The sequence below is a fragment of the Nuphar pumila genome, chromosome 8 (assembly GCF_984573655.1).
Source record: "Nuphar pumila chromosome 8, dmNupPumi1.hap1.1, whole genome shotgun sequence".
NCBI lineage: Eukaryota > Viridiplantae > Streptophyta > Magnoliopsida > Nymphaeales > Nymphaeaceae > Nuphar > Nuphar pumila.
The window spans coordinates 22,326,694-22,398,782 of record NC_143256.1 but is presented as its reverse complement, the minus strand read 5'-3'; the positions used below and the strand labels follow the sequence as shown (position 1 = coordinate 22,398,782).

Below are 72,089 nucleotides of genomic sequence, written 5' to 3'. Positions count from 1 at the left end.
GAGAAAGGAAGGAGAAGGAGGCGAAAAAGGAGAGAGAAAGGAAGAAGAAAGAGGACGAGAAAAGGAAGGAGAGAGAAAGGAAGGAGAAGGAGCACGAGAAAAGGAAGGAGAGAGAAAGGAAGGAGAGAGAAAGGAAGAAGAAGGACGACGAGGAAAAGAAGGAGAAAGAAAGGAAGGCGATGGTGGAGCCGGTAGAGAAGGAAAGAGAAAGACAGTGGACCCACCAGAAAGGCCTAGGTTGGAGGGAGAACAGGAGAAAAGAGCGACCAAGGTAAATAAATTTGTCCTGTCTGTGAAGATTTAATAATATGTTTATCGATTTTGGTATAGTGATTATTGTGTTAGGTATTAATATGTATAGCGATTACTGTGATAGTTTGTGTGCAACCAATATTATTTATAGCGATTAGTAGAATATTATTTATAAGTACAAATGAAACTAATTTACAATTTGTAGGAATAATATGTTATTTTGTGTTACAGGGAGGTCACAAGAGAAGTAGAGCACCAGGTGAAAAGCTCGGAGGTCGGTGTCAATGGTCTGTAGTTCTGTCGTGGTATGGTCAACTGAGTGCATATCAGAAGGACCAATTACGAAATATGCACTTCGGTGGCCTTTTGGACCAGAAATATTTTGAAACTTGCTGGAATACCATGACCCACCTGGTAAATAAGTGGAATGATAAGACTAATACATTCCAGTTTGATTCTTTTGAGATCACTATGACTCTAGAAGATGTTGCGAGGATCACTGGCCTTAAGTGCGATGACAGTGCTGTCCTATTACGACATTGAAACTATAACGCAAGGAAAAAATGCACGGCCCTTTTAGGAATGTCGATGGATGAATAAAGTCAATGTATTTATAGTGGAATCAAGTCCACTTAAATGAAAGTCTCATTTTTCCGTAATAAATGGGAAGGCCGCTCCGCTACTTGTGCATCTAAAACAGCTGACCAAGAGTTGCACGACTTCCTTCTTTATTTTTTTTGTCTTACATTATTTTCCGATTGTTCTGGTTCGAGAATATGTTCCATGTGACTTCAGTACCTGGCAGACTTAGACGAAGTCAACAACTATGCCTGGGGTGCCGCTATGCTCGCACACTTGTACAGTCAACTCTACCGTGCGAGTAATGGTACGAAAACAGTTGGGGGATTTTGGCCATTTGTTCAGGTATTTGTTGATTGCATACTTAGTAATTGTAGACTAATCTCATTGAAGGTTGTAGTGTTACTAATAATATTGTTTTTGTTAGGCTTGGACGTGGGAACATATTATCCCATTGCGTCCACGTTGTGACCCTTCGATTTGCGGTTTTCCAAAGATCGGTCGCTGGTCTAGAATAAACGTCACAATTCATAATGCTAAGTCCATTTTAGATGGGCTGCAACTGAATGAGGTAAACGTTCTAAAATTGTTTACAATCGTGTCAGCATTTATCATTGAGTATTATAAATTGTTGTAATGTTTAGCATTCTTAAGTAATCATCGCTGCATGGTTGTCTTCCGTAGTACATATCATTGTCGCCATATCATGCTTAAGTAAATTGTAATATATTTGTCACTCGTTATTAAAAAAAATTACCAATGTACAGGTTTTGTGGAGACCTTATGGAGATGGGGAGGACAATGACCAAGACGTTGTTGCAGAGGCTGCTAGATTGTCTGACCGCGATTTGTGGCTGTTTTGCAATTATGAAGCCGAGTTGCATTATGGTAGTCGAGTTCTCCTACAATCTGGCTTGGGGCAATCTATCCCAAATAAGCCTTTAGAAGTGAGAAGGAAGATGAATAGTGGTGGGTGCAGGAACGTGAATTGACGCGAACGCTACAAAGACGAATTATTATTTTGAAACTCAGGTGGTGTCCGTGCCGTATTGTATGATTCTAATGGACGACAATTTGATCCCTTCTATTTTGAAAGGTATTGGGAACCAATGCTCCGAAATCTGACGATTGATAAAATTGGAAACCCATGCCTCCCAACTGCCCCCTCTCATGTTGCAGCCCAGCCTCTACAACCAAAACGTCGTCTCTCTGGTTACAACAATGATTCCCTCAGTAACAAAGCGCGATGAAGAGCGAACACTTGCTACAAAAGAGAACATTGTCTCTGCCGAAAGGTTCGATCTTATGGAGAGGGTGAATAAGAAATTAAGGACATAAATAAGCAATATGGGGATACAATTGAACTCAGTGGTAGAGATGATGACCAGTTTTTTTAGTAAGATGGACGCAACCCAGAGGCCACTCAGGATAGACAGTCCACCAATAAAAAGAGAGAGACAAGTGTATGATATTTCATCTAATTTGTCAAGTGCCTAGGAATAAACCCTGGGCATTCTTTTTTATCACGATAGCTATTTGTTGTAATTGTATAATTAATTGTCGTAACATGACATTCTTTTATTGTTTAATTCTTTATTATTACATATAACAGACATGTTTCGTCTGTGGATCTCGTAAATAAATAAACTTTAATCGAAAATAGATGTCTATTTTTCATAATGCGTGACATTGACTAAGGTCGCCATCGTTATGATAGAGCATTTCTGTCCAGCAATCGTTGTATTTGTCTCCGCCTCAATAATATATCACAAAAAGGATTTGCGATGTATGCCGTGAACAATAATTTAACGAGTTCTGACATCGTAAATGATAACAGTCAATAGCGATAAAAAAAGTTTGATGCTCAGAAATCGCTACTGATGATCATAAGTAAATTACAATCGCGCAATAGGATGCCGGCCAGCCAAAATCGATACGATATTGTTCCCTGTCAGAAATCGCTCATTTGCGGGGACACCTTCAATGTAAACCGCGAAATAGGATTGCAATTCATGAGGTCAACAACGCAAACGGCAATGGCTTGCCTCTTTGTAAACGTTGTAAGTCAACAACGATTTGCGGTATTAAATGATGCTAGTATAAAGCGATAATGAACATTTGTTGTTAAAAAACCGATAAGGGCTAAGATATGTGGCATGAATATATCGATGTATCCATATTTGATAATCAATTCAATAATCATCAAAGATTATTCATACCTGAAAAACAGGTTTGTTCGGGTCGGGTCAATCTCCCACTCAACCATTGTTATAATATGAAGTCGAAACGACAGTTTTTTAATTATTTAAAACCCAATCATTTAAGTTGCGGGTTGTTTTTGATAAAGGGCGGTATTTGAAACGATGATTTTTTAATTATTTAAAACACAATCATTTAATTTGCAAGTTGTTTTCGAAAAAGGGCGGCATGAGAAAAGACGTATTTTTAATTATTTAAAACACAATCATTTAATTTGTGGGCGTTTATCGAACAAGGGCGGCATGTGAAAAGACACATTTTTCATTATTTAAAACACAATCATTTAATTTGCGGGCGGTTTTCGAAAAAGGGTGGCATGTTAAAGGACGTTTCCTTTATATTTGACTGACGACGTTGATTCTGTATTTGCGTTGCAAAGGTGGCATCAATATCTTCGTCCAGGCATGGCGCCGAAGAAGAGGACGATGAGAGCAATACGACCAGGCATGGCGCCAAAGAAGGGGACGATGAGAGCAGTACGACCAGGCATGGCGCCAAAGGAGAGGACAATTGGAGCAATACGACCAGGCATGGCGCCAAAGGAGAGCACGATGAGAGCAATACGACCAGGCACATCATCGAAGAAGAAGACAACCACTTTCACAGTACCAACTTTAGCGCTTAAGACGTATATTTTTTGAACCTCCTGACCGGTTTAGTCAACATTTGCCTTTTCATGTCGTATTTCGACTTGTGTTGTTTACTGTAGAAAATAATTTCAATGTCGATTTCTGAATACTATGCTCATGGTGCACTCAGTGCAACATCCACAGACAAGGGTGGGCGACAACGCCCTAACGAGGTCGTAGATGACATCGAGTAGATGCAAGATGAATTTGCAGACGGAAACACTATCAGTAATTTTGTACGTACGTAACCACTATCATTTTCTAGGTCTTCGGTTTATATGTTTTGAAGTTCATAAATTTTTGCAATCAGACAATGTGTGATTTTGTCAATTATATTCAAAGCAACGCAACAAGCAATACAGTACGCATCATCATCCCTTATTTCATGGTATATCTGGTCTGCCATTGTTTTATTTGCTTTTATGACTTACTTTTCTTGGTGGTTAAACCTTACTATTTCGTGCAATAGATGTACGTCCGGCGAAAGCCATACACCAGTGGATTCCTAGATGCACTACCTTGTTGGAACAACGATGATGAGTGCGTAGACTTTTCGAATTTTGAAAAGGTAAGTGAACAAACCTCTTCTCCAAGGTTTAGTCATTACATCCCCTTCACGATATGTCTATGGAATTATAAATTATTGTATCGATTCACGGATTTTACTTCCTACGCTGTGGCAAAATCCCAGACATTGGGTCTTATACGAGATGAATTTTGTGAAAAAACAACTATGATGCTACAACTCATTGGACTGCCACAGTGGTGTAAAACGTGACACTATGCATTTGGTAAGCTTCTGCCCATAGGTGAATCATAGCTATTTGAGGTGGACCGGACTGTACTATATTTTTCCTTTATCACAGGCGGGATTCCTAAACGACTATGTGGGTGTCGACATTGCCGAGTGAATGTTGCTTTGTGCTGATGATGCTCCTGTACAAAGTAATGAGGTCGATTGTGGCATATTCGTAATGAAGCATATTGAAGCAATATACAAAGGAGAAGAACCTTTTTTCGACACTGTATGAGCTTTGTATCCGCTGTTATTGGGAATTCCTATTATATATTGGTTTCACATTACATATTTTTGTTGCAGGAAGATATACCGAAATTACGCGATGAAATATGCAGAAATTTGATTGAGTTTAAAAAGAACGAGAGACAAAATATGTAATGTGAAACCTATCGATTGCTCTGTCTGTACAACCTAACGAGCTTCGCCATCACCGTTCCCACCCAACTTCGGCGGTGCAGTCGCAACATGGTGAGGAGCGGTCAACGAAGGTGGAGTTGGCTGACGTGGAGCTGCCGACGGTGCAGTTGTGGGCATTTAATTTGCGGTCGTCAGCGGTGGCGAGGGACGCGGTCGACGCGCTGAGGGTGGCCAGCAGGAGCTCCACCGCGTCCTCTTCCTCTCCCTCGCGAGGAGGAGGTTTCAGAGGAGCGGTCGTTCCGGTGACGGGGGTTCATCTCGCTAGTATCTGAATCGTCTGGTTTTTGGTATCAACACAATCGGAGAGACAGAGACAGAGAGAGAAAGACATATTGGAGATATGTAGGAGAAGGACTTCCGGTAGGCAAATTTTGTAAGACTACAAATTTTGTAAATCTGTCTCTGTTGAAATATAATTTGAACATTACAAAACACTCTTGTAAATCGTTGTACTGCTTCATCTACGAAAACTAAATCGTATCGAGAAATAGTTTTGTGTTGTATGTGCTTAACCAATGTTAGTAATGTTGCTCTTCGGTAATTAAAAAAACTGTACATCGAAAGATATTTTGTTGCTGTTCTGAAATCGTTGTATAGCTTGCATTACGTGAACAAAAAGTGTGGAAATGGATTTTCGCGATTTGCGGTCCACAAAGGTACGTAATGTTCGCTTTGAACAAATGACAAAGTATTTATCGATAAGAAAGGTTTGTTCTCAGAAATCGCTGTATTGCTGAACTTACGAGAATGAAATCATAATATATATGCCCCATCGTGAACGAATGTAGTGCATAGGTAGATGAGAGTGACTCGAGACAACCCAATGTCGATGTGTAAGGCCGTAATGTACACCTAAGGCGATTTGTTGGGACACGTGTGGACGAAGTTGTGGATTTATATAAGACCAAAAAATATTTCTACAATAAAACCCACACGCTACGTGCTACCGTGATTTGAACTACCAGGTCCAATCACATTGATTAGTTTTGAGAATAGCTCTCTGACATGACATTGTTCAATTTCATTAATGCGGAGGGTATTTTATTTGAGATTTGCTCTTTGTTTATTAAAACCGTCGTATTTGTTTAAAAATTGACGGAAGGTGATAGGACGTTTCATTAATATTTGAATGACACATCACATAGGTTAAGGATGTGTTCCACTTTGCTTCGTGAATAAGGAACCGACAAACCGACAATTCCTATAAAAACGGCTTGTTCTTGAATCGAGTGTATAGACAGCTTCAACGCAGTTGTGGTATCCGTGTAGACTTTTTTCATATGTATGCAATATCATAATTAAAGGAAAAATCGTTTAAAATTAAAAAAATTCAAATTCTTACACAAGATTTCATGGTAGTAGTAGTGAAGCTGACGTTAGACCATCATTTCTCAACAGCAAACCCGTCTTATCGCTGTGTACTATTTATAATTATGAAAGCGACATTAATGGCTCTTGTTCAACACATTCATCTCGAATCTCTTCTGCGATTTTCATTTTGTGCGTGTTAGTAATAAGACGATGTTTAAACATCAAACATTTCATAATGATGTTGACTATTATCATTTCGAACATTAGAAGGCTTCGTTCATTGCATACATCGCAATCTAATTTTGCGACTGTCAATCATGCGGGTTGGGCACCGTTGGTCGTTGCCTTTTAGTTCCTCGTGGCGGCTCGGTTAGTTTCTCCTCCGCAATTAGAAAGGACGTTAATTTTTGACAGAGTTCTTCGCGGAATCCAGGTATATCAACTTGCAAAAACAAATTGTAATGTGAAACCAATAGACATGCATTTAATCACCAATAACAGAGGCCAATAAATGACATACATCGTCGAAACAGGGTTCTACACCATTGTATATCGCTTCAATGTACTTCATTACAAATACGCCACAATCAACACCATTATTTTGTAAAGGAGCATGGTATGCCGTGCGATAGATCCACTCGCTAACGTCGACTCCCAAAATGGCTTTGACGAAACCGATCTGAGAATAATGCGGCCGAAGGTAAATTCATGACCCCAGTACACGACACGATACTCATATAGATGGAATCTTACGAGATGGGAAATGTCAAGCCGTAAACCACTGTCAACTTTCAACGAATTGTAACACCATAGTTGTTTTTCGTGTAAATCCATCACGTATAAGACCCAATGCTTTTCAGAATGCCAGAGTGTAGGAATCAATATCTGCAAATGGATCGTAAAAAATGTTGTTAGCACTGTTATGCTGTAACCTTGCACTCTAGGTTTGTTTACTTACTTTTTCATTAGACAAAAGGTCTTTGCAATGATTACCGTTAACACAATAAGGTAGACCATCTTTAAATCCACTGGAGTATGGCAAACGACGTAAGATAGTCTGCAAACCGAAACCTTGTTAACATCAATGTTAACATACGAATCAACTAGACTAAATCAATAACCAAAAGCAACATAAAATACAACTGATATACCATGAAATACGGGCTGACGATGCTTATAGTCTTGCTTGGCGCGTTGTTTTTAATATAACTGACGAAATTAGATATAGTCTGTTTGCATCAAATATGGTGTTGTTAACGTATGTACACATGACTTACGTATATAGACAACTCCTACTAGTTTCATACGAACAAAATTACTGATCATGTTGCATTGTGCGAATTCATTGTGCATTCTTTTGATGTCCTGCAGGAGTGATTGACTAAGTTCTCGCCCAACTTCGTCGATGGATGTTCTACTGAAATGAACAAGGACATTGCAATGAACGGTATTGAAATTACATGATAGAGTACACAACACAAATCGCAAATACGGCATGAAAGAGATGAATTTTGATGAAAATGGAGACAATGTGTAGACAATATAAGCATGATTCGCCATTGTTGGTCGTGTAGCTGTCTTCGTTTTCCTCACCGACCATAATTTTCTATGTAGATGGTTACATGTTCGAGGTAGGAACTCCAAGTTTATAAGGGAACCGTCGGTTTGACTATTGCTGGTTCACGAAGTAGAAGATAATCACACCGTCCAGTACTTGTGCGACTATTTATGAGCCAAAAGATCTACTACTTAACCACCATGATCAATGAATAATGTACAATAAATCAAAAAATTTACGATACATCCTTTGCTGTCCGTACGAAATGCATATGTGTATTGCAATTTATAAACGACAAATGTTCCGTTCCTTACTAGGACAACCTATTGAGGACTCATTTCCCTTTCCTCATAGAGTACTGTGGAACATGCGTGGCGTGTAAGTAGTACATCGATCAATACAGACGAAGAAGAAGAGGAAGGAGAAGAGGAATAATTGCCATAGTCCACTGAATTTTAAGAAGGCCTACCTTACCGGGATAACGATAATAATTACAGAGACCTTTTTTCTAGTGAAAAATTCAGTAAACAATCCTCGAATACAAGCTTACAGCAAAACAGTCCTAACACCATTGGTGGACCGATTTGCATATATTGATTCTTACACTCTAGCAATCTTAAAAGCATTGGGTCTTATAAGTGATGGATTACAATGAAAAACAATTATGGTGTTACATTCAAAGCTGTTTGTGATTGGTTTCCCTCCTTATTCAATTCCGCAGCAGAATTCCAAGTGCGCCGCCTGATCATGTTGAGGTTGTCCTTCGTATTCACTGGACAACAATTTGTAGTAGTGATCATCAGCTGAATGGCGATTTAATTGTCTGGAAGTGTAAGCTTCGATTTGTGGCTATCGCTTGGAGCTGCGTAAGTGGACTTCGTATTCGCTGCATAGCGAGTTGTGGTTATCGCGGGAAAGCGATGTGTGATGTCAGCTGGACAGCGATTTGTCTTCGTCGCTGGATAGTTTGTGTTGTAGCTGGTTACATGTTCGAGGGAGGAACTCCAGGTTTATAAAGGAACCGTCGGTTTGACTGTTGCTGGTTCATGAAGTAGAAGATAATCACACCTTCCAGAACTTGTGCGACTATTTATGAGCCAAAAGATCTACTTCTCAACCACCGTGATGAATGAATAATGTACGATAAATAAAAAAATTTCATGAATAATGTACTATCCAACAAGGGTGTATGATCCCATTCATGTCAAGATAAAGATTATCAAACTCAATCCCGTTGTGGTTTGGTCTGGCTGTGTTTATGAACTCAACTCCATTTTCATCCTTTGTTGTCCTCTCCTCTTTAGCAGTCACAACTATCTTTAGATACTTGTCAACAAGCCACCGGTAGAAGGATGACACACCCATCGCTGGATAGTTTGTGCTGATCGATAGATAGCGATTTGTGGCTTCTGTAGGAAGTCGATTCATGGCATCACTGAATGGCGATTTGTGGTTATCGTTGAATAGCGATTTGTGGCATCGCAACATAGTGATTTGCGGGTATTGTTGGAATGTCAATCTAAGCGGGCTGAGAAGGGTTGTTCTAGTAAGTTTTATTGAGCCATTGATCATGGTTGCGATTCATTTTATGATCTGAGTAAGCTTTCACCTGCGTTTTTCAGGTAGGTGGTTGCACAATGTTGGACTTGTGTAATGATAATAAAAAGAAATCTTTTTATGATCTGAGTTTTTTTGGTTGATTTAAACAAGTTCTTTATTTATTGAATTGCGATTTACATCCAATAAATAGAATGTGTCCCAACACAGCTGCCAATCTACTTCCAAGATAGTGTCATGTTTACAAGTTATGAGTGCCCTTCTTTATTTATCGTCATTTGCGCTTTAATCATTGTGTACATCGGAATACGTGTAAAACGCAAACCTCCTCCCAACATTGAAATAGAAAATATAAGACACATACTACAAGTTTCACAAGAAATGCAAACCTCCTCCCAACATTGATTACATACCAAAAGACTTCTAAAGCGCAAATTACGATAAATAAAATAATAATCTATTTTACAAGATGTTTATACTTTAAGGCGATTTATCATGTAGACCCAACGATTTCTCTTGTTGATAAGGGCTTAAAGGATTATTAGTTGCGAGGGGGGAGCATGCATCATAAAAAAATTGTCAAGAAGCACAAGTATAAAGAAAAAAAAGGGCACTCATAGCTTGTGAACATGACACTATCTTGGAAGTAGATTGGCAGCTATGTTGGGACACATTCTAGTTATTGAATGTAAATCTTAATTCAATAAATAAAGAAATTGTTTAAATCAACCAAAAAACTCAGATCATAAAATGATTTCTTTTTATTATCATTACACAAGTCCAACATTGTGCAACCACATACCTGAAAAACGCGGGTGAAAGCTTACTCAGATCATAAAATGAATCACAACCTTGATCAATGGCCCCAAAAAGCTTACTGGAACAACCCTTCTCACCCCGCTTGGATTGACATTCCAATAATACCCGCAAATCACTATGTTGCGATGCCACAAATCGCTATTCAACGATAACCACAAATCGCCATTCAGTGATGCCATGAATCGACATCCTGCAGAAGCTACAAATCGCTATCTATCGATTTAAACAAATCCAACCACGGACTGAAAGTCGTCACTGACAAATCACTATAAACTCTTAACAAATCCGACAATGTGGAAATCGGGCCATGCAAAGAGGCATGACAACTAAATTAATAGCCCACACGAGATTCCTGTGTCCCATACCTATCTGTCAAATGCATCAGAGCCTGTCATGAAATAGAAAATATAAGACACTGCATTAAGTTTCACAAGAAATGCAAACCTCCTCCCAACATTGATTACATACCAAAAGACTTGTAAAACTGAAGCTATCGTTGCCGAAAATCTGATTGGGAGGAATGCAGGTTTCAACGTTTGGTGTTAATTCTATAGGGTATTGCTGCATGTTGGACATTAAACGAGTTAGATATTGACAAGCTTCACGTAATGAAAAGCAATATAATGTCTTACATACCTGTTCATTCGAAGGGATTTGTTGTTTTTTATTACAGATTGGTTGTTTCTTAGTCCTTTTCTTGCCAACCAATTCTAGTGCACCCTTTGCCCTCCGACGACTGCGATCAGAGGCATGTTTTCTTTTCATACCCTTCGCTTCATAAATATGTCCATCATAATCAACAACGTTCACTACTGACTTGTTGAAGATAATGTTTACGCTTTGGCGCAACTTCTCTGGAGTGTCAAGCGAAACATGATTTTCACCTACGTTGTTCGATCCCATTATCTTCGACTGGTATTCATTCGCTGCAACGGACTTAAGGTGAATTAACTCCAAGTTTTCAAGTAACTCCATTGAGGCTTTTCTCACGCATTCATAGCCTTCTTCACTTCTAGATGTCAAATCAGCAACATGCATAAATGACCTACACAGTTGTTGGTAACGGGATGCTATGTGACACTTCTTGTCAACACCAGATTTACTCACATTATCCATAACAATGGTTTCAATCTTTGCACGTCTCTTCCATCTTCACAGTACGTAAGACTCAAGTATTTCTTGTATCTTCTCTTGATTAAGTGCCTTTAATGTATGACAACATAAAATACCTTTGAATTCATACATTTTGCACGAACATTCAACTCTTCTATTGTCAACATTGTACGTGACATGTGCTTCTCGCCTTTCGTGATGCTTTTCGCCCTGCCATAAAATATGGTATTTGTGCATATTCTCGGTTTGCACGAGTCCTTCTATTTTGTAATTCATGACATGTAACACCTCTTTCTTGATCCATTTAAATACAGTTAGTGTATACAGAGCTGTAGGTTACATCAATATTTTTAAGCCAAAAGTTAGAGGTCGTATATTGAAGCATTTCACGTCTTGTTCAAGCTCATTCTGTCTTAGACCGTCTACAAATAATTCATACTATTTCATGAAACGAAACATTGTTAAACATGAATACAGGGTTTTCTTCAGCGTGGCATGCATAGATTCAGCTCTTTGTGTGCTTATCATACCAACACAAAAGTATTGTCTTCCATATGCCAATGCCCACTTCTCTTTTTCTGCATATAAATTTTGTAATCACAGACAATCTTCAAGGTCGTATGTCTGAATCATTTCCTCCCAATCAGACATAAATGTGATCTCATCTACGCTCTCAAGCACACACCTAATAAACTTTTTGTCAAACCCTGTCTTCTGATTAAATATGTGTCCTATGTTCTTTGTTGCATTTTGAAAGATATGCCACAAACATAGGCGATGATGTGCATCTGGCCACACATGAAGCACTGCAGCCACAATTGCGTGATCACCATCTGTAAGTACAACTTCAGGTTGCTTCTCATTCATTGCCTGTGTAAATACTCTGAACAACCACTCAAAGCTTTCCTTGGTCTGGTCATACAAAAACGCTTCGCCTAATATACAACTTTGTGCGTGATGGTTCACTCCGACAAACTGCGCAAATGGCCACTGTTCAGTATTAATCTTTACTGTAGTATCAAATACAAGCACATCATTGAAGCATTCATAATCTACTCTTGACTTTGAATCTGCCCAAAACATATTCACAACATATCCATCTTCATCCACTTGCATTGCACTAAAGAAACCATGTTCATTGCTTGATTTATTCTGTAAGTAATCAACCAAAGAACACATTTTTCCTTTCTTCATGTTATCTGTCCTCTTCCTTCTCAAGTGGTTTCTTAGATCCAAAGGTGTGAATGACACATTATCGCGACCACCGTCTATGTGGGCAAACAAATTGTATGTCTTCCTTGGTGCAATGCCGGTGCTATCGGCTATTTCAGCCATTGCAGCATGCGCTACAGTTACTTTATGATGTGACCTTAGCATAGGAGTCATAAATGATGCAGATAAATCATGATTATGATCACTGATTAAAGTACAAACTACAAATTTTTCATTCGGATGTCTTCTCAAAACCATTCTCGCTTGACATCCACATCTTGATTCTGGCATATTCCTTGTTGGATTTCTCATTGATTTCTTCCAACCTTGCTTGAAACAAACATACGTCTTTCTAACCAAGACACCCTGTGTATTTTTTGACCAAAAAAATCTTCTCACACTGAAGCCAACTTTTAAGACATAATCATTATAAAATTTATATGCAGCTTCCTCATTATTAAACTGCATTCCTTCTACAGGAACAGAGTCAAGTGTAATTCCATGTACATTCCCAGTTCCTACACTTTTATTGTGTGTACTGACATCAAAATCTACCTCATTATTGAATTGCATTTCCACTACTGAAACATTCAAGTCTAGTGTACTTCCATTTACATTCCCGATGCCTACTCTTTTATTATGTGTACTGTCATGGTAATCTACCTCATTATTGAATTGCATTTCTTCTACTGGAACATTCAAGTCAAGAGTGAGTCTAATGCCTGCACCCTTCTTTTCATGTGGATCATTAGCGCAAATGTTCAATTCTTCAATTGCGTCATTAGTATAGATGTTCAATTCTCCAGATCTTTCAATTGATTGAGCTACATCATCTTTATTACAACCTGATGATAAGCTCAACAAAGTTTTAAGCAATATATCAATTGGTGTTTGCAGCAAAACAGCAAACAAATCGATATTAACTAACAAAAATATATCTCACAAAAAATGGGAGTCTGTTACTAATACAGGGGTTTGAGATACAATGCATATAATGAGTGAATGTAGGATACCTGACGGGGTGGAGGCCCTTCCTAGCATTTGTAAACAAGCATTCTTGTCAACAGGTCCCAGCGTCTTACAAATATCGATAAGTTTCCAACCATCGTAAGAACAAGATCTACCTGCAATAACCAAACAATGCCTTAATGGCACACAAGACGACATGCCTTCTTCATCGATAGCATGATGAGATGGAAAGCTACTCACGTCGCCTTAATGGCACTGGTTGGAATGTTTGTGCATCATTGCTTTCTTCCATAATGCCTAACAACAACGAAAAAGAAGAGAAGTGAAATGTTTTGTAAGCAATATATCAATTTGCGTTAGCAAGCGCATACGTTTACTATGATTTAATCAGGATGTATATAACAACGAATACTGATAAGGTTAAGCAAGTCAAAGCAACGATTTAATGAATGACAATATCAAAGCAAGTGCGATTTGATATTTGCTTATACTGAGCATAGAGTTGTCACTTACCATGCCAATAAAAGATACATGTCGTACATGTGTGTTGACGATAATGCTCTCATTATATCCACGAGGCTGTAAAGCAAGTTCAATAGAAATCGCTGACAGAGCAGCGGTATGAATGCGAAAATCGCCCCCGCATGCGTGTAACGATGTGTTTCTGCATACACACGTTTTCATAGTCTGTGTACAAATATCTTAGAAATACATATTACAAAACATATAATATCTTACAAAGCGATATGAATATCGAATAATATAGTGAAAATCGATACAGCAGTTCAGCATAATAACTTACAACTCGATAATACAAAACCATAATATCTAAAAGGTCGATAAATATATTGCACAATAAATTACAAATCGATACGGAAGAAATCGAGCAAAATAACAAACAAATCGATATTAACTAACAACGATATATCTCATAAAAACGGGAGTATGTTACTATTACAACGGTTTGAGATACAATGCATATAATGAGTGAATGTAGGATACCTGATGGGGTAGAGGCCCTTCCTAGCATGTGTAAACAAGCATTCTTGTCTATAGGTCCCAGCGTCTTACAAATATCGATAAGTTTCCAACCATCGTAAGAACAAGATCTACCTGCAATAACCAAACAATGCCTTAATGGCACACAAGACGACATGCCTTCTTCATCGATAGCATGATGAGATGGAAAGCTACTCACGCCGCCTTAATGTCACTGGTTGGAATGTTTGTGCATCATTGCTTTCTTCCAAAATGCCTAACGACAGCAAAAATTAAGAGAAGACACAAAAATGTTTTGTAACACAAGGCAAGCACGAGAAGGCGACAATGTGTTGTAAAACAGGATAAAAAACAAGGCGGAAACCTCGACTGGAGACGAAGGCAAAGTTTGGGTTGATAATGGGAGCTACTGTTACAGCAGATGGTGTAGGAGTTTAATGAATAGAGAATGTCTCCACTTTAAATAGTTAACATCAAACTTTCTGGATGGAGGACTTTTTTGTCCTTTTCTCGAACCGTAGTTTCCCAACTTTTGAATGGAGGATATTTTTTCATTTCCTCGAACCGTCATTTCAGGGCAAGAAAAGCAAGTAAGGGTGATTAAGTCTTTGCAACAATACCAGAGTCCGATGCAAAGTTATGTCATCATACACGGGAATACGAGCCCCATGTGCGTAAATATGTGGCGCTCATTCGACCCCCCGAACACAGACGTGGGATTCAGTGAATCATCGGGGGCGAATATACACCACCCTCCCCTTAATTACCGATATATTCATATAGCATATGCGAATCTCTCTCTCTCTCTCTCTCTCCGACCTCTGTATATATCCCTCATATCTTCATCAGAACCATCTTTCATTGATCTTCACAACCATGTCTGAATTAGATTTCTACATTGCTTGCATCCTTGGAGGCTCCCTAAGCACTGGTCTCACTCACGTTGGAGTCACCCCTCTTGATGTTATCAAATGCAATATGCAGGTAAGCCATACTATACATCCTTAGATATACAGGGAATAGAAGACACATATACTTGCCCTTAAGCATGTATGTATTCCTTTGGTCCTTTATATACTAATTAAAACATGTTTGCAGGCAAACCCTTCAAAGCATGTGAGCATGGGATATACTCTAAGAAGAGTGGTGAGCAGATATGGGGCAGGTGCCCTGTTGAAGGGATGGGTCCCCACTTTGATAGGGTATAGTGTCCAGGTGCAGTCAAGTTTGGCTTGTATGAGTTTTTCAAGGTGACATGTGCAGGCATGACTCGTTGCCAAGAGGGGCATAAGGCACTTGTGTGCATGGTTGGCTCTGCTTGGTCTGAGTTTATATCAGATATATTTCTGTGCCCTTTTGAAGCGGTTAAAGTTAGGGTTCAGACCCATCCGGATTTCGGGATTGCCTTCCCTCAAGCTGCCCTTGAGATTGTGAGGGGTCAAGGCTTCAAGGGGTAGGTAGGAAAGGTTTATCGTCACTCCTAAAAATTCAATGTGATTCAATTCATCCGTTCGTGCCACTTAATTCAATTTCTTCATGGTTTAATGTTGCTTCGCAATAATCGTTAGATTTTATTGATTAAATGAGACAACCATGGTTCTACAATTTTGCTTCAGTACGCGTAAAGATGTTTTCTTTTGTTGGTGTCTTTTGGTTTTTCTGATTCTTTCCATTGATGATATGATATTTTCTTTTGTTGAATATTTTCGTTTCTTTTTATTTTTGCAGACTATACAATGGGATCCTACCTTTATGGGGAAGGCAGATACCATGTAAGCAATAGATCTCATACCAATTATGTTTAACTATATACTTGGTGTGTTCACCATTTTCCTCTGTCATTCAAAATAAATTTATGGTCTTTTTTTTTTTTCTTTTCTGCTGTTGGGTTTATTCATCTTCTGCATTTTTTTGTTATCTTTCTTCAAAATCATGGCAAATAACAAGTGAAATGTGCAGGCAATGTGGTGAAATTTGCATGCTTTGAGAAGACACTAGAAGGGATCTACAAATACGTTTTGTGTGCCCCCAAGGAGGAATGTCCCAGGGGAGTGCAGTTGGGGGTGAGCTTCTTGGCAGGCTATGTTTCAGGGGTGGCTTGTGCCTTGGTTTCCCATCCTGCTGATAATCTGGTGTCCTTGATAAACAACTGTGACAATGACAGTCTCTCTCTTGTGAGTACCACCACCATGATTTTTCTTTGATCATTATCAAGTCAAATCTTCTTTGTGTCTCTCTGAATCATCAATTGCCTTGGAAACTTGCAAGATTTTAGGCATCTTTCCAGTTCTTCCATGTGGGTCATGCCTTATGAATGTGACTTTGTATCTCAGGCATTGCAAAAGATGGGCCTGGTTTCACTATGCACCAAAGGCTTGTGGCTGAGAATTCTCATGGTGGGCACCATGAGTGGGGCATATACGACGCATTCAAGGCCATGAGTGGACAGTAAGCATGCCGATCTCCCATCCTTGTCATCTGATTTCAACATGGAAAAAATCAGGCCAAGCAATGGTCATTTAACGGTATATCAATCAATTGGATTTGGGTCAGCTATCCTACTGACTTTGGATCTGTTTTGGATTCGGATTTGATTGACAATCCAATTAGGATCCAAATCCTTTTACATGGTAATCTCATACCTGATTAGCTAGTTAATTTAACTAATTGGATCTGAATTAGGTAAATAACTTCTTACATACGGTCGACTCGCAGTATATCTGATCGATCGAATTGGGTAATACCTACATCTGTATTGAATCTGATCCATTTACGGCCCTAATTGGTAGGGGTGTCAAGGGTCGGGTTTGGTTCGGACCCAGGTCTCAATTTTTGGTTAAGGTATTAGGTCTGGATCTGGGTCTAATCAAATCCATCATAAGAAAAACCCATATTACGTGAACCAGACCTGGGCCATACCCAGTCAAACAATATTTTTATCATTTTTACATTAAAAAGTTGTGGTTCTTAATCAAAACTCGGGTCGGGCCCGAGTCTTAACCGTGTCTTCTTATTTATCATAAATTCTATCCCTTGACACCTCCTACTAATTGGTAATGAGCTAATTTTTCTCATACCAAATGTCCGGCCTATCATTTTGAGGTGTCACTTTTTTGTTTACAGCCAGAAGCCCTTTTAGTAGAGTCAGATTGGTTTTGGAAAGGAGCATATTGTATAACTCTCAAATTTTATTATGTCTTGGGAATTTTGCACAATTTTGAATGTGGTTTTTGAATAAGGTTTCAAAAGAGTTTTCAAAGGTCCGATATGCATGTTCGAAACTTTGTTTTGAAATAGGCTTTTGATTTCGTACATGAATGTGCATAGTTAACCATAATAACATGTATATTGTTAAAGCGGTCTTAAAAAAAAAACACTATACTTCATCTCTCACCTTATAAGTTGTATCTTTCTTTTTAATTTTTATACCTAGAAAATGCTCTCAGGAAGAGAGACCTACTCGGACAATCAAAGAGTACTCCTCTAAATTCAAGCATCTCTAAACTCAATCATGTAGAATACATTTGTACAGGCATATATATATATATATATATATATATATATATACAAAGAGAGAGAGAATGGCCTATAATTGAACCCCCTTCCAGTCTAAAGAACATCGGACGCTCCTTGAGCATCCAATTTTGTGCAAAGTCGAGGGCCTCAATCCTCCGAAGTTTGATGAGCACCATCTCGGTGATGGCGTCAAAGATGAGCATGGTGTCAGTCCCCACCCCTTCCTCGGCCAATGCCGCCTCCGCCCTCACCTCCTTGTGTGATACCTCCCAGTGTGCAAGTCTAGAGGAGGAGATCTGGATGGAGCAGGGGAGGAGGGGGTGGGGGGTGATGGGTGTTCCATGTGTTGTTGGGGTCCCGTTTCTTGTACACCTAAAAAAACCCGATTTTGGTTGGACACCGCGTACCACTGATCATCCATGCGCTGCCGCTAAAGGGTCTAAAAATGAAAAAAAAGTCATGCACTCAACGAGTGCAAGTTTGATTTTAATGGATTAAAGGGGGTCCGATGATACCTCTTTCATATATATATATATATATATATGTGTGTGTGCTGAATGATATGTGCTGAATGAGTTTTTTTTGCTCTTATGTTGTATTTTTTGCAGTTTCGGTCCCATAGATGTGTTTCGATATATCTACACCTGGATCATGTATTTTTGATGAAAAAAATGATATTTGGAGCCTCAAAAGTTTAAAAAGATTTTGGCCCGATGATTTTTCAAACCTTATAAAAGCCCACCCATGTGTCGGAATCGAACACTTCAAGAGCTGATCCCTATAAAATCAAGAAAATAAATCACATTTGTACAATCAGAATTTAAAAATAAAATAAAAAAACCTTGAAAAACTCATTTAGCATTATCATTTATCACCTATCATTTCGCACCTACCCATCTCTCTCTCTCTCTCTCTCTCTCTATATATATATATATATATATATATATATATATATATATATATATATATATATATATATATATATATATATATATATATATATATATATATATATAGGGTAACTAAAACATGTTAAATCATATGAACTGAAATTTTTATAGGTCTTTTACTTTTTTTCTTTATAAATTTTACTGTACGAATGAGAATGAGATCTGGACACTTAGTTTTATTAGAAATAGTCTCTTGGATCATTCAATTACAATTACAATGTATAAGAAGGATCTTTTATGGGTTGAAAATCAATGGGTTAGAATTTTCATAAATATTCAAGCTTAATAAATCGTATTTCTTGATCCGGTTACAATGATTCAACACTCGATTCTTAGCAAATGGATAATACATCTCAAATGTTAGATTTGCAAAAAAACCTATGAAAACCTTGGTTTATGCCAGCAAATATATTAGTTTAGTAAATATGTTTCAATTTCTATATATATATATATATAGTTGTGTTTATCGGTGGATGAATTCAATTTTATTAAAATGATTAAAATGCTTTGAAAAAGTGATATTTTTTTAAAATGCATGGTTATTTGTTTGGGCATTATATGTCTTTTGAACTTAGAGGGAATTGAGACACTTTTTTTAAAAAATAACTTTGCACTTTAAAAATTGCTATTATTTTAAGAGTGACATTTTAATAAATCCATCTAATGTTAAATATAATTAGTTTAATGTTAAATTAACCTATATGCATATACACCAAATGAATACCTTAATTTATGATATGAATAATGGGGTAATTGTTGGATTAACAGGGACTCATGGGCCACGTCAACTTGTACATCAGATAACAATAAGCAGGCGGGGAGTGTGTTACGTGAGGATTCATCTTACACTACTTGTAATGCCTAAACTCTGTTCTTTTTTTTTTTCCTTCTTTTCAGGCTGACCCCACTTGTGGTCATTTAATTTTAGCCTATTTTGTTTCATATTCATGTGAGGCATGTAAAATGCTACTGTAATGATAAGATACTTGGTAAACGCCTAGTGATTTTAGCTTCATAAAGTGCCAAGATGAGAAAGCGTTCAATGAAAACATGCACCAACCAGGCCTTGAGTTCAGACGGGAAATAATTCATAGTCAACTAGTGTTTAGTTTTTTTTGACACAGATAGTAAGTCTTCAATTATTATTTTTATTATTATTTATGACAAGGAATCCATTCAGTTGTAGCCAAATGGTAAACCCTAGGTGACGTCGACTGGGTCCACAGCTCGCCACCAGCACAACATCGCGGGCACATGCCTCCACCTGGTTTCAAGCTCGAAACATTCACTGAATACTCTTCAATGAGATATTAAGGGTCCGTTTGCATGTCATGAAAAACAATTTATCAAAGAAAACAAATCTGCAAAGACTTTAAATCCTTTCATTATTTCAGCAATGATTATAAATACCCTGTTTTTTTAGAAGAGAAAAGAGGAAGGGATGTGATTTTTACTGTTTGCCTATGCACCATGGAAAATGCTTTTATGTGCACTACTCAGCCCATGAATATGTAGATTCAAGTATGCATTAACATCCAATAATACTCTCTCTCTCTCTCTCTCTCTCTCTCTCTCTCTCTCTCTCTCTCTCTCTCTCTCTCTCTCTCTCTCTCAGAGATATGATCTAACAAGACCTATGGTATGTGGGTGTAAGTTAATGTGATGCTGAGTGTTGGGGGCTATTGAAATTGCCTAATCCTAGATGGCAAAGGTTTCGACCTTGCATTACATAAATTATTCATTAAGATCATAGGTCATGTTTACTATGATCTTAATGAAGATAACTTTGTTGGCGAATTCTCCTATGATCTTAATGAAGATAACTTTGTTGGACCTATGATCTTAATGAAGATAACACATGAGCATCTACTATAAAAATTTTAGGTTTTATTGAGCTATGATCTTAATGAAGATAACTTTCTAAATATCATGAACATCATTCATATCCAGACATACAAGGCATACAAGTAAACATGAGTTTCAATTCGGAATTCTATGAACAAAATTTAACAGTCAGTGTGTAAATTCTTTCACAGCCAGAATACATTAAAATAAAACCTAAAATTTTTATAGTAAATGCTCACGTGTTATCTTCATTAAGATCATAGGTCCACCAAAATTATCTTCATTAAGATCATAGGAGAATTTGCTAACAAAGTTATCTTCATTAAGATCATAGGTCCACCAAAATTATCTTCATTAAGATCATAGGAGAATTTGCTAACAAAGTTATCTTCATTAAGATCATAGGTCAATGATATTTATTCACATTTTTTTATACGGTCAACATTTCATGGGTTGTTTGGGTTCTCATAACCCTTTGCTCACAATTGAGTGACCCATTGTTTTTAAACTTTTTTTTATAGATATGATCTATCAGTGGTCTTTGTTTGGTTGTTGTTGTGGATGTATTATACATGTTTTCTTGTTATTGATGTTTTATTTATGTAAATCTATATTTTATTTAATATTTGATACATAAAAATTGCAAGTTTAACAAAAAGATGGAAGAGGAAGACAAATTTAATTGAACGCCATCAAGAATCATAAAATTAGACACTAAGAAACAAATCAAAAATTTTAACAGGGAATTTTTTCCTGAATTCCTAATCTTCATTGTGAGTTAAACTCCAAACAAGGGCATAACTTGTATTTTGACAAGAAAAAAAGATTGATTAAAGTGCGTGAGAAGAAAGTCAGACACAAAAAGATGACAAACTATACTGAAACAAGACATGTATGATACAATTTTAGTTCTCGCACCAAACAATGTAAAAAAAGCTATCAATAAACTAAACAAACTATGCACTTAATACAAACATACATCTTGGTGCTATAACTGATTAATTAATATCTTTGTCATTCACGTACTATGGGCTTGGCTGATGAACTTCTTCAAATCATGTGACTATCTCTGGTTGTTGAAGTAGTTGGAAACTTCTCTCTGAACGAATAGCAAGAAAAAATAGTCTTGCAACAACTCAAATAAATGCTATTGGAATCTTGGATAGTAAAAGGTATGAAAAAACTGAAATATGAAATTACATATAGGCCAAATTTCATTCTACACCCATAAAGTTTTTTTTTCCAAGCATTCTTTCTCTACTGCAGAATTAAATGCTAAATCTTAGTATAAACCATCCTATAAAGGGCATATTAATTACATACATAAATTGCCAAGCAATCTTTCCGCTACTGTGGTATTAAAGTAACACATCCTTGTCAAGGTACATACCAGAGGAAAGCCATCCATCATTGTAACTATTCATTAGATTGTAAAGATCATCCCATAGTTTAATCGCCTCTTGATCAAGAACATCATTCAACCCCAGGAGAGCTTTGTAAAAACAGAGGAAAATATGTGAACCTGATATCCAGAATATAAACAATAAAATAGGCAAAACAGCCTCCTGTAGAACATTGCTATAAGAGCTCCTATGCTTATTCACAAAATCAAACACTCTTATAGCAACTTTAAGAGAAGCAACTAGCCTAGACATAGATGGTATCTGGGTGAGAAGTATCCCCCAATTAAGTCCACCGGCATTCCGCCGCAATAAACCCAGTTAGAATAGAAAAAAGAGAACCATATAGAAAGAGAAAAAAGAGTATAAGGGTCTAAGGAGAGAGTCCTTGTATGCATGAGTGAGCCATCAAAGAGGACAGAGTCCCTCCTCCATGACATCCTCTAGTCCTTGGGAGCCTTTCTGACCTCCATGACATCCTCACAATAAGTATTTAGCTATTAGTTTTTAATGAGTTCTATTGCAAAATTGCTTTATAATTTATATAGATTTTTCAATGAACTTTTCCAATGTCTGATGTTTGCTCTATATATCTTGGGTATCTCATGATGTTTGCTACGTATAGACATGGTACAAGAAAGGCCTACAAGCGCAGGTCACCAGCCCCAACGCCATCCCCAAGTAATGTTTCAATTAAGGTAGTTGAGGTATAATTATTAATGTCTCGAGTTATGTGTATATACAATCAATGGTACTTACATTTATGTATTATTGATATTCAATTTCAACTAGGGATGAAAATAGGGTGATGAGAATGAAAAAGGTATGCAAAAGCCAAAAATTAGTGAAGTACTTTTGTTAGGAGAAGAAACATTGTTAGTCAGTGAACTAAGTATATCACATGTCATTTGGTTGTTTGTTTATTATATTGTACATGGATTCATTTAAATCTAACATCAATATATCACTTATTTTGATGATGCAACACCTAGAAAGATTCATATAGAGACTTCAAAAGTTGCACATGGAGAATTCCAAAAATGATGCCCGACTGCCAAAGACTATTTACCTTACCCTGCATTTTTTTATGAGTTTCGAAAGTGATGTTTTTGTTGTTTTTCTATCATCTAATAGAAACTAATCAATAAACATTGAAATTCACAGTAAATGCATGAAAGTCTAAAAAATCAAGAAGGGGCTCACAATTGCTTGGAGACCGATCAGTTCTCGTATCTATTCTGTGAATGTGACAAGGTATGTTTAACGCTTATGTTTACATAACAAATTTTCAATTGCACAATGACCTTAAACTCGATTTATGTTGCAGATCTTGATTTATGTCATCTGGGGTAATTATTATTGGGTTCTTTGGAAAATATATATGAATGCGAAGAAGTTTAGGTTGTACAATTTCACGGGGTCTACAGATCTTGCTGATCAAAACCTTGGAGATATTGTATGATAACATTACTTATTCAATAATGTGCTTATTTTCTCAAGTACTCGTCGATTTAAATGTTGTATTGTAGGTTCATATTTTTGCAAGGTGATTTGGCTATGATGTTTATACTGACTGGAAGGCTACTATCGTGTAAGATATTCCTAAGCAAACAAACTCATAATGACTTTACATATGTTTGTTAACTCAATGAATATATGCTCATGTTATTGACTTGCTATATGATTGTTGAATATTTATCCTCATGTAAATGCATTGCATGGGCTTAGGCAAAAAATTAAATTTTACATAGGTTACTAATAACCCTTATTTTATTGTAGCTTATGCATTGATTGTAGAATATTTGTTGTTTTTATTTTATATTTTAAGCTATTGTTATAAAGTTACTAATATAACCCTTATTGCATACTGATACAGACATACAAAGGAAGCAGATGATGAAATTTTATAAATGTGAGAGGAAGAAGGTCTGACAACAGTGGACCAAAGTGATGATGGCTCAGATGAAGGAAAAGAAAGAAGGCAATAACCTTAAGGAAGATCATGCTGAGGGGGAGGAAAAGAGGGCCGAAGAAGAGAAAAAGAAGGTAGGCAACGACCTTAAGGAAAATCATGCTGAGGAAGAGGAAGAGGAAGAGGAAGAGGAAGAGGAAGAGGAAGAGGAAGAGAGGCCATCAGACGATGAGTTGTCGGATAATGAAGAAAACTTAGTTGAGCTTTGGACAGTCTTGAGGACAATTTAATATGCAATGGATGTAATATTGATGTAAACTTCATTCATGGTTGTATTTAAAACTTGGTTGTAATTTTGATGTAAACTTTATTCATGGTTAAAATTTGTAGTTGTTTATTTATGTTTATGCATCAATTTTATTTGTAAATTTCAGATTTTCTATTTCAAATGATGAATTTGGATGTAAAGTTTATTCTTAATTATCTTGTTCTGTAAATTTCAAATGTTTGTTAAATGGCTCTGTTAAGTAACAGTAAAATTGTTAAACAAGCAAATACAAAAATTTTTGCATAGTTTGAAGAAATTTGCAAAATTAGAAAGAAATATGCATGGTCCAGTACAAATTTGCATAGAAATTTTACATAGTTTTATAAAAAATCACATAATTAGAAGGAAATGTGTATGGACTAGTGCAAATTTGCATAGAACTTTCGCATAATTGGATGGAAATTTGATCAATTTAAGGAAAATATGCATAGAATCATGCAATTTTTCTTAAAACTTTTGCATAGTTTCATAAAAATTTACTCTATTAGTAGGAAAAATGCATGAAATTGTACGAATTTGCATAAAACTTTTGTATAGTTTGATAAAAAATCGCTCAATTAGAAGGAAATGTCCATGAAATCATGCGAATTTGCATAATTTTTTTGCATAGTTATATGGAAAGTTGTTCAATTCTTGGGAAATTCGCATAGAATCGTGCAAATTTCCCTATTCTTACAAAAACTACTCTTCGATTATTATAGAATACTTCAATTATTAAAGAAAATATAACACTTCAAACAAACTTCAAACTCTGCTATTATAGAACACTTCAAACTCTGCTATTATATAACACTTCAAACTTCAATTTAAATTTTAGGTTTTTCTTTTATTATAGAAACTGCACTTCAATTCAAATAACCAAACATATATAATTAAAAATAGTCCATGAGAGCAATTATTACAATAATTTTACACATAATTCAGCAATTATTACATGAATTATTATACAAAAATATACACAATAGTCCAAAATAATCCAACAATTTAATTGCAACTTCATATACAAAAATGTACATAAGAGTCCAATATAATCCAAAAAATTAATTACAACTTCAAACTCACTCCTTTAAGCGTGACCTCAACTCATTATTGATCTTCTCCATGTTTTTTATAAGGGCAATTTGACCTATTATTACAACGTCATTTTCTTTAAGCAACTTCATTAACCTTTGGTTTTCTTTCCTTAAAAGGGCCATCTCTACAAGAATGTTTGGATTCCTTGCCTCAACTTTCTCCTCACTCTAGACCTTAACTTCCTTGTCATCAAGTACCATGGTGTCGATGTCTTTCCCATTGTCATACTAGTCTTCAAGTTCAAATTCAAACAACATCAGGCAATCCTTGTTTCTATCCTTGTACATCCCATGGATGGTTTTGCTTACTATACCAGGGCGATCAGGTGGTTGCTATTGAACATAACCAAATTGTCGGACCACTCGACTAGCTAGCTGACACTCAACTTCATTCATGTTATGCAACCAAATATCCTTCCTCACGAGACCCTTTGATTTCACAACTACATCTTGGTTATCATCATCCAGTGTGTCCATATAGGGGCACCACGTTACTGACGATAACATTTCATTCATAGTTTATCCTATTTCGCATTATAACAAAAAAAGTAAGAAATTGTTTCAAGAATACTTACATGTGTCATGGTAATCTTGCACAATTTCGTATTGCTAGCTTCCCTGCTGACATGACGACCCAACTCTCTTCGTTTATTTGTACCCTCATCTTTATGAACATGTCTCTATATTGCAATACAAAGAAATTCATGAAAAAAACTTATGTTTTAAGGGCCTTTCAATGGATATGTGCTCCCATATTCAAACCTCCAAGGATCAATACAAGGATTAATTAACACACAAGTACATCAACAATTTCTATATAATGTTCAAATATAAATCAAAAGTTAATGAAAAATAAAAGAATGAATACCTTGAATAATACCAAAAATCTAATAAATTTTTTCTGCCATTCATGCATTCATTCAAACTTGCATATAGATGTGCAAGTGTGACAGCTCCCCATGCGTGCTAATCAACCTAATCCAGTGATTGCAATTATTCAAGGTGTAGATATATGCATGTAATGCAATATGCCCTTGCACACCTCCTGGGTTCTCAACAGACCAAGCACATACCTGAGCTAACAGATGAATGACATGGCTCACATGCATAACAACATCACATGAAATCATATAAACATCCACACAAGTATGTCATTGACACTACAAAGGTCCCTTTAACTATAAACTCAAATATAGGCAAATCATAGTGCAAGCATGGTTCAAACATACATAGAACCTAAAAAATAACATGTCTCACATTCAATCTCATTGCTAAATTGCATTTAGGTCATACAACATTTCATTGCATGCAATTATATCATACATCATATCATCTCATGCATTTCCACTGTATTGAGTACTTAGTCATGCATTTGCATCATATGACATGCCTAGTCATGCATTTGCACCATACATGAGCTCATTGCATGCATTCACATCGTAGTGTGTATTTAGTCAGCCATTTTCAACTTACTTATTGCATACTTAATCATGTATGTACTTCATACATTAGTTCATTGCATACATTTACATCATATAGCGCTTTTAGTCATGCATTTTTGCATCATACGTTCACTATTGCATGCATTTACATCACATTACATATTTAACCATGCATACATTAGCTTATTGCATGCATTTACATTTCATTGCATATTTAATCATGCATACATTAGCTCATGGCATGCATTCATCATATATATATATAGCACAAACTGTATACATGGATATAACATTTTCAAAAGTTTTTGCACATATAAATAACTTCAAGTTGCGGGTACACGTATACACATTTTTTTCCTTTTCAAATGTTTTTTTTTTCGTTAAGATCACGCCCAAACAGGCTTGCTAGTTCCGATCAAATATGGACTCAGCTAGGTCCATATTTGGTCTGAACCACGCCTAGTTCAGACCCAATATGAACCAACCTCGGTTGAAATCTATCTGAACCAAAGCCGCGTTCAGGTCTGGTCTTGAATAGGCCAGTGGTTCAGACCCGACCTAAACCAAACTCGGATTAGGACTAGTCTAAATCGGCCTGGGTCAGATCTGACTTGAACCAAACTCAGCTTAGCTGCCACTGTTATCCTCCTTACTGAGTCTCAGACTAGGGTCAAGGGATGACTAGTCATGGGGATTCATAATTGAATATCCATGGTATTAGTTGCCACACTTGGTTCTTTCAGAGATTAGAGTTCTATTTGTTGCCAAATAGGGAAAATACCTCAGGGATCTTCTTTGTGCCCTTAGATAAGAGAATACTAGAGACCAACCCAGGATCACTCTAATCCATTTTACCTTTATATGGTTTTCCCTCAGCTATTGATCTCCCCATTGCATACGATTTTTTTCATAAATTTTCTACCTTTTCACGCCTGACCTCTTTTGGTCCTTTCTGATTTATTCACGCATGGCCACATTGGCTCTTCTGTTTTCTAAGACTTTTTCTCACTTTAAGCATTATGTTTTTTGCTTCTCTAGGACTTTTAACTATGACGATCCCTTGACTGGTTTGGCTACTAGTTGGAGTTCACCTTAGGTTAGTGACTAGGGATTCCCTGGGACCGACCAAAGAAAGTTGAGAAGCAAGGTCAAGTAGGAGGTGACCCAGTCCCATTCTTTGAACTCAATGAGTTCGTCATCTAGGAAAATCCTATATGGTTCAATGCTTTGAGCCTCAAATTATGTACTCTCATGATTTGCCTTTAATAACTCTATTTTCACAAACAATGATTTAGACATCTCGGCTTCATCACTAGTTTCTTTTTCTTAGGATAACTTTCATCAGGATTTTGGGCTTTCACAATTTTTCTTTTTTATCTCACTTCTTAAAAGACACATCCTCGAGAGACAACCACTGTATGAGTTTAGAATAATGAGGGTTGTTTTGGTCATTGGGACCAGTCCTACAGGAACACGACCTCTGACAAAACATGCATTGAAGAAGTACGATAAATAATTCCAGTCATGCCGAATGTGCACACGACTGGGTAGGCATGGGGCTCCAGCACACAAGGCAAACATGTCTTGAGACAATTGTCAAATGCCTAGGTTGGTCAGACCCTCTCAAAATAATCTAGGTGGTAATTTGACTAGAGTAGTAATTCTTTGTGAGGATGTGCATGTCCAAGACCAAGTAATTCAGTGGAGGACTTATTTTAAAGATGTGGTAAATCTCTATGAGGATGAACATGTTAAAGGTAATGGTTATGGTGGATTGTGATGATCACATGATCTTGTTAAGATAGTCAGTTGTAAAACTATAGATTTGACTTTACTTCAATTGTTGTAGCATGATTACATGCTAAAATTAAAAGATGAGGATCATACCCTTATTGATTATAAATTATAATATGAGGTTATAATTAGAATGGATATGTTAACGTATTGGTGAATGATACACCATGCCTATTTGGTCACTTTGCAAATGAATGTATTATGATTGTCTAATTGATTTTTATCATGGATATTTGATTAAATAAATTATGTTATCATTAATGTGACATATGTATTAGCTTTGTACAATCACTGTGCATTCTGATGTAAATCCACTAGGCTTTTACGAGTCTGACCCTTTTTATGGGATTTTAGGTGAAGTATGATGTATAGTTGTAGAGTAGATGCAGGATGCTGCAGTGACATTAAGAGCCAATCATTTTCTTTTTTCGAGAGTTAAATTTGGAAACATGTTACTATTTTAAATAAGTAATGTTATCTACATTTAAATTCAGTCTTATTGTTATTGTGTAGAATGTAACTCGCCTAAGGATTTAAATCCAAGTTAAAAAGGTTTCCGCTAAAGATTTTAATACAATTTTTTTTCACGTGTTTTATGGGTTACAAATATCGGGGTGTTACAAATCTCCTTAGCTCTAAGCTTGCCATGTGTCCTACTTGGTTCTACATTACTAACTTCCTTAGCTCTAAGCTTGCCATGTGTTTTACTTGGTTCTTCACTACTAACCTCCTTAGCTCTAAGCTTGTCATGTGTCCCTAATTCTAACCTTAGCTCTTAGCTTGACACATGTCCCACATGACTCCTAATTTTAACTTCCTTAGCGCTTAGCTTGCCACATTCCCATATGGCTACTACTTAGCTCTTAGCTTATCACATGTCCCACATGGCTACTACTTAGCTCTTAACTTGTCATATATCCCATATAGATTTTAACACTAACTTACCTACTTAGCTCTTGACTTCCCACATGTCGCACATGGCTCCTATTTATCTCTTGGATTGCCACATGTCCTACGTGGCTACTACTTAGCTCTAAGCTTGTCATATATCCCACATGGTTTCTATTTAGCTCTTAACTTGCCACATGTTCCACATGGTTTCTAACTAGCTCTTAGCTTGCCACATGTCCCACAAGGATTTTTTTCACTAACATACCTACTTGGCTCTTGACTTTCCATATGACTTGCCACTTGCTTGACTACATGGCCACATGGCCAACCACATGTCTTTTGGGAAATGCACTACCTCTAGGCCTTCTAGATGGATCTAAGTGGGTCGTACCCATGTAGGTCGATCCAACCTATCCCTATAAAACCCATTTCAATAATTGCTTTAAAACTCTAATTGATTTAAAAATAATTTTAATTACTAACTCATTATTTAATTGCTATCGAAATTCCCAATTAATGGACATCTTAAATATAATCTTGATTATATATTTACTGAATTAATATTAGTAAATTAAATGCTAGTTTAATTAAGGATTAGTGATTAATTGCCTAGTTAATTTAAAATTCATCAATTTAAATGCAATCTAAGTCTATATTAAAATTACAAACTATATTGAGGTGACAATTTCATTTTTATTTATTTGATAATCATGAAAAAAACACAAAAAATTCTTGGATTTTATAGTTCCCCTCCTTATGTATGTGAAACTCGGACAATTACTTGTTGTGGCACTCTTAGATAGAATATGTCATGTATAGTCAGAACATTATAAAGTACATAGATGGTTCCCATCCTGCGCCTACTTCTTTTGTTTAAGAAGATCAAGAACTAAAACCAAATCTTAATTTTGTTGCATGAAAGTGTGTTGACCAACTCGCTTTGAGTTGGATTAATGCCATTGTTATAGAGGTTGTACTGAGATAAATTATTTGTGTCACATTTGCCAGAGGCGTGGATTATATTAGAGTAGTCCTATGCTTCACATTCAAGTGTGAGGATCCTTGAGCTAAAGCATGACCTTCAAAGCATGAAAAAAGAAGGAAAGGACATGGTAGAATACTTAAACCATGTTAAGTTCCTTGCAGACTCATTATGTGTTTTTGATGAACCTGTCTCTGATGGATATCTAGTTTAATACACTCTGAATGAGCAAACATGTGATTATAATAGCTTTATTACAATAACAAACACTTCAACTTTCAATAAGCTCTCTGGATTCCCTTAAATCTTTGATCTATTGCTCAATCAAGAAAAATGACTTTAGATGCTTAATGCCAAATCCTCCCAGCAGATGGGACATCTGCCACCACCTTTTCTCAAAAGGGGGTGTAGTCGAGGTCGTGGTGGCTGCAGTGGCATGGGAGAGGGGCAGATCAATTTAACCCCTTCTTTAAAGTTTTCAAAATTTTGGTGCAGGAAATAATTATGGATAGTCAAGTACACCTCAATGTGAGGGTGGCCAAAAGGATGAACATTTCATGTCATTTCTGTGGACGCAAAAATCATACAACTATATGTGCTATGATATTCCCAAAGCATTTGCAGTGATGAGTCTAAATAGTATACAGGACAACTCTCAGTATTTAGACACTTGGGCTACCGATCACATGCCTACAAACAATCAAAACATGATAAACAAGGCATAATATCTTGGCACAGAAGGAGTCGCTTATGGTCTCTTTCCTGCTCTAGGTTTAACCCAGAGCATCCGCCACAACCCTGGATCCTCCCTAGTCAGAATCTGATCTTAGGGAGCTGCTCTAACCCTAGGATCCATTCCAGGGAAACTTGTCCAACCTAGAATCCTATCCAGGTTAGGACTCTAGTTGGATGTCCCCTCTAGAATCCCATATAGGGTGAGACTTTGTTTGTATTTTTACTGTCTTGCCCCTTGTAAATCCTATAAGTAGATGTACTTAGTTTACATATTTCTTAATAAATATTAGTAAGAGATTCCTCTTTTCTTCATTCTTATTTGTTTGTGTGATTGCTCCTTGAGGACCAGTGGGAGTCGTCGATGGTGGCTCTTTTAAGAGAGGAGACAAGAGTGGCAGAGAGAGATGAGAGAGTGAGATATGAAAGAGAGAGTGAGTGACTGAGAGTCATTTTATAGGCAAGAGAGAGAAAAAAAATAAGGGGTGAAAACCATGGGGGGCTTTAGGTTGGGTTGGGTTGGGTCCATCAATTGGATCCAGCCTTGACCCACGTTAATTAATATTTGATAAATTAAATATTACCAATGATTAATTGATAATATACTTGATTAAAAATTACTAATTACTAAAAATTAATAATTAAATATGATTTAATCTTAAATAATTACCAGAATAATTTTCTTTATATATTAAAAATTTCAAAAAAATTGCAAGTATTACAAGGTTAGTAATAATGAACCAAATAGAATACATGGCAAGCCATAAGCCAAGGAGGGAGTTAAGTAGGAAAAGTGTCAAGCTTAAAACAAAGGAGGGAGTTAAGAAGGGAAGCTTCTTGATTTTCATGTGGCTTGATCCTAGCCATCTAATGCCAATCCATCTCAATCCTTCACTTGTCAAAAAGAGAAGGAAGCTTAATAACCAATTTCATCTCAACCCTCCACTTGTCAAAATTCTAAGCACCTCTACCAACCACTTTGGACTATAAATAACTCCATAATTCTTTACTCTTCTCATCTCATTTTTAGATGTAGAGTCACACACACTCTCTCTCAAGCCCCTTTACGATTTTGGAGTCTCTCTCTCTCTCCTCCCTTGGGTCAGTTTTAGAGGAAAGAATAGGAGACCACCCCAGGATGGTTTTGGAGGCTCCCTTTTTAAGAAGAAGAACTAGGAACTCTCTCCCTCCCCTTGCCGATTTTGAAGGAGGAGACCCTTTCTCTCTATTTTATTTATTTTTTGAAAATCCTTCCTAGGTTTTTATGAGGATTCATCTTATAAAAAAGGTAAGAGTCTTGATCCTTATATGTATGTAGAGAATTTAAACATGTTATAGTATAATAATTTAAAGGTTTTTATAGTTTAATTGCATGATAGAATAATGTAGTATGCCTAATAGAATTTTAATTGCATGTTAGATTAGTAATTCATGCAAATTAGATTTAATTCATGTGTAGAATTTGAGGATTTTTCCTAATTCACAGTCTAATTCTATATTAGAGTAGTGATCCATGTTTAATTAAATTTTAAATGCATGTTAGATTACTAATTCATGCAATTGACATTCAATTCTTATGTTAGATTTGAGGTTTTTGCCTAATTTGTACTCAAATTTCATTTTAGAATATTGTATTATGGTTAATTGAATTGTAATTGCATGTTAGAATAGAAATTCATGCAAATCATAATTGATTTCAATGTTGAAATTGAGGGGTTTTCTTAATTTGCACTTTAATCACTTGTTAGAGTGTTGAATTATGCTTAATTGAATTAAAATAATATGTTGAAATCACAATTCATGCAAATTATAATTGATTCATTTATTAAAATTAAGGGTTTTCCTTAATTTACACTCTAATCACTTATTAGAGTGTTGAATCATGCTTAATTGAATTTTAATAGCACATTGGAATGTTAATTCATGTAATTCCTAATTAATTCATGTGTTGAAATTATAGGTTTTCTCTAATTTGTACTTTAATCATTTGTTAGGGCATTGAATCATGCTTAATTGAATTATAATAACATATTAAAATGTTAATTCATGCAAATCATAATTAATTCATGTGTTGAAATTGAGGGTTTTTCCTAATTTGCATTCGTGTTGGATCATGCTTACTTGAATTTTAATAGCATATTGGAATGTTAATTCATGCAAATCATAATTGATTCATGTATTAGAATTTTGGGTTTTCCTTAAATTATACTCTAATCTTATATTAGAGTATTTATCATGTTTTATTTTATGTTAATTACATAATTGGAACATTAATTTATGTTAATTGTATAATTAGAATATCAATTCATGCAATTAATTGTTGATTCCATTGTTGAAATTAAGGATTTTTTCTAAAATACATTCTAATCTCATACTAGAGTATTTATCATGTTTAATTTTATGTTAATGGCATGATTGAAATGTTAATTCATGTTAATTGAATAATTTGAATATTAATTCATGCAATTAATTATTGATTTCATTGTTGAAATTTGGGATTTTTCCTAAATTACACTCTAATCTCATATTAAAGTGATTATCATGTTTAATTTGATGTTAATTAAATATGAGTATTAATTTGCATGTTCAAGATATAATTTATATTATGGATTTTGGAATTTTCCCAAATTCAGATTGTAAATAATTGTTTATACTCAATTATGATATGCAAATTTGAAATAAAGATAAGTTATGCAAATCTGAAATTTTATGTGTACATGAAAGGCTTGTGTTATGACAAATTTGGATTTTTATATTTATATTTATATTTATAGTGGTATAACATGTGATAAGTGTTTGGTGAATAAGCACTACAAATCAATTTTTATGACATGTGATAAGTATTTGTTTAATAAGCACTACAAATCAATTTTTATGACATGTGTTAAAAACTTGGTGAATAAGCACTACAAATTCATTTTTATGATATGTGACAAGTACTATGACACGTGATAAGTGTTTGGTAAATAAGCACACTACAAATTCATTTTTATGACATGTGATAAGTACTTGGTGAATAAGTATTAAAAAATAACTTTATGACATGTGATAAGTGCATTGTGAAGTAGCACTACAAGCAATTTTGTGGCATGTAATAAGTGTTTTACATAGCATGCAATAAGTGCTTTGTGAATAAGCACCACAGATCAATTTTATGATATGTGTAAGTGCTTTGTGTGTGTATAATAATGGAGAATACAATGACATTCTCATGCTCCATGTATGTTTATGAAAAATCTGATTAATGTTTATAATGAATATATATTAATCATGATGACATCATATGTAGCCATGATGTTGAGTGATGCTTAGTATGAGTTATATACTATCATGATATGTTGAATTAAAACATGATGATATTGTTATGGTGCACTTGACATGAAATGGTCATTATAAACATGAGGTATATGCTATCATTAATGTTTGAATAAAACATGTTACATATTATTGTAATATAAGACATTCATGGCATGCATGAACATGATATTATAATGTTATATGTTTTTTTATAAGGCGTGAAAGGTATGCATGAACATGATATTAAGATGTTATTTTGTGAGGCATGTAAGACATGCATGAATATGATATTGGTCATAATTAAACTTGTGATTTATAAAATCATACGGTGCCTAAATGCTTACAAACATATAATGTATGTTCGTACTGTAAGGTGTGCAAGACATGCATATACATGTGATAACTCAAGGATGAACTTTGTGGGTCAATGCACCCATGAGATACAAAAAGTGCACCATGATGAATACATATACACAAAACTAGTCGATTTGTCTTCACAGACAATGTACTTAATAGATTGGTTTAAAGGCATCAGAGCATTGGTGGATGGGTTATGGAACATATTGCACCCTTTAATTAAAAAAACCTAATAATTCATCCATTCACCTAGTTTACCTTGGAGAGAGTAGTTTGTACAACATCGAATGACCATGATATATATGGATGTTAGTCATATATATATCTTTTTTAGAGTAAAGGCATCTCACTGGTCCTTGGTTCTCAGGAGGTCGGGGACCTAGACTACCGGTATGTCCTAGTTGATAGATCTCATACATACTACAATAGTTATCAGATGCATCCTAGTTATCTACGCCACTATGGGGTTTCTTTTTTGTCAATGATTGCATGCTTTGGCTATCGTGAGCAGTTAGACCTACAAGAAATCTAAAAGACATAGCATAATAAACACCCATAGTATTCTCTTTTGTATCACTTATGTCCATGTGTACATGTGGGTATAGTAAAAAGAAAAACAAAGACCTTATTTGTTACAATTGTGATGAACATATGCCCTTAATTATTAAAACACTTAAGCATAAGCATACATTATGTTTTGGATTAGCATTATGCAATTGCTTATGTATAGAATGTAATAGCATGTCTATCATGTGAGCATGGTATGTAAATTATGATATTGTGATACAAAGCATGATTATAAATGTTGGTAAGTTTATGTGATGTAACACGACTTATGTAACTTAATGCATGATTATATATTTTCAAATATATGCATCATGTTCATTTAATATGATTATGTGTTGTTGTATGCTTTAATTCTTTTCAAACATGTGAGGTTATTGCATTCCTACCATACTCAATGAGTCTAACTTCCTATTTAACAATTCTGCTGATGAGGAGTAGCTATAGTGGTGGGGTGCGAGGATAGAAGGTTGGTGAACCAAACCCTTACCAAGGGACCATATGAGCTTAGGATTTTAGATTTTGAAACTTTAACCATTTGATGGATGTAAAACCTTACTTGATTTGCTTAATGTTGAATGCTCTGACGTATAGCATGTTACTTACGTTAGTTGTTATTGTTTCAAAATTAGGTTCTTTGAATTGGAACCAAATTTCGTATTGGGATGTGGATCCAAGTGTAAAGGATGAAGAACCATACCCATGTATATTTATATTACCTGTGACTCGCCTAAGATTTGTAACCCATTTAAAAAAAAACATTATTTTCTGCCAACGTGTTTGGCTAAGGTAGTTCTTTACGTAAACTAGGTTCTACGAGGCTCCTCTTTGCTAGGAGTGCTTGTGCGTAAGATGATTTCTTGAAACTTAGTTCAATAAAATAATGCCTTTCGGATTAATTTTTGGTGGTTTTATCTCAAGTTCTATTGTATGAGGCTAGACGAAACCTCGCATTAAATGACGCATTAAAAAAATAGTCCTAAAATTTGGGTTAAAATTTTGGGGCGTTATAAGAACGCATTTCATTAAACCATTGAATTGGGCCACAAGAAGGATGAGCTTGACACCATTGCTAGGGGCAATAATGAATTGTACCAGCTGCACAAATCGATAGGAATCAGTGATGCTTTGATACCATGTAAATGATCAGGCTAGGCTGGGACGTTTTCCAAACCGGATCACACATACATAGAAAAAGACAAAATTTTATAGTGGTTCAGTCAATATGACCTACATCCACTATTCGGCATCCCTTTCTCTCTAACATACACGACAGAGAAGAGGAGGTGTCCTTCCTTTTATATAGATATTTTCAAGATTACATTGAGTAGGACACCTTAAACACAAGGAGCTCATATTAAAAGTTGGACTCTCCCTGAATACAAACTTGCTCTGATGCATGACTCTTCTTCTTTATAGGTTTGGTCTCCTTCAGACTGAATCTCTTATAGGGGACGACCATTAGAAGGAAGCTCTCTTCTAAATGTGTGGGCTTCCTTAGAAGAGTCCTTCTCAACGTGAAGACCAACCAAATGAAGTATTCTTGCTGGATCTGAACCTGGATCTAGGCTTATATTCATATCATCAGCCTCACTGCTGAACCGGAGAGAGAGAGAGAGAGAGAGGGTTGGTTGGTTGGTATAGCAAGGAGAAGGGTGGAATGGTGACCTTTCCACGGAGCATGGAATGGTGACCGTGCAACATCCAACATAGGGCGTTCCATGCGTCCACGGCATCCTACTCATGATCAAACCGTACCCTGCATGTGAACACCTTTCTGTCCTTAAATATAAGATTGCAGATTTTGATTGTCCATTTCCATTAGCGTCAAAACACGTGGGACGGTGTGCTACGAACCTCATGGACGGGAGGAAGGAAATGAATGACTATTGCAGGTCATTTTCATGTTGCAAACATGTCAAAGTCAAGATTCTCTTGTTGTCCTTTTGCAAAGTCGTTTATCTTAGTAAGAAGGTGTTGGCCATAGGTTTAGGTCTCAGAACACATTGATTGAAGTCAAGATGAACTTTGATCCATCTAGGCATCACTAGTTCAACATAAGGTAAGTAGCTAACCTCAAATAGCTCGGAATCAGTCAAGACTAGAAAACGCTATGATCAATTCCAAAAATCAGGTTCTCGGAAAAATTTCTCGCCGACTGAGCATCTCTTTATGCCTTCAGTAAAGTTTTTCTCAGGAAAACCACAGAAAGATAATGGAATGTATAAAACTATAAATTCAATATTCATTTTCAATAATTTTCAAAATAATATAAATGAAATACAAATAACTTGGAACAAATTGCTACCTTGTTTAATGAGAAATAACAAATCAAATTGTGATATTTCAAAGCCTTCAAGAAATAACATATAAAATAAACGATATATTCAAAATATCAACAATATTTGTGACAATGGATATCATCATACATATGGATCCACCCGGATGGGCTTATTGAATACAGATCCGCCAATGAATTCACTCGCTTGCTCTCCCACCTTCCTCATTGTTTAATCAAACCCTCTCTTGAGAGAGAGAGAGAGAGAGAGAGAGAGAGAGAGGTGTGCTAGACTATTCAGTGGCCTTGTTATGGGAAGAGAGAATATGCTCTTTCTTGCTGCATTCTTTTTGCAATGGACTCTCATGTTGTCCAAAGACGTGACTCATGCACAACAGCTGCAAGCACAAAGAGAAGCGCTCATCAAGTGGAGGGACAGCCTCCAAGCTCACCATCCCATCCTCAACTCATGGTCTCTGCTCAGAAACTCTAGCACGAATAATTGTTGGATCATTTTTCGGATCACACAGTTTCCCATTCGTCATCATGATATAAAACACGAAATAAATCATGAAATACAACAGTGTAAATAGCATGATTAACAGACGACAGAAACAACAACAGGGTGCAGGCATGTCGGTTTCCGCAACATACCAAAATCCAGACGGCAGCATATAAAAAACATATGCACAAAACATAAAGAAAACAACAGGAACATGTTTAGTTTATGTAATAGGCTAAGGCATACGAAAGTACTCCCCTTAGAGAAGATTCGCCCCCACATACTGTGCAGATCAGGGTCCAGCATCCTTCCCCAGGATACAATAGCCACGACGAACCGAACGGTGCACTCTGGCGAATCGTCCTTCGAAAACAGCCTCTTCGAACCACAGTTGCAGAACAACCCCTTTCGGAATAACTCACAGGAAAGAGAGAGAGAGAGAGTAAAAAGGGAGATGGGAAATCGCAGAACTCTTCTTCAGAACCCAGAAAGTTTGTCTCAGCATATCCGTAACCCCACCCCTGACCACGCTTTTATAACCCACGAACGGTTATGAAACGTGGAAGGAGCCCGTTACGGAATCCGAGGGGACGTGATCCGTTAACGGACTTCGAAAGAACGAGATCCGTTAACGGACTTCGAAAGAACGAGATCCGTTACGGAATCCGAAGTTCCATAACGAGCACGAAATCCGAGGAGTCGTGACCCGTTATCCATTCACATAACTCGTTACTGAATCCAAATCCAAAGAAACTTTGGGTAAAAAGATACATTGTCTTGATTGGATATGGCCCTAAAGGGCCAATTACCCGAACCTGAACCCGAGCTCGAGCCCGAGCCCGAGCCCGGCTCGGCACGACACGACACGGCGCGGCGGGCGGGTGCGCGCGCGCGCGTGTGTGTGTGTGTGTGGTGGTCATCCCACTCCCTTGTTCTCAGGAACAAGTGTATGAGTTCACTAGTTGCTTATAAAGCCCTCAGAAAACTCAAGCAAAAGCAATATGGGACTATTCCACCTCATCAAGACCACTATCTCAAAACAACCCATTTTCTTCTTTGAATTTTCTCTCCCTTCCTTCTTACACCTAACATTCCCCCACAAATTCAAAGAATGAAAACGAGAGGAAACCAAGATGCAAGATGAGACAATCTGCAACAAGACATATCATGTTTTCAGCAATGGTACCTTCTGGTTTGAACCACTACCTTAGTTGACTAACTTTACCCCCACAGGAACGAAGTGAACTGAAGTCTTGAACTTGAACCTTTGGTGTAGGAGTGTCCATCAACAACAACATGATAAAGGTTCTGGTTGTAATCTTTAGGGGCGGCGCGTTAATGGCCATGCGCCCGAATCCTGTTTCATGAGTGACTTCAGGAATAACCCAATTCCTTAAACTGCGGCCACACAGTCACACTCACATAGGTGGGCTTCTCCAAAGATGCACTGCTAACATCTCGCCTTGAAGGCTTTGAACCCATTCAGAGTTTTAGCTCTTCATTAACTTGCAGCTACAGCACCTTTCCAGAGTAAACAGGGGAACAAACACAGATACATAGTATCATATAAATAAGGTGCTAACCAGTTCACCCTACAGCTTGTTAATACTACATTGAACCTCCTTTGTGGGATCTCCACTCAGATAGGTTGGGTTGCTACTGTAGATGAATTACTGATGGGTTTTAGTCCCATCCCCTCTCTGGATTTTAGGACTAACGACTTATCTAGTCCTTTCGTTAGTGGATCAGCTGTGTTCTCTTTGGATCCAACATAGTCCACAACAACCACTAACTGAGACACCAGTTTCCTTACAAATTTTATTCTGACTTGGATGTGTCTCCTATGCTTTTGGTTATATTTTGTGCTTTTAATCTTTGCAATAGTAGCCATATTGTCACAATGCACAGATATCGCAGGAATTGGCTTGCACATTAAAGGAAGTTCCTCAAGAAGTCCCTTTAACCATTCAGCTTCCAATCCTGTGACATCTAAAGCACAGAGTTCAGCCTCAAAAGTAGACCAAGACAAGATGGTCTGCTTTACTGATCTCCAGGCGACTGCTCTGCCACCCAAGGTAAATACATACCCTGTCACGCCATAACTGCCAGAGTTCATGGCTATCCAGCTCGCATCACTGTATCCTTCAAGGACTGCAGGGAATCTTTTGTAATGCAAACTCAAGGATATAGATCCTTTCAGGTATCTAATTCCCCTTTCCAATGCCTTCCAATGAGTGTGATTTGGATAACTTGTGTATCTACTTAATTTTGTCACGGAGAACGAAATGTCCGGTCTCGTGCAATTTGCAAGATACATCAAACTTCCAATAATCTGGAAATACCTCAATTGAGACACAGGAACGCCAGTCGTATTCTTATGAAGAGGGATAGAAGGGTCATATGGAGTTGCTACAGATCTTTCTTGGTTATAGCCAAATTTCACAAGTACTTTCTCAACAAAGTGAGATTAAGAAATGGTTAACCCTCCAGCTGAACGAGTCAGCTTTAAGCCTGAGATCACATTTGCAACACCCATATCCTTCATATCAAATTTACTACTAAGAAACGACTTTGTCTCATTTACAATTCCCATATTGGAACCAAACAATAGAATGTCATTAACATACAGGCATAAAATAATACAACCATCACTTTTAACTTTACAATAAACACACTTATCAGATTCATTGACAACAAAGCCAAATGATAAAATAATATTATCAAACTTTTCATGCCATTGTTTAGGGGCTTGTTTAAGTTCATATAATGACTTAACAAGTCTACAAACTTTATCTTCATTACCAGGAGCCACATAACCCTCAGGTTGATCCATATAAATCTCTTCTTCAAGATCGCCATGTAAGAAAGTGGTCTTCACGTCCATTTGATGGACCGAGAGATCATAAATAGAAGCCAGTGCAATAAGCACCCTAATAGTGGTCATCCGGGTAACCGAAGAATAGGTATCAAAGTAATCTATTCCCTCCTTTTGTTTGAACCCCTTGGCAACCAGTCTCGCCTTGTACTTGTCAATGGATCCATCTGGTTTCAACTTCTTCTTAAAGATCCATTTGCACCCAATTGTGGAACTACCACGAGGGAGGTGAACCAGTTCCCAAGTACCATTAGAGATAATGGAGTCCATTTCACTCTTGATGACATCTTTCCAATGCTTTGCTTCAGGTGAAGCCATTGCATCTCGGAAAGTGGGAGGATCATCTTCGATAAGATAAGTGATAAAGTCACTTCCCAAATCCTTGGTAATCCTTGGTCTCTTGCTCCTTCTAGGTTCAACCACTTCCTCAGACTCATCGAGTCTAGGATGGGAACAAGATGGTTCTACCCCCACATCTGTCATCCTTTCCACATGTTCGGGAATGGAACCAGAAGTTGAAGGTATATCTAAAGAAGACAGATTCTGAGGTACACCAACTTTCATGGGAAATACATCCTCAAAGAATGTAGCTTCTCGAAGCTCTACAATAGAGTTAACATCTATGCCAGATATCTCAGACTTAATTACTAAGAACTTGTAGTCATAGTTGTTTTCTACATAACCCAAAAAGACATCATCTACTGTTTTAGGACCCAGCTTTTTTCTATTGTGTTCTGGGACAAGTACCTTAGCAAGGCACCCCCACACTTTAAGGTATTTTAAGCTAGATTTCCTATTTCTCCAGAATTCAAAAGGGCTACTATCCTTATGCTTCTGAGGTACTCTATTCAGAATATGACAAGCCGTATTCAGAGCATCCCCCCACATATAGGTAGGTAATCCAGAACTCCCAAGTAGAGTATTTATCATGTCAGTTAGGGTTCTATTCTTCCTTCTTGCAATCCCATTAGATTGAGGAGAATATGGAGCAGTAAACTCATGAACTATTACAACAGACTTGCAATATTCATCGAGTTTATTAGAGGTATATTCTCCTCCTCTATCAGACCTCAATCTTTTAAGTTTTCTACCAATTTGTGTTTCTGCTTCATTCTTAAAATTAAGAAACTTATCAAAAGCTTCATCTTTTGATTTTAGCAGATACACATAATAGTATTTAGTGTTATCATCTATAAAAGTGATAAAATACTTTTTATGATTTCTGGTTAATACTCCATTAAACTCACAGATATCTGTATGCACCAGATCCAATATTTTAGAATCTCAAACAATCGTATGGAATGGTTTCCTATATTGTTTTGCTTGTACACAAATTTCACATTTTTTAGTTTTATCAATGGAATGCTCAGGAATCATTTTCAAGTTCATCATGCGTTTCACAGAGTTGAAATTCACATGACCTAATCTATTATGCCATAAGTCAGATGATTCTATATTATATGCAACATTAGACAATGAATCAAAAGAAACATCATTTTCTAATTTATCACTGCAAACATGTTCAACACGAAGTTTGAATAAACCATCATCTAAATATCCCTTGCCAATAAAAGTTCCAGAATGTAAAATAACAACTTTATTACATTTAAAGTTAAATTCATAACCCTCTCTAACAAGACATGAACCACTTAGAATGTTCCTTCTAACTACAGGCACATGGTGCACTCTGTGTAAAGATAGAACTCGTCCTGAAGGAAACTTCAGATCCACGCGTCCAATCCCTAACACCTTTGCAGCCGTTGAATTGCCCATAGTCACGGATCTGTCTGCAGCAGCCTGGTATGAGACAAAGACAGACTTATCAGCACAAACGTGCACATTAGCCCCAGTGTCAACCAACCACTCTGTTGGCTCATAGACGTGATAGATTTGCGGGTTAACAGAAACATACCCAGTACTGGTCCCAATGACCTCAGTCACCATGTTGACTTGAGGTGTTCCTTCTGTGGTCCCATGAGCTTTGGCCTTCTTGGAAGGACATTCCTTAGCCCAGTGCCCAACCTGTCCACAGTTCCAGCAAGGTTTGTTCTTTGCCTTTTTCTGGATTTTGGCCTTAGGTTTAAACTGGTTTTTCATTGCAGATTTGGGTTTTTGTCCTTTGCCCTTAAAAGCTCCGGTCATCATGTTCGCCTTAGGCGGTTCAGTTGGCATCACGATCTGTTTCTGGCTCCTATGCTCATCTTCAATGGCAATGGCTATCATAATATAATCTAGGGAAATCTTCCCTCTACGGTGCTTTAGAGACATACCGAAGTCTACCCAAGACTTAGGAAATTTCTCTACGATGGTCATAACTTGAAACTTCTCAGGAAGTTTTATTTCAGCCTCAGCCAAACTATGGAGCAGTAGCAGAAACTCGTGTGCCTGCTCAGTGACCGACTTGCCTTCTACCATATGATATTTCAGAAACTTGGCAACAGAGTACTTTTCAAGACCTTGGTCTTCGGTATTGTACTTTTTGTCAAGTTGGTCCCATAGACTCTTAGCAGTGGTAGACGAAGAACAGTACACATCGAACAATGTGTTGGACAAAGCCAACAATATGCAGCCACGACATATAATGTCCTTTTCTTTCCACTCTACAGCCGCAGTGACTGCAGAAGGGTCAGGGTCAGTATCAGACACTGAAGGGCAGTCGATTTCCAGAACGGACAACAGCCCTATCGTGGTGAACCAGATCTTCATGCGTTGCTGCCAACGCTTGAAGTTCTGACTAGCAAACTTTTCCGGCATACCGGACATGTCCACTTTTGGTACAAACGCAGAAGAAGACGACATGCTTAGAATCTTCTCTAAGACTGTTGGATCATTTTTTCGGATCACACAGTTTCCCATTCGTCATCATGATTTAAAACACAAAATAAATCATGAAATACAATAGTGTAAATAGCATGATTAACAGACGACAGAAACAACAACAGGGTGCAGGCATGTCGGTTTCCGCAACATACCAAAATCCAGACGGCAGCATATAAACAAACATATGCACAGAACATAAAGAAAACAACAGCCGTTACTGAATCCAAATCCAAAGAAACTTTGGGTAAAAAGATACTTTGTCTTGATTGGATATGGCCCTAAAGGGCCAATTACCCGAACCCGAACCCGAACCCGGCGGGCGGGCGCGCGCGCGTGTGTGTGGTGGTCATCCCACTCCCTTGTTCTCAGGAACAAGTGTATGAGTTCACTAGTTGCTTATAAAGCCCTCGGAAAACTCAAGCAAAAGCAATATGGGACTATTCCACCTCATCAAGACCACTATCTCAAAACAACCCATTTTCTTCTTTGAATTTTCTCTCCCTTCCTTCTTACACCTAACAATAATAACCCCTGCTACTGGTTTGGGATCGTCTGCGATCACAATGGAAGGAGCATCATCGAGATCAATCTTCCAAACACAACTCTAAAGGGTATGCTCAATTCCATCGACTTGTCAATCTTCTCTACTACTCTTACAGGTCTCAATCTCAGCAACAACAACCTGTTGGGATCGATTCCAAATGAGATTGGCAGCCTCTCCACTCTCTCCTACCTCGATCTCTCGGAGAATCAGTTATCTGGCATCCTTCCACACTCTATGGCGAACCTCACTCATTTCTCCGACCTTCGAATGGCTGACAACATGATCGGTGGACAATTGCTTCAAAACTTCTTTACCAGGTACTGGAAAAATCTCAGAGTCCTTCAGCTGGGTGGTAATCAGATCACTGGTGCAATTCCTCCCTCTATAGGGAACTTGACAAATCTTGAGATTTTGAACCTTCAACACAACAAGCTTAGCGGGCCCATTCCTTCAGAAACAGGAAACTTGAAGAACCTCACTGATTTGGAGTTGAACAACAATTTTCTTACAGGTTCCATCCCCTCATCCATAGGAAATTTGTCAAGCCTTAGAATTCTGTATCTTGACAAAAATAATTTAGCCGGGTCCATCCCCCCAGAAATAGGAAACTTGAATGAGCTAGCCAATTTGTCCTTGAGCAATAACTCTCTTACAGGTCCAATACCTACTTCTCTAGGAAATCTGTCTGCTCTTATGGGTTTATACCTCTATAGTAACAAGTTGATTGGACCCATCCCTGAAGAGATAGGAAAACTTAAGAGCCTCACCAAATTAGTTTTATGTTACAATTTTCTTACGGATCAGATACATTCCTCTATAGGAAATCTTTCCAAGCTTGATAGTTTATACCTTCAAGGAAATAATTTGGATGGACCTATCCCCCATGAAATAGGAAATCTTTTGAACCTCCAAGTTTTAGTATTATTTGATAATCATCTATCAGGCTCCATACCATCAGAAATCTGCAAAGGCCGGCTGCTGTCTAGATTCACTGCTTTCAACAATAAGTTTTCGGGGCTCGGCCTCAAAGGCTTAAGAGATTGCAAAAGTTTGCTGAGGCTCAGACTAGATAGGAACCAAACCAGGTGTGATATAACAGAAGCTTTTGGGACATTTCCAGGCCTAATGTATATGGATTTGAATAACAACCAATTCTTTGGTCAGATGTCATCGAGTTGAGGAGGATTTCATAATATCACCTATGTGGATATCTCTAGCAACCAATTAACTGGCACAATTCCATCATCAATTGTGCATATGACTCAGCTACAAGTGCTAACCCTTTCTTTCAACTTTTTAAATGGTGAAATTCTTGGGGAGATAGGTGGCATGGGATCGCTATCCAAGCTGAATTTGAGCAACAACCGACTTTCTCAGAAAATACCGCCTGAAATAGGAAGGTTAGTTAAGCTAGAACGGCTTGATTTGTCAATGAATAAACTTAGTGATGACATACCAGAACAACTTGGAAACTGTGCAAGCTTAGTTACTTTGAGTCTGAGGGGCAATGGGTTAAGTGGAACAATCCCGTTTCAAATTGGGAATCTAGCATATCTACAAATTTCATTAGACCTTAGTGGAAATGCACTTAGTGGACAAATACCAGCACAGCTTGGAAAACTAAGAAGCCTGATGAACCTCAACCTCTCTCACAACAGACTCTCGGGCCTAATCCCCTTATCTTTGGAAGGAATGGTCAGTTTGATATCGGTTGATCTCTCATATAATCACCTTGAAGGTCCTTTACCAAACAACAACGCATTCTTACTGGCTTCGCCAGATGCATTTAAAGAAAACCATCATCTCTGTGGAGAAGCTAAACAAGGTATGTTCGCTTGCAGTTCTTCCACAGACAATCATCAAAAGAAAGCAAGATTTCATCTAGTGCCCAAAATTGTTTCCATTGTAAGCGCACTAGTGCTTGTATTTGTCATCATTGCAATTTATGCAAACTGTTGTAGAACACGCGTTGAGGATGAAGGAAGCCACACAACACAGATGGATCATGGTGATTTGTTTTCGATATGGAATTTTGATGGAAGACTGGTTTATGAGGACATCATAAGGGCAACAGAGGATTTCAACGACAAGTATATCATTGGTAAGGGAGGATCTGTGATTGTCTACAGGGCCGAGCTTCTAACAGGACAAACTTTTGCCGTTAAGAAAGTTGTGTTGGATCATTTTTCAGATCATACAGTTTCACAATCGTCATCATGATATAAAACACAAAATAAATCAAGAAATACAACAGTGTAAATAACATGATTAACAGACGACCGAAACAATAACAGGGAGCAAGCATGGCATTTTCCGCATCAGACCAAAATCCAGACGATAGCATCAGAGCAAACAGAAGCATAGAACATAAAGAAAACAACATGCACATGTTTAGATTATGCTGCAGGATAAGGCGTACGAAAGTACTCCCCTTAGAGAAGATTCGCCCCCATATACTGTGCAAATCAGGGTCCGGCGTCCTTCCCCCAGGATACAATAGCTACGACGAACCGAACGGTGCACTCCGGCGGGTCGTCCTTCGAAAGCAGCCTCTTCGAACCAAAGTTGCAGAACAACCCCTTTCGGGATAACTAAGGAAAGAGAGAGAGAGAGAGAGTAACAGAGAGATGGGAAATCGCAGAGCTTCGGCCAGAAATCGCCTGTCTCAACCTCTCCGTAACCCCAGCCCTCACCACGCTTTTATAACCCACGAACGGTTATGAAACGTGGAAGGACCCGTTACGGATTCTGAGGAGACGTGATCCGTTAACGGTCTTCGAAAGATCGAGACCTGTTAAAGAATCCGAAGCGTCATAACGGGCACAGAATACGAGGAGTCGTGACCCGTTATCCATTCCCATAACCCGTTACCGAATCCAAAGAAACTTTGGGTAAAAAGATACTTGTCTTGATTGGATATGGCCCTAAAGGGCCAATTACCCGAACCCGAATCCGAATCCGAATCCGAACCCGAGCCCGGCCCGGCACGGCACGACCCGACACGACACGGCACGGCGGGCGCGCGCGCGTGTGTGTGTGGTGGTCATCCCACTCCCTTGTTCTCAGGAACAAGTGTATGAGTTCACTAATTGCTTATAAAGCTCTCAGAAAACTCAAGCAAAAGCAATATGGGACTATTCTACCTCATCAAGACCACCTCTTTCAAAACAGCCCAGTTTCTCCTTTGAATTCTCTCTACCTTCCTTCTTACACCTAACATTCCCCCACAAATTCAAAGAACGAAATGGGAGGAAACCAAGATGCAAGATGAGACAATCTACAACAGGACATATCATGCTTTCAGCAATGGTACCTTCCGGTTTGAACCACTACCTTAGTTGACTAACTTTACCCCCACAGGAACGAAGTGAACTGAAGTCTTGAACTTGAACCTTTGGTGTAGGAGTGTCCATCAGCAACAACATGATAAAGGTTCTGGTTGTAATCTTTAGGGGCGACGCGTTAATGGCCATGCGCCCGAATCCTGTTTCATGAGTGACTTCAGGAATAACCCATTTCCTTAAACTGCGGCCACATAGTCACACTCACATAGGTGGGCTTCTCCAAAGATGCACTGCTAACATCTCGCCTTGAAGACTTTGAACCCATTCAGAGTTTTAACTCTTCCTTAACTTGCAGCTACAGCACCTTTCCAGAGTAAACAGGGGAACAGACACAGATACATAGTATCATATAAATAAGGTGCTATCTAGTTTACTCTACAGCTTGTTATTACCACATTGAACCTACTTTGTGGGATCTCCACTCAGATAGGTTGGGTTGCTACTGTAGATGAACTACTGATGGGTTTCAGTCCTATCCCCTCTCTGCATTTTAGGACTAAAGACTTATCTAGTCCTTTCGTTAATGGATCAGCTGTGTTCTCTTTGGATCCAACATAGTCCACAACAACCACTAACTGAGACACCAGTTCCCTTACAGATTTTATTCTGACTTGGATGTGTCTCCTCTGCTTTTGGTTATATTTTGTGCTTTTAATCTTTGCAATAGTGGTCATATTGTCACAATGCACAGATATCGCAGGAATTGGCTTGCACATTAAAGGAAGTTCCTCAAGAAGTCCCTTTAACCATTCAGCTTCCAATCCAGTGACATCTAAAGCACAGAGTTCAACCTCAAAAGTAGACCGAGACAAGATGGTCTGCTTTACTGATCTCCAGGCGACTGCGCCGCCACCCAAGGTAAATACATACCCTGTCACGCCATAATTGCCAGAGTTCATGGCTATCCAGCTTGCATCACTATATCCCTCAAGAACTGCAGGGAATCTCTTGTAATGCAAACTCAAAGAAATGGTTCCTTTCAGGTATCTAAGTACCCTGTCCAATGCCTTCCAATGAGTGCGATTTGGACAACTTGTGTATCTACTTAATTTTGTCACGGAGAATGAAATATCCGGTCTCGTGCAATTTGCAAGATACATCAAACTTCCAATAATCTGGGAATACCTCAATTGAGACACAGGAACACCAGTCGTATTCTTATGAAGAGGGATAGAAGGGTCATATGGAGTTGCTACAGATCTCCCTTGGTTATAACCAAATTTCACAACTACTTTCTCGACAAAGTGAGATTGAGAAATGGTTAACCCTTCAGCTGAACGAGTCAGCTTTAAGCCTAAGATCACGCTTGCAACACCCATATCCTTCATATCAAACTTACTACTAAGAAACGACTTTGTCTCATTAACAATTCCCATATTGGAACCAAACAGTAGAATATCATCTACATACAGGCATAAAATAATACAACCATCACTTTTAACTTTACAATAAACACACTTATCAGATTCATTGACAACAAAGCCAAATGATAATATAATATTATCAAATTTCTCATGCCATTGTTTAGGGGCTTGTTTCAGTCCATATAATGACTTAACAAGTCTACAAACTTTATCTTCATTACCAGGAGCCACATAACCCTCAGGTTGATCCATATAGAATCTCTTCTTCAAGATCGCCATGCAAGAAAGCGGTCTTCACGTCCATTTGATGGACCGAGAGATCATAAATGGAAGCCAGTGCAATAAGCACCCTAATAGTGGTCATCCGGGTAACCGGAGAATAGGTATCAAAGTAATCTATTCCCTCCTTTTGTTTGAACCCCTTGGCAACCAGTCTCGCCTTGTACTTGTCAATGGATCCATCTGGTTTCAACTTCTTAAAGATCCACTTGCAACCAATTGTGGAACTACCACGAGGGAGGTCAACTAGTTCCCAAGTACAATTAGAGATAATGGAGTCCATTTCACTCTTGATGGCATCTTTCCAATGCTTTGCTTCAGGTGAAGCCATTGCATCTCGGAAAGTGGGAGGATCATCTTCGATAAGGTAAGTGATAAAGTCACTTCCCAAATCCTTGGTAATCCTTGGTCTCTTGCTCCTTCTAGGTTCAACCACTTCCTCAGACTCATCGGGTCTAGGATGGGAACAAGATGGTTCTACCCCCCCATCTATCATCATTTCCACATGTTCGGGAATGGAACCAGAAGTTGAAGGTATATCTAAAGAAGAAAGATTCTGAGGTACACTAACTTTTATGGGAAATACATCCTCAAAGAATGTAGCTTCTCGAAGCTCTACAATAGAGTTAACATCTATGCCAGATATCTCAGACTTAATTACTAAGAACTTATAGGCATAGCTGTTCTCTACATAACCCAAAAAAACAGCATCTACTGTTTTAGGACCCAGCTTCTTCCTATTGTGTTCTAGGACAAGTACCTTAGCAAGGCACCCCCACACTTTAAGGTATTTTAAGCTAGCTTTCCTATTTCTCCAGAGTTCAAAAGGGCTACTATCCTTATGCTTCTGAGGTACTCTATTCAGAATATGGCAAGCCGTATTCAGAGCATCCCCCCACATATAGGTAAGTAATCCAGAACTCCCAAGTAGAGTATTTATCATGTTAGTTAGGGTTCTATTCTTTCTTTCTGCAATCCCATTGGATTGAGGAGAATATGGAGCAGTAAACTCATGAACTATTCCAACAGATTTGCAATATTCATCGAGTTTATTAGAGGTATATTCTCCTCCTCTATCAGACCTCAATCTCTTAAGTTTTCTACCAGTTTGTGTTTCTGCTTCATTCTTAAAATTAAGAAACTTATCAAAAGCTTCATCTTTTGATTTTAGCAGATACACATAACAGTATTTAGTGCCATCATCTATAAAAGTTATAAAATACTTTTTATGATTTCTAGTTAACACTCCATTAAACTCACATATATCTGTATGCACCAGATCCAATATTTCAGAATCTCTAACAATCGTATGGAATGGTTTTCAACATTGTTTTGCTTGCACACAAAATTCATATTTTTTAGTTTTATCAATGGAATACTCAGGAATCATTTTCAAGTTCATCATGCGTTTCACAGAGTTGAAATTCACATGACCTAATGTATTATGCCATAAGTCAGATGATTCTATGTTATAAGCAACATTAGACAATGAGTCAAAAGAAACATCATTTTCTAATTTATCATTGCAAACATGTTCAACACGAAGTTTGAATAAACCATCATCTAAATATCCCTTGCCAATAAAAGTTCCAGAATGTAAAATAACAACTTTATTACATTTAAAGTTAAATTCATAACCCTCTCTAACAAGACATGAACCACTTAGAATGTTCCTTCTAACTACAGGCACATGGTGCACTCTGTGTAAAGATAGAACTCGTCCTGAAGGAAACTTCAGATCCACGCGTCCAATCCCTAACACCTTTGCAGCCGTTGAATTGCCCATAGTCACGGATCTGCCTGCAACAGCCTGGTATGAGACAAAGACAGACTTATCAGCACAAACGTGCACATTAGCCCCAGTGTCAACCAACCACTCTGTGTGCTCATAGACGTGATAGATTTGCGGGTTAACAGAAACATACCCAGTACTGGTCCCAACGACCTCAGTCACCATGTTGACTTGAGGTGTTCCTTCTGTGGTCCCATGAGCTTTTGCCTTCTTGGAAGGACATTCCTTAGCCCAGTGCCCAACCTGTCCACAGTTCCAGCAAGGTTTGTTCTTTGCCTTTTTTTGGATTTTGGCCTTAGGTTTAAACTGGTTTTTCATTGCAGATTGGGTTTTTGTCCTTTGCCCTTAAAAGCTCCGGTCATCATGTTCACCTTAGGCGGTTCAGTTGGCATCACGATCTGTTTCTGGCTCCTATGCTCATCTTCAATGGCAATGGCTATCATAAGATCATCTAGGGAAATCTTCCCTCTACGGTGCTTGAGAGACATACCGAAGTCTACCCAAGACTTAGGAAATTTCTCTACGATGGTCATAACCTAAAACTTCTCAGGAAGTTTCATTTCAGCCTCAGCCAAACTATGGAGCAGTAGCAGAAACTCGTGTGTCTGCTCAGTGACCGACTTGCCTTCTACCATCTGATATTTCAGAAACTTGGCAACAGAGTACTTTTCAAGACCTTGGTCTTCGGTATTGTACTTCTTGTCAAGTTGATCCCATAAACCCTTAGCACTGGTAGACGAAGAACAGTACACATCGAACAATGTGTTGGACAAAGCCAACAGTATGCAACCACGGCATATACTGTCCTTTTCTTTCCACTCTACAGCCGCAATAACTGCAGCATGGTCAGGGTTAGTATCAGACAACGAAGGGCAGTCGACTTCCAGAACATTCAGCAGCCCTATCGTAGTGAACCAGATCTTCATGCGTTGCTGCCAACGCTTGAAGTTCTGTCCGGCAAACTTTTTCGGCATACCGGACATGTCCACTTTTGGTACAAACGCAGAAGAAGACGACATGCTTAGAATCTTCTCTAAGACTGTTGGATCATTTTTCAGATCATACTGTTTCACAATCGTCATCATGATATAAAACACAAAATAAATCAAGAAATACAACAGTGTAAATAACATGATTAACAGACGACCGAAACAATAACAGGGAGCAAGCATGGCATTTTCCGCATCAGACCAAAATCCAGACGATAGCATCAGAGCAAACAGAAGCATAGAACATAAAGAAAACAACATGCACATGTTTAGATTATGCTGCAGGCTAAGGCGTACGAAAGTACTCCCCTTAGAGAAGATTCGCCCCCACATACTGTGCAAATCAGGGTCCGGCGTCCTTCCCCCAGGATACAATAGCTACGACGAACTGAACGGTGCACTCCGGCGGGTCGTCCTTCGAAAGCAGCCTCTTCGAACCAAAGTTGCAGAACAACCCCTTTCGGGATAACTAAGGAAAGAGAGAGAGAGAGAGAGTAACAGAGAGATGGGAAATCGCAGAGCTTCGGCCAGAAATCGCCTGTCTCAACCTCTCCGTAACCCCAGCCCTCACCACGCTTTTATAACCCACGAACGGTTATGAAACGTAGAAGGACCCGTTACGGATTCTGAGGAGACGTGATCCGTTAACGGGCACAGAATACGAGGAGTCGTGACTCGTTATAACCCGTTACCGAATCCAAAGAAACTTTGGGTAAAAAGATACTTGTCTTGATTGGATATGGCCCTAAAGGGCCAATTACCCGAACCAACACGGCACGGCGTGCGAGCACGCGCGCGTGTGTGTGTGGTGGTCATCCCACTCCCTTGTTCTCAGGAACAAGTGTATGAGTTCACTAATTGCTTATAAAGCTCTCAGAAAACTCAAGCAAAAGCAATATGGGACTATTCCACCTCATCAAGACCACCTCTTTCAAAACAGCCCAGTTTCTCCTTTGAATTCTCTCTACCTTCCTTCTTACACCTAACAAGTTGATCAAACTGAAGGAGATGTTGTGATTGATCAGGAGAGCTTCGTAAATGAGATTCGCACGTTATTGCAAATTCGACACCGGAATATCGTGAAATTACATGGGTTCTGTTGGCATGTTAGAAACATGTTTTTGGTGTACGAGTATGTTGAAAAGGGAAGTTTGGCAAGTATGTTATGCTGCAACGAAGAAGCCATTGAACTGGACTGGGGGAAGAGGGTGAACATTATAAAGGGTGTTGCACATGCCTTAGTCCACATGCACCACGATCACTCAGAACCAATAGTCCATCGTGACATCTCCAGCAGCAACATTCTGCTCCACTCAGATTTTGAACCTTGCATCTCTGATTTTGGAACAGAAAGGCTGTTGAGAACAGACACATCCCACAGGACCAGGCTTGCAGGAACCTATGGCTACATTGCTCCAGGTACATGCTTTATTAAAAACTTTGCAGCTTGAGATGCATGGGCTTGCTTTGCAAAGGGTACAGTTAAACACCCAATTGTTTGTTTGGACCTATGTCTACCATAATATTCTCAAAATGTGAAATTTTCAAAATTCACCTACTTAAGAATTCTTGATATTAAGATCTATTTTTTTATTATACTTATTTTTTATTCTTCATAAATGCCAATATTTTTTCCAAAATACTTTTCAGGAAAACCAAGGTTTTCAAATTACCATGAGCTTTTGTACAGTCAAGATTGTTTTGTTTTTAGATAATCCAAGGGAAAATACCCCCAACACCAACCGCACATTGTCTGGTCTCCGGTTAGTAAAACCCTTGAAGTCCCCAAGCCTACTGAGAAGTACACCCAGCTTCGACCTTGCGGCATGGGACGCCAGCCATGGGTTTCGACCTTGTGGCATCCCGTCAAGTTGGAGATATTCACAAGTTGCCTTCTTCACCAACTGAGTGGAGCCCTCATGGCGAGTCGTCAAGGTTTTTCCACAAGGAAATCAGTGACATTTGGGGAAGGTCGGGCCTTGTGAGGCTGGATTCATTGCTTATCAAGATGGGACCAAACTAGGCACATCAAGCCTAGTATCAAAACTGGGCCTACTCATATAAAAATAGTCTTTTTTTTTAAAGAATAATACATATAGAAATAGTCCATAAAAGCCCACTGCTCGAGTAATTAAACAAGGGCCAACCAAGGGTTTAGTCAACATTTGTGGGTTAGGGCTTTAGGCCCGATGCCATCTTTGAAAGAAGGAATGAAAATGGGTGGAAACGCTGACCTGGTTCTTGGATATGGGCACCCCACGTCCAAATTAATATGAGTTGAATAGGGGCCAGTTTGGATTAGGGTTTACACTTTTAGCTAATTCATTTTGCCTTCTCCATATGAAAATGGGAAATAATGTTCACCAATTTCATCACTAAACAGACCATCACAGCTATTTAGATTCCAATGTTGCCTATACTATGATCAATTCCAGATTTGATCTAGGACTGGTCCGGACCTGATGGACTGAAAATGGTTTTAATTAGATCAATACCCAACTAGCTTAATAAGATATATTTCACATGTAACCAGTTTGTATCATCCTTTAGATTCATGTTTGGTTTGGAATTGGATTTGAATTCAGATGTAAGGCATTGCACCTAATCCTTACCTAATTAAAATAAAAATAGTAATAATAAGTTGCATCTGACTGGTCATGTTTGCTTTACAGAGCTCGCATATACCATGCGTGCAACAGAGAAGTGCGATGTCTACAGCTTTGGGGTGGTGGCATTTGAGATCTTAATGGGACGGCATCCAGGGGAGCTCATATCATCCTTATTAGATCATCAAGAACTAGTGGGTCCAAGTCTCGGGGATGCTCTAGATCAACGCATTTTGCCACCAGTGGATCAAGTTGCAGAAGAAATCATCCATTCAGCAATACTCGCACTCGTGCATAAAAGCGAATCCACAGTTTCGACCCACAATGCGCTTTGTTTCGCAGCAATTTTCTGCTACAAGATGGCCACCAATGCCTGCTTCAGAGCATGCTTTCACAATCAGTTTAAACGCACTTGCTAACCAAGCTTCCTTGTTCAGGGCTAAATAGTTACTTCCTGTTACGTTTTGGGATGCTGGACAATGAATTTGTGGTCTAATAAGAGCTACCCTCTTAAGGAACCCACTATATATATATATATATATATATATATATATACTTGTTATTTGTGGTGGTAACATTTGGTACTTGAACATGGTGGCCATCCACAGCACGGTTGATGGACGGTCAGCATCAAAAAAAAAATTAATATTAAAATCGAGTTCCTTTTTGTCAAACGAGCAATAACAGTGACAAAAGTCACCGGTATTGACCTTTAGTGTCAACTTTTGTCGCCACTATTGCTCTTTTGACAGAAATACTCATTTTTGACGTTGACCATCCATCAACCGCGCAATGAAAGCCAGCATGTTCAAAGGACCTGTCAAATGCCTAATGTTCAATCACCTACCCACTACTATATATATATATATATATCAGTTTGGTAGCATGTCTGACCTTTTAAGTTTAGTAGAAACTGACATTTGAATCATGTTTTTCTGAGTATGACAGCTTTTAAGAAGGTTGAAAAATCAACTGCCCATAATGTACCAAATATTAGGTAGGCCTTAAGGCTTGGGTATGTGTTACAGTACACCTAGACAAACTCACTTATGTGAGTGTAGAAGTGTGAGCTGCTTCTTATGAGATCTGACAATTCTCTAGAGCACTCATGAATCTAGGGAAGCACAAGGCTTAAAATGTACCGACATGAAATCCACACAATTGAACATTTTGGAAACCTATGTATGATTGAAAACTCGTTAACAATATAAGGAGTTAAGTTCAAGGTAAGTCCACTTAGCATCTTGGTAAATTTAGGTTTTCTTTCAATAAGTGGGGGTTCAAGTCTTGCAGACACTCTCACTGATGCATAAGTTTCTATGCAAGCCAAGGACATTTTAAAACTTGTGTGCGATTGTTGGAAAAGTTTTAAAATATAAATTCTTGGTGATTTTGTTTAGTACCAAAAAGTGCTTTGAAAAAGTTTAGTCTCATATCTAAGAGATAAAAGTTTTTCAAGTGGTTTAAATACAGAGTTTGTTATCTTTTCTGTTTGAGAGTTGATTCCTCTGGTTTCGAGTTCAGAGTGAAGGGTTAATTATGCCCAAGTTATTGACAAGGGCACAATGGTCATTTCACTTCTCAAATGGGTCTGGATCCTTCAACTCTAAACCTCTCACTAACCTAACCCAGAACTAGTCTGGTCTAGGTTTAATTCGAACCTGAAAGTTTGGGATTCCTTAACTTGGATCCAAATCCAAATCCATTTAATATGGATACTGAACTGGATAGAGATCTAGTCTTTGCTAAGTCCAAATCCAATATAACATATTCGGACCTTGGTTTTTCACTTTGGTGCAAAAATTGAAACCAGGCTGATATAGTCTAGGTTTGGGTCCGAATTGGATCCAAACTTGATCCAACTTGCTCTATTCTGGTTTGGTTCTACTGGATCCAAATTCGCTAACTGGATCCAATCCTAACCCGGTCTGGTTTGACTTGGGTCCTATTGGATCTATGTTATGGTAGAAAATCGAGATACCCCTTATCTCAGTTTTCTCCATAATTATGTATGTTCATATATATATATATATATATATATATATATATATATATATATATATATATATATATATATATATATATATATATATATATATATATAATACACACAAATTGCTCATTGTCTCCATAAACCAAATCGACCTACTCGTATACCATAAAACTGAGTCAAAACAATATCTTGTTCATATTTTTTACCAGACTCGGTCTAGGTAACCCAAACCGAGTCGGTCGGCTAAAACTGGCCAAGACAATAAACAAAAAGTTCATTGTCATGGTCCTCTCATAATCAGACTTGGTTTGTTTAACCGATCGAGACAATGAGCAAAAGAAACTCATTGTCTTGGTTCTCTCATAATCTAACTCGGTTTGGGTAATCTCGAACTGAGTTGGTCCTGCTAAAAAAAATGGGACAGATAGCCATCCCTCAGTCTGAGAAAACGCAGACAAAGAGCAAATGCTCTCTACCTTGTGCCATTGCTCTGACTTGGTCTAGAAAGATCCAAACCTAGGTGGTCAGCTCCTCCAATCAAAACAGAGAGCACTGGCTCTTTGTCTCCTTCTGGCTATGGTGGTCTGACTCGATTTGGGCAAAGCCTGGAACGAGTCAGGTCACCCCATGACTTTGTTCTCGCCTGACAGTTACCAGGCTCAATCTGGAAGGCCCAGACTGAGTTGGTCGCTGAAGCATACTATGGTAGGGAGCTTTAGCTCCTTGTCCTACCACAATTTTGGCCCTGACAAAGAGCCTACCTGCTCTCTATCCCACCGCATATGACTGAACTCGGTTTGGGCATGCCCAAACAGAGTCGGCCCTGTCTCAATGGCTAGTGTCGACAACCATTGTGGTTGTCAAGTCTTAACAAAAATATCATCGGCACCAGCTACCTCCATGGTTGTCGGTGACATTAACATAATCTAAAAGAAAATGAGAAGAAGACTTATCGGTTCACCAGACGTGAACTCTCGCACTTGCCCTCTTCTTCAACCGTCCTCCTCCTTCCCTCTTACTCTCAATCTCTCTATCTATCTTGATATCCCTCTCAACCCCCCTCTGAAAATAAGGAGGATGAGAGGATTTGTGGGCCTTCTTATAGACCCACGAGGATGTGGGGAGTCACCCCCCCCTATCCACAATCAATTCCTCTAAGAGGAACAACTCCTCACATTAACAACCCCTCCTCCCTACTCTTCCACTATTTCTAATCATGGGACAGGAGGGCTTTAATGGCAGCATTACAATTCTACCCCCCCTTAAAAAAGATTCATCTAGAATCTTCACTGAAAATAGATGTGGGAATTGTGCATGGATGTCTGCTTCGTACTCTCAGGTAGCCTCATTTTTATTGTGATGACTCCATCTAACTAAAACCATTAGGATGACCTTTTCTTTACTCTATGTTCTTTAAATTCTAAAAGCTCGACTGGCTCCTCACTAATACTTAAGTCTTCATGAATGTCAATACTGAATCCACCGTATCTAATATGTGTGAGGGATCTGACATATATTTTTTTAACATCAATGTATTATACACGTTATGTATTCTTGACAAAAATGGGCATAATACAAGTCTATAAGCAGTGGGGCCCACTCTCTGTAAAATCTCAAAGGGCCCAATGTACCTTAAACTCAATTTTTCTTTCTTTATAAACCTTATTACTCATTTGAAAGGTGATATTTTCAAGAAAACATGATCACCTTGTGCAAATTCTAATTCTCATCACCTCTCTGCATAACTTTTCTGACGACTTTGAGTTATTAGCAATTTCTCACAAATAAATTTGACTTATTTTTCTATCTTTCGAACTAATTCTGGCTCCAACAGCTTCCTTTCACCTACCTGATCCAAGCACAGAGGTGTTCTGCAATGCCTCCTATAAAGAGCCTCATAGGGAGCCATAAAAATATTAGCTTGAAAGTTGTTGTATGCGAACAACATTAGTGGCAATATCTCATGTCATGAGTCAAGATACTCTAATGCACAAGCTCACAACATGTCCTCCAGTGCTTGGATGGTTCTCTCTAATTGTCCATCCGTCGGAGGATGAAATGTGGTACTCATCTTCAACTGTGTTCCCATTACTTCTTAAAAACTTTATCAAAACTTGGAGGTAAACTTTGAATTTCTATAAAAAATGATAGAATTTGGCACTCCATGCAATCTTATTATCTCTCGAATAAAGAGATGAGCCAATTGTTTAGAAGAATAAGTTGTTTAGCATGCGAGAAAATATGCAGATTTTGTCAATTTGTCTACGATAACCCAAATTGCATTAAATTCCTCATTGGTCTTTGAGAATCCAGTGACAAAATCCATTGTAATATCCGCCCACTTCCATACTGGAATAGGCAGTAGTTACAACAGTCCTCTAAGTCTCTGATGCTCGATATTTACTTATGGACAAATCAAACATTTGCTGACAAACTCAGTAACATCCTTCTTCGTTTCATTCCACTAGAAATTTTCTCTCAAATCCCTCTACATCTTTGTACTACGAGGGTGGATAAAATACTTGAAATGATGTGCCTCCTCATGTAGCAATTTCCTAAGTCTCTCATTCTTAGGAATGCAAGAACGATTTCAGAATCTCAATATTCCTTGATTGTTTACCTTATAGTCTGAAATTTTCGTTCAAAAATTCCTGCTCTCATCTTTTTCAACTCTGGATCCGAGAGTTGCTTCTCTCTAATTTGATCTCATAACTCTGATTTTAAGGTGGTTTTCATGAATAATATCTAGCTCGAAAGGCACTGCACTTTCGCTTTCTAGTAAACTATCGAGAAAAATAAATTTCATCCTGATAGTCTAGCTAATGCTCATGACTTTCTGCTAAGGGCATCAGCTACCACATTTGCTTTTTCTGGATGATACTTTAGTTTGAAAATATAGTCTTTCAAAAATTCAAGTCATCTCTGTTGTATAAGATTCAATTCCTTCTATAAAAATAAATATCTTAAGCTTTGATGGTTGGTAAACACTTTGAATTGTTCGCCATATAGATAATGCCTCCATATTTTAAAAGCGAACACCACAACTGCTAATTCTAAGTCATGTGTGGGATAGTTTACTTCGTGTGCTTTCAATTGGTGAGATGCATAAGCTATTACCTTGCCATGTTGTATCAAAACACAGCCTAATCGTTTGTGTGAAACATCATTATAAATGGTGAAACCGCCCGTCTTAGATGGTAAGACCAAGACAGGGACGGTGGTCAACTACTTCTTTATTTCTTCAAAGCTCTGTTCACACTTATTATTCTACTCAAACTTAAAAATTTTCTTGGTGAGCTTAGTTATTGGGGCTACAAGTATAGAGAAACCTTCGACGAATCCCTAATAGTATCCGACCAGTCCTAAGAAACTATGAACCTTAGTAGCATTCTTGGATCTATCCCAATTCATGATTGTTTCAATCTTTGATAGGTCCAGCGTGATTCCATCCTTGGAGACAATATGCCTGAGAAAAAACACTTGTTCTGAACAAAAAGCACACTTTGAGAACTTGGCATACAACTGATGTCCCCTAACTATCTGCAAGACTATTCTCAAGTGTTCTTTATGTTGCTTCTGCATAGCCGAATAGATAAGGATGTCATCGACAAACACCACCATGAACTTGTCCAAGTATGACCAAATGATTTTATTCATTAGATCCATGAATGCAGCTGGTGTATTAGTCAGCCCAAAAGGCATGACATGAAACTCGTAATGGTCATATCTTGAATGGAAGGTTGTCTTATCTACGTCATCTTCTTTGATCTTTAGTTGGTGATATCTCGAACGCAAATCCATTTTTTAGAAACACATTGTGCCTTGCAGTTGATCAAATAGATCATCTATTTATGGTAATGGGTATTTGTTCATGATAGTCACTGTTTTTAACTATCGATAATCAATACACATTCACAGTGATTTATCTTTCTTCTTAACAAATAGTATTGAAGCACCCCACGATGATACAAACGTTTGTATGAAACCACTCTCTAATAGTTCTTGAAGTTTCTCCTTGAGTTTCATGAGTTTCGTGGGTCCCATTCTGCAAAGGGCTTTGGAGATGGGTGTCGTTCCTGAAACAAGATCAGTCTGGAACTCAATCTCTCGGTCAGGAGGAAGACCTGAAAGTTCCTCCATAAATACATTTGTATACTCTCGCAATATCTCCATGTCCTCTATTATGAGGTTTTCTGTTTCCTTTGTCTTTATATAGGCCAAAAGTCCAACACATCCTCCTTGAATGTATTTGTCAACCTTAAGATGAGATATTACAGTTGGCTTGAATAGTTTCTTAATGTCCTGAAATATGAAAGTTGGAGCTTGAGGATTTTGAAAACTAACACACTTTTTTCTGCAATCGATAGTGTCATGGTGATTGGACAACCAGTCCATGCCGAAGACCACATCTAACTCCTTGAATTCTAATTACAGAAGGTTTACCAGTAACTCATGGTTGTCTATACACACCACACAATTCTTATACTTTGTGTTTACTATTACGGAATCCCCTATTGGTGTTTCTACTTGATAAGGAATGTCTAACTGTGATGGTGTAACTGGTAATATTTTTCTAAAAGATGGGGTGGTGAAACTGTGTGTGGCTCCTGAATCAAACAACACATGTGTTGAAACTCCTGAAATAGGGAGTGTACCTTCCATCACATCTGTGCTGTCACGGGCATCTTGAAGTGTGGCAACATATACTCGGTCTGGTGTTGCTTGTTTCTGCTTCTTGGTCGTATTGTCCTTATGTTCGGGCTACGAATACTTATTGGCATAATGACCCATCTAGTTACAATTATAGCACTTGACGTTTTTTATGTCGCAGGGACCCTCATGCTTCTTCTGTCCACAAGTTATGCACTTGTCTCCAAGATGGGTATGATCTTGTGTCCTCTACCTCTTTGTTTGTTGACTGCCTACTACCTTGTCTTATTGCTTTGACTTTCTTGGGACTTTCTATACTTTTGCTGGTAGCGACCTCCATACTTAGCCTTTTTTGAGAGATCTCAGGTGTGCCTTAACTATTGATCATTGGCTTCCCCTCCGTCTTGAGATTTTTCTCAGTTTCCTTATCCCAAAACTCATACCTAGAAGCATGTTCCACAAGCCGATTATATTTTTTTATTTTTATCGACCCCACCAACCTCAAGATTTTAGGCCTTAAGCCACTCTTATAGTGCCTGCATTTCTCCTTCTCGACTGCCACCAAAGACTTTGCAAAGCGAGAGAGGGAGTTAAAATGCATTGTGTACTGGGTCACGGTCAAGTTACCCTATTGTAGCTTTTTGAATTCTTCTTCATTTTCTATTTTCTCAATCCTAAAGAAAAACTGCCTATGGAATTTCTTTACGAACTTGGACCAGGATAAATGCCTGGTTCTAAAGTGTCATAAATGGATCTCCATCAATATTTTGTGTCCCCCATTAAATTAGATATGGCTAGCCAAACTCTCTGATCTTCTGAGCACTGGATATCATCTAAGGCTTTCTCTACCTGCATTAGCCAATTTTTCGCTACCATTTCATCTAGGGTACCATCATACAAAGGGGGTTGTATATTTTTGAACCTTTCGGCCCAAGAAGTGATACCCAAGATGATAATATGTGGTTGTCCCTGTTGTGCCCGAGTTGTTTGCAATAGTTTGTACGGGATCCTATCCGTGGTGTACTTTGGAGGTATTCCTATATTTCTTTTCACAAAAATGTCTACAAGATTCATTGCTGAAATTTCTTGAGCTTCCTGTCTCCGTGGAGTATGAATACCTTGGGTACGGAATGCAGAGGATGCTCTCCTAGATGATGCACTTCTTCGCTCCCCATTCTCAGGCCCAACCACTAATTGTTCTGCCTCATGTCTAGTGGCATGGTAACACAATACACGAGTAATTACTCAATTATGCTTATTCAAGACATTATATAGCATAGACACACAACATATAACCAATTTTCTCTAGTAAGCATTTTATTTATATTCATGCAGTATAGATATGACACCATTATGAGTGTTTAGTGCGAAGAACACGGGAAGAAGACTTACCGGTTCTCCGAATGCGAACTCTTGTGTTGCCCTCTTCTTCAACCATTCTCTCTCTCTTAATATCTCTCTCAGTCTCCCTCTAAAAATGAGGAGGATGAGAGGATTAGTGGGCCTTCTTATAGGCTCACGAGGATGTGAGGAGTCCTCCCCCCCCCCCCTCCTCCCCGCTCTTCCGCTATTTCTAAACATGGGAGAGGAGTGCTTTAATGGCAGCGTTACAAAGAAATACATTAATAAATGCAAAAAAAATAGTTTTCCTGTCAAAATGGATTTATGGGAAAGCACTTTCCCTTCAAAGTGACCCTTTCAAAGGAAAGAGGCTTCCCTTGGGTGAGAGTGTAACAAATGCCCCTTAGAATTTTGCACCTCTTTGAAAATAATTTCACAGGACACATCCCTCCAGAAATAGGAAACTTTAAGAACCTCACAGACTTGGTCTTATACACTTACACTCTTATAGGTTTCATTCCCTCATCAATAGAAAATTTGTCCAACCTAAGCTTTTTTTTATCTCTACAAGAATAATTTGGTCGGACCCGTCCCTTCAGAAATAGAAAAACTTGGAAAGCCTTGTGGATTTAGATCTAAGCTTTTAACTCTCGTTGGTCCAATTCTCTCATCAATGGGAAATCTTTATAACCTCATAAATTTGCACCTCTTTAAAAATAATATCATTGGATCCATCCCTCCAGAAATAGGAAACTTGAAGAACCTCATTAAATGATTTTGTACACTAACTCTCTTGTAGGTCACATCCCCTCATATGTAGGAAATTTGTCTAACCTTGAAATTTTCTCTCTCTATAACAATCGATTGGTCGGACCCATCCCTGCAGAAGTAGGAAGGCTGAGCAGAAAATATTAACGCTATACAAAAATTCTCTTACTGGTTTCATCACTTCTCAACCTTGATTGTTATTATATGACAATCAGCTGACAGGATCCATCCCTCAAGAATTAAGAAAGCTCAAGCGATACAACCTAGCAATAATTCCCTTACAGGTAGGGGTGGCAATCGGGTTGGGTCGGCGGATCGACCCGACGGGTCAGCATACCTCAACCCGAACCTGACCCGTTTATTAAACGGGTCGGCTGTGGCAAACACAAACCCGACCCGTTTATTAAAAAGGTAACCCGACACGACCCGCCAACCCGTTTAATAAACGGGTTGGGTCGGGTAAACGGGTTGGCGGGCGGGTCGGGTTGGTGGGTTGACGGGTCGGCGGATGGGTTGGCGGGTTCACCTGCCCGCCTAACCCGTTTATTAAACGGGCCAGCCAGGTTGGCATACCCCTAACACGAACCCGACCTATTTAATAAACGGGTTAGGCGGGTCGACCCGTTTATTAAACGGGTTAGTTTAAAACAAACCCGAACCCGCCTAAGAGGCGGGTTGGCGGGTCATGTCAGGTTTTGCCACCCTTACTTATAGGTTCCATACCACAAGAACTATGCAGTGGTGGATCACTTGTCAATTTTATTGCAGAACAAAATCAGTTAACGGGTCCTATACCAAGGGGCTTGTGACACTGCAAGCGCTTAATGAGAGTCAGATTAGAAGGGAACCAACTCAGTGATAACATATCAGATGCATTTGGTACGTATCCGGATTTATTATATCTCGATGCTAGCAACAATCAACTTTTTGGCGAGCTCTCACTAGATTGGGGAGGATGCAAAAAACCTCACATGCTTGGATCTCTCTAACAATCACATTACTGACATTATACCAGTAGCAGTTGCTGGCATGACAACTACAAAGTGTCAAGTCTTTGTTCTAATTATCTGCATGGAGAGATACCTAGAGAGATTGCAGCACTAATGCTGCTATGGAAGCTAATTATGAGCAGCAACCTACCTTCTGGAACATTTCCATATCGTATTGGAAGGTTACTTAAATCTCCAGCATCTGGAATTGTCAACAAATAATCTTAGTGGAGACATACCACAAGAACTTGGGAGCTGCACCAACTTACTTGAATTAAACTTGAGTAGCAATAGGTTCAGTGGAAATCTTCCATTTCAAATTGAAAATTTAGTACATCTGCAAATCATCCTGGATCTTAGTAGAAATGCGCACACTGGACCAATACCCCTGCATCTTAGGAAACTTCATGAATTGGAGAGCCGTAATCTTTCTCACAAGAAACTAACAGGCATAATTCCATTATCATTGAAGGATAGTAGTCAGTATTGCTTCCATTGTAGGAACAATTCCTCTTTTGCTCATTGTAATTGGAATTTACGGTATCTATCACAAGGCAACCTCCAAGAACAAAAGTAGTATGCCATTGACAGCAAATCACAGGGACAATTTGTTTTCAGTATGGAATTACGATGGGAAACTTGTCTACGAGGATATCATAAATGCTTCTGAGAGCTTTATGTTGGACATTATGGGTTAAGGGTCCAACCCACAGTGTGACCCGGTTTGACAGCCTTTAGTGGGTCACATTAGTGGCCAAATAATGGGGTTAGTGAGTGGGAGTTACGTGAATGTGGAGAGACCACATTCACGTAACTGCCTTATTCCTTCATTATATAAAGGGTTAGGAGGCTGCGAAGATGATGAGTGTTCATAGCTATTATCTTGCCAAAACAATTCCACATTCTGATATCGTGGAAGGGTCCTGCTCGTCGTCAACCTAAGGCCTGGGCTCATTGTGGGCGTCGACCGGTTGAGGAGAACGCCGAATTACCTACACAAACTATGATGAATTCAGGTACACTTCCTGTCAATGTTGTTTTTATAGGGATTCGCCAACATTGGGTTATGGGCCCACAATACCATGCATTTCCGTTGCGCGTGGCCGTGTAGGCCGTTTCGGCGATTTGGGCATCGGTGGAGTCGCCGTGGGGCGACAACCACCGATAAGCAGTAGAAGTAAATCCCTGAATCGTCTGTGGCCATTGGGCTGCAGAGGGGTTTACCCTCGCCGGTGTGCTTTCGCCTGAAGGTGTGGCCGACAGATGGTGAAAGGGTTTCTCTGTTTTCCATTTCAGTTGTTGGGCAAGGGGCTTTTGCCAGAAAGTTGCAAAGGTGACAGTGGTGGTCTTGTCGACGCCCAGGTTACCCCACCTCATCGCCGAAGTAACCTGTACATCGGGGACAATACAATAAAAAATATATGTATATTAACCCTTACCTGTCGCCGGAGGGGTGGGTTCGCCGGGGTTCGTCGTGGGGCGTTTTGCCGGCAAGGGCAGCCATTGGTCGGCGGCAACCTTGTTGTCACCGCCGGGGCTGCCGCCGGATCGGCAGGCTGTGTCGGTCTTCACCCATCGGACGACAAAGTCATGAATCGTCGTCGTGGGGCGACATCTTTTGACGGGGGGGGGGGGGGGTTGTCGCCGGATCGGCGTCACCGTGGGGTGACGCAGGTCGCCGGCAACCGGCGTCAGTCGTCGTTACGGCGACGTGAGTCACCGTGGAACCGAAAAGGGCGGAAACCCTTTTCGGTTTCCCTGAAAATACAACGGGTTTTTGTTTAATTTTTATCAGGGGACCAGATCGGGTCCCGAGTAAAAAACCCGATATCAGACCCGATCCAAACCCATTTTGGGTGGATTTGGCCTGCGATTAATTTTTGGATCTGACCCGGTCCCATATAGCATCGGGTCTGGGTGTGATCCGAAAAGAATCGGGTCATCTTTTGGGTCGGGTCCGATCCGAATCCATTTTGAAACGGGTCTGATCCAGACCCATTAAGAGCTTAGTCGAACCCAGGGTCCATTTAGGACCGGGTCTAACCTGATTCTGTTTCGGACCGGGTCTAACCCGGGTCCGTTTTGGACCGGGTCCGTTTTCAGACCGGGTTCATTTTTGGACCGAGTCTAACCCAGGTTCTGTTCAGGCCGGGTCCGACCCGTATCAAGTATGGGTCGGGTCAGACCCAGATCCCTTTTAAACCGGGTCGGATCCATGAATGCATGATCTGAACACTATTAAGACTGAATCGGATCAGAAACCTGATCCGACCCTTTTCGAAACTGGTTCAGAGCCGTTTTTGACTGGTTCTTTCCAGTTTTTCACCGGTTCCGAGATGCTGAAACTCTGTTTTCATAAATATAAAGAAATACAGGGATTTTGGCATACGGTTATAGGGTTTTATGAACTTTTGTTCATATTAAGTATCAGTTTATAAGGTTAAGAACTGGTTCAGACCCTTAGATGACCGGTTCAGGGCGGTTTCAGACCGGTTCAGAGTATTTTTAGACCGGTTCCTACTTGAGGACCCTGGGTTTTACCCATATGAGCATGTTTTTGTTATCTTTCATGCTTTATAAAGCATTTATTTTGAATAATGCATGACTTATGCATGTTAATTCATGTATTTTGCGTTGGTTAAGTTGTGCATGATGATTTTAAGCATGAATTGTAACTAAATTCATGACAATTAGTTTATGCATATTTGTTGAAGTATGAACTTATATTATGTCATGAATATACATGCATTAAAATGTGTGCATGAGCATGCTCCATAATACGAATAAGATTTTCGGTAAAAGATTTTAATTGACCGATTTATGTAATCACCAAAGTGATCTGAGTCGTGTTAATTAAGGATTCTTTGGACTGTATTAAGATTCATAATTATGATTGTGTGTGAATTTATGAAACATTGATTCTATCCAAATGGTAGGTCGTTGTGTTCCAAATTTACACAGGGTGTGATAGTAGATGTGTATTTCAGCCCATGAAGCATGTTTGTACCCAAAGGTACAATGCTGAATTGCCTCTGAATTCATGATCTATTAGTTTCGCCAACTAAAGTCAATTCCTTGAGAATTGAAGAGACGAAGCAATTATGAGTATTGTCGTTTTCACTAAAGTGAAACGATAATGGCTCAACTATGCTTGTCTCAGAAAAAGGTGAAAATAAAGGGTCTCACTTTTACCTTTTCAACATGAGTCTCGTCTGAGCAATAATAGTAATGTCTTTCCGTTTTCGTTCCTTGATTTATCAGGTTCCTTTCATATCGACGGTTCAAGTAGTATCCCTATCTTAGACGGAACGAGTTTTTCTGATTGGAAAGAAATTGTATTATTCACTTTGGGCTATATGGATTTAGATCTGACCCTTAGAATTAACGAACCTCCCGCTCTTATAAAGCAGAGTACAACCAATCAGAAGGTTGCCTCTGAGAAGTGGGAGCGCTCGAACAGACTTAGCTTGTTGCTTTTGCAATCTCGGGTGGCTAAGAATATTCGAGGCGCCATTCCTCATTGTAGGACTGTTAAGGAATTTCTGGGAGCCATTGAGGCTCAATTCATCACTTCTAATAAGGCAAGGGTCAGTACACTCATGTCCAAATTAGTGTCTATGAAATATGTTTGGGGCAGTCACATCCGACAGCATATTTTAAAAATAAGGAATATTGCGACTCAACTGAATGACATGAAGTTTGCCATCTCTGACTCCTTTTTAGTTCATCTGATCTTAACCTCATTACCTACTGAGTATGGACCCTTTAAAATCTCTTACAACACACATAATGATGAGTGGTCTTTTAATGACCTCTTGAGTAAGTGTGTTGAGGAAGATGAGAGATTGAAGGGTGAGAGGGTGCCAAGTGCACATATGACCTCTCATAAGGATAAACAGAGGTCGAGGCCAAAGAAAAGCTCTTTCAAAAGAAAGAATCAGAAGAGAGCCACTGAGGAGAGTTCAAACTCTCAGGTGAAAGCTAGATCCCAGTTAGGAGGCCCTTCTATAAAGTGTTTCTTCTGTAAAAAGAAAGGGCATAAGAAGGTGGACTGTTTGAAGTACAAGAAGTGGCTCGAAAATAAAGGTAATAGGTCATTCGTTTCTCATGAGTGCAATCTAATTCATGTTCCATTGCATAGTTGGTGGATTGATTCTGGTGCCACGATGCACATTACCAACTCTTTGCAGGCATTTCTGAACAAAAGGGAACCGACAGAGCATGAAAGAAACATCTTCTCAGAAAATAAGATGCGTTTGCATGTCAAAAGCGTTGGGACCTGCAGAATTGTCTTGGAGTCGGGATTTATATTAAATTTGGTCGATACTTTTTATGTTTCATCTTATAGTCAGAACCTAATTTCAATTTCAAAACTTGATAAGTTTGACTTTGTATTTAAATTTGAAAAATCTTAACTTATTATTATGAAAAATATTTTATCACCTTTATAGATGATTACTCACGATATATGTATCTCTACTTATTATCTGAAAAATCAGAAGTCTTTCAGGTTTTTAAGGACTTTAAGAAAGAAGTAGAGAAACAAACCTGTGAAGTTATTAAGGTTGTCAGGTCAGATAGAGGTGGCAAATATTATGGTCGTTTCACTGAGATGGGACAAAAAGAAGGTCCATTAGCGCGGTTTCTAAAAGAGGAAGACATTGTACCTCAGTATACCATGCCTGGTAGTGCTTACCAGAATGGTGTAGCTGAAAGGAGAAACCGTGCGCTTAAAGAAATGGTTCGAGCGATGTTGAATCACTCAAACCTCCCTTTAACCTTGTGGGTTGAAGCTCTTAGGACAACAATGCATATTTTGAATAAGGTTCTTACGAAGGCTGTTCAAAAGACTCCTTACGAGTTATGGACAGGTAGAAAACCTTCTTTATCATATATTCACATATGGGGATGTCCAGCAGAAGCTAAATTGTATAACCCACATATAAAAGTTTTTGATCCTAGGACAACTAGTGGTTTCTTTATTGGTTATCCAGAAAGATTGAAAGGCTTTAGGTTTTATTATCCATCTCATACACCACAGATAGTGGAAACAGACAAAGCAAGATTTCTTGAAAATTGTTCTGTTGGGATAGATGCGTCTCAAAATATTGATTTTGAGGATATGCAGGATTCAGGTTCCACACCTGCTAAGGATAAAGACCCGATTTTCTCTATCATTGTTCCTTCGTGTAATGTAAGAGAAAGTCCAGTCAATGAACATCAATCCCAAATAGATCCAGTTGTTGATGAGGATATACAAGAACAACATGATACAGAGGCTCATTTTGAACCACCTATAGCTCCTGTATGGAGATCCACCAGAATTAGGAAATCTGCTATCCATCCGGACTATATGGTGTATTTACAAGAGTCAAATGATTTCATAGACATTGATGAAGATCCTTTCACATTTGCAGAAGCCATTGAAAGTGAAAGATCAACACATTGGATTAATGCCATGAAAGAAGAGCCTGACTCTATGGCAAAGAACCAAGTGTGAGATCTTGTATCTCGACCTAATGGAGTTAGACCTATTGGTTGTAAATGGGTTTATAAAACCAAAACAAACTCTAAAGGTCATGTGGAGAGGTACATGGCTAGGCTTGTTGCAAAAGGTTTCACACAGATAGAGGGCATTGATTATAATGAGACTTTTTCTCATGTCTCAACTAAGGAATCATTGAGGATAATCATGGCCCTCATAGCTCATTTTGATTTAGAGCTGCATCAGATGGATGTGAAAACTGCCTTCCTGAATGGGGATCTAGATGAGGAAGTATACATGCAACAACCTCCTGGTTTCAGTATAGATGACTCAAATAACTTAGTTTGCAAATTAAATAAGTCAATTTATGGACTTAAACAAGCCTCCCGCCAGTGGTATAAGAAGTTCAATCAGGTAATAATGAACTTTGGATTCACTGAAAACATTTTTTATCAGTGTATTTATATTAAGACTAGTGGGAGTAAGTTCATAATTTTGGTTTTATATGTTGACGATATTCTTCTTGCAACTAATGATTTGAGTTTTTTACATGAAACAAAAGATTTTCTTTCCTCTTATTTCGATATGAAGGACATGGGTGAGACCACTTATGTCCTTGGAATCGAGATCCGTCGTAACAGAACTAAGGGTGTCCTTGGCCTATCTCAGAAATCCTATATCCTTAAGGTTCTTAAAAGATATCGGATGGAGAATTGTTCTCCTAGTTCGACACCTATAGTGAAAGGGGATAAATTGAGCTTAAAGGACTGTCCTTAGGATGATATTGTGAAGGCTCAGATGGATGTTGTCCCATATGCTTCAGCAGTTAGGAGTTTACAGTACGCGCAGACTTGCACTCGACCTGATATAGCATTTGCTGTGGGAATGCTTGGTAGATATTAGTCAAATCCAGGCATTGCGCACTGGAAGGCAGCGAAGAAGGTCATGCGCTATTTACAAGGAACAAAAGACTATATGTTGACCTACAGGAAAGCTGACCACCTAGAGGTCGTTGGATACTCTGATGCGGACTTAGGAGGGTGTATTGACAGTAGAAAATCCACTACTGGATACATTTTCTTTATAGCGGGTGGTGCTGTCTCATGGAGAAGTGGAAAGCAGTCTACCACTGCTGCTCATACCATGGAGGCAGAATTTATTGCTCTATACGAGACTTCGTCACAGGCCATTTGGATAAAAAACTTCATTATGGGCCTTGGTATAGTGGACTCTATTGAGCGACCACTAAAGATTTTTTGTGACAATGAAGCAGCCGTGTCCTTTTCAAATAACAACAAGAGCTCAACATCGTGTCGACACATGGAGTTAAAATATTTTGTTGTTAAAGAAAAGACTGAGAATCATCTGATATGTATTGATACAATTGAGACGAAGGAAATGACTGTGGATCCCCTTACAAAAGGGCTAGCATCGGGATTGTATTCCCAACATGTAAAGGGGATGGGTCTTTTTTATTCCTTCTGATGTATGAGAATACATTATGTGATCACATTTGTGTGTATGTTTTGATTCTCTAAAGTTTTGTGTTATTGTTGATTTTGCATAAAGAATCTCTCATATGGGTTAGAGAGAATAACAGAATAACAATATTAAAGGACCAATAGAATAGGTAAGAGACCAACCTATTCATAAAGGTAATTTTCTACATGCCTAAGCACTGAAGGTGAATTGTAGCGTAGTACATGGAAATATGACATTTCATAAAAGGGTGTTCATATCCTTGACTCATACGATTCATCCTTGTAATAAAGGGTGGCATGTGAACCCACATGAAGAATTAAATCAAGATAACAGTATACACCTCGATTTAGTGCACTTTTGGTGTCAATGGGTCAAGTGGGAGAATGTTGGACATTATGGGTTAATGGTCCAACCCACAGTGTGACCCAGTTT

The 72,089-nt window shown here is 38.4% G+C and overlaps 1 pseudogene; it reads left to right on the top strand.

Moving 5' to 3' along the window:
• The first annotated feature begins 15,349 nt into the window (after nt 1-15,349).
• Nucleotides 15,350-60,431, top strand: LOC149829780 (uncharacterized; annotated as a pseudogene).
• Nucleotides 60,432-72,089: the final 11,658 nt, after the last annotated feature.